The 53122-nt window shown below is 38.4% G+C and overlaps 3 pseudogenes; 1 reads left to right on the top strand and 2 right to left on the bottom strand.

Moving 5' to 3' along the window:
• Window positions 1-378: 378 nt before the first annotated feature.
• Window positions 379-7632, top strand: LOC123835614 (rhomboid domain-containing protein 3-like; annotated as a pseudogene).
• Window positions 7633-14204: 6572 nt separating this feature from the next.
• On the bottom strand, window positions 14205-15158 carry LOC123853222 (heterogeneous nuclear ribonucleoprotein A1-like; annotated as a pseudogene).
• A 6889-nt stretch (window positions 15159-22047) lies between these two features.
• On the bottom strand, window positions 22048-22438 carry LOC123853211 (large ribosomal subunit protein uL23-like; annotated as a pseudogene).
• Between the last annotated feature and the right edge of the window lie 30684 nt (window positions 22439-53122).

The following is a 53122-nucleotide window of genomic DNA, read 5'->3' as shown; positions in this document are numbered from 1 at the left end:
TTAAAATAAATAAATATATCCGTGAGTATATAATTCATAACATTTTTTTGTTCTTGTCTTTGTTAAAGGTATTTTAAAATAAACATTTGTACTTTGTTATTTCTATAAATTTAAAATATGTTTTTATTCTATAAATTAAAAAATTTCTATAAAGTAAAAAATTTTCTATAAATTAAAAATTAAAAATTTTTTGTTTTTGTCTTGTTAAAGGTATTTTAAAATAAACGTTTGTATTTTGTTATTTCTATAAATTAAAAAAAAAATCTCTCTATCACTCAGAAGAATCTTCCCTATCCTTGTGTTCTCATTCAGTCCTCTGGGCTTCTCAGTAAGCACACAGCCCCAAGACCACCCTTGACACCTTCAGCCACTCTATGCATGCCAGAGCATCCCCCCCACCCACCCCTACTGTCCCCAGCGCTGCCTCTTGCCTCCTCCATCCTGATGCTGCTGCTGAGCAACCTGTGACTGGTGGGGACTGGCCCCAGCCTCACCCAGGCCTCAGAGCTGCCGCTGGACCCTTGACAGGCTCACTGGCTGCCAACCCATGCCCAGGGCTACATGGCCCGACCTGGCCTGCTCCTGAGCCTGATGCTCCTGCCCACACTGGGCTGGTAGCAGGAGTGCTACCTGGGCACATTGCAGTTCCTGCTTGCCTCTGCCCTGCTCCCCCTGGCTGTGGGACTCAGGGTCTCCAGTGCAGCTGGGGGCTACGGCTCCATGCCTGTCCGCCCCCGGCCATGCTGGCAGGGCGGGGTTACCAGCCTAGACCTCCGCAGGGGGTACTATCACTGTGGCTGCTACCTACCGTAGCTGCTCCTCGCCTTGACACCACTGCTCAGCTCCGAGCCACCCCTCCTGCAGCTCTTCTGCAGCCTCCTGGCTGGCCTGGCCTACACAGCTGGGGCCTTCCGGTGGCTGGAGCTCTCTGAGCTGAAGCTGTAAGCACTGATGGAGGGCATCTTGTGCAGGGCCCTGGCAGGGCACTGGCCACTCCAACTCCTTCCTACCCCAGGTGGCCTGGCTGAGTTGCCTGCCTATTCCCCATCCTGTTGGAGCGAGGCCTCTTGCCCCTGGACTTCCTTACATGGCCTCCGGTCCCACAGCGAAGGCTCAGCCCAGCTCCCTCCAGGCCTGGGGTCTGGGTAGCAGATCTGCGAGGGTTCCTCTGAGGGGAGGCTGGCTTGGGCTTAGATGAGTAGGTGCTGCAGGAGGGGATCCAGGCCTCACTCGTGAGGGGCCAGCACAGCGTCCTGAGGCCACTATGGCTGCCTAAGTCCACTGTCTCCTGTCTGCAGCTGCAGCAGCTGGAACACATGGGCTCCCCGCAGAGCAAGCTGTGGTGGTATTGGCAGCCACAGGCCGCAGGGAGGGTGCTGTGTGTCACTGCTGGCTGGGGGGGTGGGGGGGTTGGGGGGGAGGTGGGCATGGATGTGACTCAGGAGAGGGGTTGCCCCCCTACCCCCCCAAGGGCCCCAGTTCTCCGCAGCACAGGCAAACCCTCAGGTGACAAGAGGCTTGGCCTGTGGTGAGTCGTCCATCCAAGCCTCAGCTCTGTCTGCTGAGAGTCACATTGTGGTACAGGAGAGCCCCCTTCCACACCGCACCCCGCCCTTGCACTGTTTAGAATAAAAACCAGTTTGCTTTTCCAAAAAAAAAAAAAGTATTGTCATATATATTATCTTCTAACTGGTCACCTTACTAAATTATTTTGTTCCTTTTAATAATTTTTTATTGACTTTCCAGGATTTTCTATGTAGAAAAATCACACAAATTGCAACTAATGGTGATTTTTTTTTTGTTTCTCCCTTTCTAATATTTATTTCTCTTATTTAAGTTCTTGTTTTATCACATTTGGCCCCACATTTTCATGTAATAATCATGGTACTTAATTTAAAACAACAGAATAAGCCAGACTCTGGTTAATTTTGGCAAAACAAAACAATAAAAATAGCTCAAGGAAAACTGGAGAACCATATTTAGAAAAGAGTGTGATATTAGTAGAGGAAAAGACAAATAGTTTAGTGAAGAATAGAGAGACAAAAGGAGACACACCTGTGCGTGAGAATATATATACGATATTTCAGAATAGTGAAGAAGAGAAAGATAATCCAATAAATTAGAGGCTAATGTGTTATACATTTTGATAGATATATTTAGATCCCTATCACACACCTCATATTAACTGATAAATTCCAAACTCATCAGAGTTCTAAAGATAAAACTATAAAATTGTGTAAAAGCTATAGAAGGATTTACAAATTATTTTAGGGATAGAAAAGGATGTTAGAAATAGAGAAAAGACTGACACTGTTGACTACTGTATAAAATTTTAAAGAAAATTTATACATGATGAAAGACAACATAAAATAAAAACAAAATACAGATTAGGAGAAAATATGTACAGTGTATCATCTATAAAGAGTTAATATCCTTAATATTAAAAGAGCACCAATATGTTGGGAAAATTGGACAGACACATGCAGAACAATGAAACAGTACCATTTCCTTACATGATACACAAAAATAGACTCAAAATGGATGAAAGACCTAAATGTGAGACAAGAATCCATCAAAATCCTAGAGAACACAGGCAGAACCTCTGTGACCTTGGCCGTAGCAACTTCTTGCTAGACACGTCTACAAAGGCAAGGGAAACAAAGACAAAAATGAACTGTTGGGACTTCATCAAGATAAAAAGCTTTTGCACAGAAAGGAAACAGTTGACAAAACCAAAAGACAACCGACAGAATGGGAGAAGATATTTGCAAATGATCTACCAGATAAAGAGGTAGCATCCAAAATCTATAAAGAACTTATCAAACTCAACACCCAAAGAACAAATGATCCAATCAAGAAATGGGCAGAAGACACGAACAGACATTTCTCCAAAGAAGACATCCAAATGGCCAACACACACATGAAAAAGTGCTCAACATCACTTGGCATCAGGGAAATACAAATCAAAACCACAATAAGATACCACCAGTCAGAATGGCTAAAATTAACAAGTCAGGAAATGAGAGATGTTGGCGAGGATGTGGAGAAAGAGGTACCCTCTTACATTGTTAGTGGGAATGCAAGCTGGGGCAGCCACTCTGGAAAACAGTATGGCAGTTCCTCAAAAAGTTGAAAATAGAGCTACCCTACGACCCAGTAATTGGACTACCGGGTATTTACCCCACTGCTCAGCTCCGAGCCACAAATGTAGTGATCCGAAGGATATGTGCACCCCGATGTTTATAGCAGCAATGTCCACAATAGCCAAACTGTGGAAAGAGCCAAGATGTCCATTGACAGATGAATGGATAGAGAAGATGTGGTATATATATAATGGAATATTACGTAGCCATCAAAAAATTGAAATCTTGTCATTTGCAACAATGTGGGATGAACTAGAGGGTATTATGCTAAGTGAAATAAGTCAATCAGAGAAAGACAATTATCATATGATTTCACTGGTATGTGGAATTTAAGAAACAAAACAGAGGATCATAGGGGAAGAGAGGAAAAAATAAAACAAGACAAAATCAGAGAGGGAGACAAACCATAAGAGACTCTTAATCATTGGAAACAAACTGAGGTTTGCTGGAGGGGGGAGGGGTGGGGGGAGGGGGTACCTGGGTGATGGACATTAAGGAGGGCATGTGATGTAATGAGCACTGGGTGTTATATAAGACTGATGACTCACTGACCTCTACCTCTGAAACCGATAATACATTATATATTAATTAATTGAATTTAAATTTTAAAAAATATTTTTTATACTTGATTAAGCATTGAAATACTGCTTTTAGACAAATGTTAGCTTAAATAAATTATTAAAATTCAAAAAAATAGAAACAATTGAATAAAAAAATAAAAATAAAAGAGCACCAATAAATCAGTATGAAAGATAAAGACCTCACTTTAAAAAAAAGTGGCATGGGATGCTTTTGGGACAATATATAAATGGATTAGGATTAGTCTTAAAAATCTGGTTAAGAAAGTAGAGTTTACTGCATTTTCTCAGCTTTCTTTGTATGTATCCAAATAATAAAGATCTCAGTTCATAGCTTCTGCAATGAATTTCTGCATGGACCAGAAATAAAAAGGACAGATAGAGCCATCAGCAAAGTCAATGGCATAGAGACAGCCTGAAAAGCAAGTTCATTCAGATCAGGGGGCCCTTGGAGACTCAGGTGTACAACAAGTTCTTCCAGAGTCTCAGCATCTTCCAGACCTTTGAGGGGACAAATTACATTCTCCATCTGTTTGTAGCCCAGCCAGGCCCCTTAGCCAAAGGAGAAGAGCTCTACTGTCTTAGGATGCTTTGAAAAAACATTTTAGAAATGCTGGTCCCTTTGGTGTTGAAGCAAATAAACAGGGCAGGTCAGGGCAATGGTGAGTCTGAGTGAGCGTGTCCCAACACACCAGCAAAGAGAATCTGGAAAGGTTTGTCACCATAGTGGAATCACGTAGGATGGTCAAAACACTGCTGCACTTGGAAGACAGTGTCGCGATCTCTAGGCCCCGGTGATATTCTCTCCAGGGCCTCCATAAACTGGGCAGAGATAGCTCCATAATATGCAGGACCCAGTGCAGAATGTAAGTGTGAAGTCCCTGTTCAAAAAGCAGGAAGACGTTCTGTTACAAGTACTAAACTATAAAGCTTTTTACCTTTCTTCTGTAGTCTTTCTCTTGACCTCTTTTATATTTCTCTAAGTAGAGAAAAAAAAATGTTAATTATTAGAAAGAATTTTACCATTCATCTTTATATTGTTCAATACCAGATTAGATGCAAATATAAGAATATGTAATTCATATGCAGAGTCACTGAAATTACACAATTCATATGTCATCATTTATACATACATGTTTTTGGTTCTTACCAAGTAAGTGAAAATATTGCACAAAAGTAACTTTGTTGTTTTTATTTTGCTTCTTGGTACATGCACATTCCACCAACACTCTACCTTCTACTTATTGGTGAGTAAAAAAGAACTGAAAGGAAAAGGATCTAAGGGTTCCCCTTTCTTCCTTCTATGTCATTTTCAGTGTAAGTATTGATTTAAAAGGTGAAGCATTCTTTCACCCAGCTTTTATTAATGGAGATTATTTGATGGTAATCTATCACATTTAAGAGATTATAATGTACATATAATAAATACATATTATATCTCAATATTTAATTATTTTCCTGAATACATGAGTCAAGAAATCTTAAAGAAACATATTAAGTTACCCTCAAAAGTTACTCATGGGCGCCTGGGTGGCTCAGTTGGTTAAGTGACTGCCTTCGGCTCAGGTCATGATCCTGGAGTCCCTGGATCAAGTCCCGCATCGGGCTCCCTGCTCAGCAGAAGTCTGCTTCTCCCTCTGACCCTCTTCCCTCTGGTGCTATCTCTCATTCTCTCTCTCAAATAAATAAATAAAATCTTTAAAAAAAAAAAGTTACTCATGAATAGAGTTAAATATACTGATGAATGATTCATGTCACATATAGGGGAGTACTAAAAAAACAGACATTTTGGATCCAGATATAGACACGTGCATGCACATGCATGCACACACACATTCATGTACTTATTCAACTTTTTCTCTAAAACTGAAAATAAATGCATTTTGGAAGACTAAATTCCTCATAGGTTGGCAGGGCAAAAATTCATCTTCAGTTTACAATTATTATGTGTATTATCTATAAAAAATACTGTCGTTTCTTTACAAAATATTTTGTTTTCAATAAAGATTATATAACATAATAAAACTTTAGAAACTGTAAAGATAACATATTTAAAGTTAAGCAAACATTTTACTTTAGAATATTGTCAGAAATTGTCCTATGAATATATAGCAAAAAAATTTTTAATTAGCCCCTATCTCACTCCATTTATTTATTTTTCAAGATTTTATTTTTTAAGTCATCTCTCTACCCAACATGGGGCTCGAACAACCTCAAGATCCAGAGTCGCATGCTCCACCAACTGAGCCAGCCAGGCACCCCAGCCCAGCTTACTTTAAAAGCGATAATATTTGGCAATCTCTAGAGTACTTTCAAATAACTGCTTATGCCCACTGGTGACCCAACACTACCTGTGTTTCGTATTTCAACAAAGCCATTCCCTTTGAAGTGGAGGACGTGAGATCAGATATTGCTCCTCAAGGAACTGAAATTCTAGACACCTGGCCTTCAGTTTCACTGCTCTGTAATCCACTCAAGTTTATAAACAGGAAGAAAAGGTAACATCTATACACAAAGGAAGAGAAGAGTGGAAGAGAAGATAAACCCTTGCCAGTTAATTACTAAAGAATGACCTAGGTGGAATTCACTTTCTTCCATGATTTCAGCTATTCCACTAACTTTGTATACATTTCCAGTAGAATGAGTACTAGACTCACTTAGCATCTCTGCACTCAGGGGTATTGTGTACTTGACACCAAGAGCCAAATGTTTTTCTAAAATTTGAATTCCATCAACATTGTACTATATTATAGTGATTTCATACTATTAGAACACAGCTTTTAGTATTATTTCTTGTTCTCTATATAACATCTCCCATTGGTCATATAAAACACTTTAAAAGTATTTTGCCTATTTTGTTTGCGGGAAAGACTATTCAGAGATTCTCAGTTAACAAAATAGTAGTGCCCTCTTGGAATGGAAGCATATGATATGTCCTTAAAATACATAACTTCATTTTAAATCTCACACACACACACACACATACGCACACACATCTGTATAACTAGATGCAGATATCTAGATATACATACACACCTATACAGGTATGTACATAACATATATACTCAGATATATTATTTCAAACTCATATATATGACAAAATTTTTAGTTAAGTCTGTATCCCCAAAAATGTGGTTGGAAAAGTCAGAAATATTTGACTGGAAGTACAAATTCTTTATGAAAAAGCAAAATGTAATGTGTATTACTTTTTCAAATATGGAACTATACATACAACTTATAAGTTACCAGAACTTTTTGGATGTGAACTGACTAGTGTTGTTAGAATAACCACAGAATCCTGTCAAATAACAGTGACTGTTCCATTTAACTCTAATTTTCCCAGTCTAGGTTCGAACCTGAGCTTATTTCAATCCCTCTCATTCTCAAATCAAACTCTATACTAAAAAAAGACAAAAAATGCACTGTAGTTTGAAAACTGCATGTTAGTGAAGCAGTGGTTGATTTGTTAAAGTATTTTACTGGAAAATAATTTTAAACCACTGAAAATAAAGGTGTCTCAAAATATAGCCAATGCAAGAAAGTACAATTTTAACACTGCAACCAATTGTAGTTAATTTGGTTTAAAAATCAGGACTCTGGATATACAGTGTTCTCCTTTAACACTTCTATATTGTATTCAAGTCAGCATTGACTTAGAAATTTTTTATGACTTCAGATTTTATGTAGTTATTTTTCTTAGACATTTCTTATCTTTAAACTTTTGTTATGGAATAATTTGGAACAATATTCCAGGTGATTCTTGTTGTGAGAATAAGGTGAATGGACATGAGCTTCCAATTTTCAGGGTTTTGTTTTTCCCCCCTTAGGAGAGATTCTTTCTGCCATTACCGCCCATAATTTTCCAGCCTCGACAATTTGCTCTTTCTTACAAGCAACACTTGTTAATATAGTTCTTTCATGTATACCATTGAAATTATAAGCCTATAATCTAATTAATACAGAGGAGAAATTAATCAATAGAAATAGAATTTGGAAGTTCTTACTCTCAAAATTGTTCTAATTTCAAATAAAACCATTGAGGAACTCTGAAATTAAGATGTCAACATCTTTTCAAGGAAATGGTCAGTTTTTTGAACATGGGTCAACTCAGAAAATTTACTGGTGTTTGATTTACAGGTGACCCAAGGGGAGAGCAGTAAAATGTGATCCAGAGACAGAACCAGAACAGACATTTGCTGATGCAGTTCCAACGATAGGCATTACTAATATCCTAATAGTTGATCACTGGCTTACACTAGACTCACAGATGATTTTTTTGTGATTGTGTGTTCATTTGTTTGTCAACACATTACCTTATCCCTTAGATGATGGTTCTCAAACCTAGTTGCACATCACCATCAATTCTGGAAATGTCTCCAAATTCAGTTTTACAGTACCATTCAATTCAGTCCACTGAATCAGAATCTTTGAGAGGAAAACCTATAAATCTTTTCCTTCTGCCCATCCCTCTCCCCCTTTCTCCCTCCATTTTCCACTTCCCCACCCTACTTTCCTTCCTCTGTCTCTCTCCTGCCCTTCAAGCATATTACAGGAACAAAAACCATTGGTGCAAGATAGAAGAGAGAAACAAAATAAAAAAGAAGAAATAAGTGTCAAAAAATCCTTGTTTAAGTGAACAAAAGCAAATATTCAAATAGCTCTGAGTTTCTTTTTCAACTGAAAAACATGACAGTTTATCCAGCTCATTTAAAAGTTATACCAAACTATTCAGGGGCGCCTGGGTGGCTCAGTTGTTAAGCATCTGCCTTTGGCTCAGGTCATGATCCCAGGATCCTGGGATCAAGCCCCTGCATCGGGGTTCCCTGCTCAACGGGAAGCCTGCTTCTCCCTCTCCCACTCCCCCTGCTTGTGTTCCCTCTCTTGCTGTGTCTCTCTCTGTCAAATAAATAAAATCTTTAAAAAAAAAAGTTATACCAAACTATTCAAAACCAAATGTAAGACCAGAAAAGGCAACCCCCCATTTTATGCCTTTTAAATAAAGACATTTCTTTCAAGAATCAGTGGTCCCCACTTTCATTTTCCTGTTGTATGTTATTGAAACTTCTGGAGATGCTTCAGCAGAAGGCCTAGTCTGATCATTGGCTTATTTGCCTATTTATGTTTCTGTAATATAAATTCCTTACAGGAAATTTGACAGTACTAAGCTTATCCCTAATTTTGTTCAATTTACCCTGCCCCTTAATTGCTTCTACTGCTTAAAACACCTTTTCCCACCTTATTCATTTCTTGAATTCCTATTTGTCCTTCTAAATGAAATTGGAACATTCAGTAGATAATTTAATTACTGAGTGTCTATTTAGTACCAAGTATTGTGATTTGAGCAGAAAATACAAATGGAATTAGTCTTTGTCCCTTCACCAAGGATATTACTGTCTAGCTGTTGAGAGTGATAATAAACAATTATAGCCAGTATGATAAGAATGATGCTAAGAACACTTTGTTAACACAGCAAAGCGACATACGAATTGAGCTAGAAGACCATACTAGGGTGAAGCTAATAGTAATATGTGTCTGGACTCTGTTTTTGAAACTCTCCTAATATTTTTATAATTTGAATGGAAACATAGAAAATATTCTCAGCAAGACTTGAGGGAAAGAAACACAGCAGGTGGGAAATGTAGTATGCTAGACAGCTGAACCAAGATCCAAATGAATGTCAACAGTCTAGGTTGATGGTCTAAAATCCATGTAATCAAATTGAACAAGGGAAACATACAGTATGGGATGGAAGATGCCTATCTAGATAATATTTTTTAACAAAAGATACACAGATTTAAGAAAATAATTTTTATAAGTCATCACTGTCATATGGTGGTCTAATTTTATGCCATTTATTTAAAGTCCAAAAATGTACAAAATTAAATGATGTATACATTAGAACGTTAAGAAAAGCAAAGGAATGATAAGCATAAAATTCAGAATAATGGTTACCTAAGAGAGAGAGTGGTTACCTGAGAGAGAGAGCAATGCAAATGCAGTATTGATGGGAGCAAAAGGCCACCAGCATCAAGTGGATCAGTAATGTCTTCTTCATAAATCAGTATATCAGTGTGTGCATATGTCTGTGTGTGAATTATTTCAAAATTAAATTTGAATACAAAAAAACCTTTGGGGTGCCTGGGTGGCTCAGTTGGTTAAGCATCCAACTCTTGGTTTCAACTCAGGTCATGATCTCAGGGTTGTGAGCTCCAGCCCTGCATCCGGCCATGCACTCAGCGGGCAGTCTGCTTAAAGATTCTCCCTCTCGGGCGCCTGGGTGGCTCAGTTGGTTAAGCTACTGCCTTCGGCTCAGGTCATGATCCTGGAGTCCCGGGATCGAGTCCCGCATCGGGCTCGCTGCTTGGCAGGGAGTCTGCTTCTCCCTCTGACTCTCCTCCCTCTCATGCTCTCTGTCTCTCATTCTCTCTCTCTCTCAAATAAATAAATAAAATCTAAAAAAAGAAAAAGAAAGATTCTCCCTCTGCCCCTCCCCCCACCTCTATAAATAAGTAAGTAAACAAACAAAAAATTTTGAAAAGAAAATAATAAAAACTTAAATAGACAGTAATTGTATCCATTCAACCAGAAAAGCAGAATCACTAGGAGGCACATATATATAATTTGCTACAGAGAACTGGGCAATTGTGGGAGCCAGTTAAGCACCTTTGGCAAGGTGAGTTTGGCTGCTTCTAATGCTGGAGCATGAAGCACACTAGGCAGGCAGTCAAGAAGGGAAGATGGATGTAAAGTGGAGGAGACCAAGGGACAGCCGGAACCCATAAGCACAAGCCAGAACCCGGAGTGGACAGACTGAAACCATGTTACACTTTTTGCCTTGGATCTTGTTGACAAGGGTATCCTGCAAAAAGTCCAGGGTCCTTCGTCACAGAGCTAACAAACCTCTTTCAAGTCACTCATCACTGGCTGTTCCCCTAAGTATACAGGATGCACAGGTTAATAACTTCTGTTTTTCCCTTGTTATTCTGTCTTTTGTTAGTCTAATGTCTAGGGCCCCAGTCAATGAAACTAAGACAGGGAGGGGGAAAACAGTTTCCACCCCTATGCAGGCACACCTGGGACATATTGAGGGTTTCACGGCAGACCACCTCGATAAAGCAAGTAAATGAATTTTTTTTTGCTTTCTCAGTGCATATAAAATTATGTTTACACTATACCGTATCTATTAAGTGTGCAATAGCATTCTGTCTTAAAAAATGTATATGCCTTAATTTAAAAATACTCTATTGTTAAACAACAACAACAAAAAAGCTAACCATCCTCTGAGTTTTCAGGGAGTCATAATCAGTGATCACAGATCACCATAACAAATTTTTCAATTTGTTTTTCAAAATCTTCATTATAATAATGAAAAAGTGAAATATTATGAGAATCACCAAAATGTGACACAGAGATATGAAGTGAGCAAATGCTGTTGGATCTGTTGGATAGACTTGCTGGACACAAAGGTTTCCACAAACCTTCAGTTTATAAAAACTGCAATATCTGCAAAGCACAATGAAGCGAAGCCCAATAAAGCAAGTTTTACCTGTACTCTGCAAATTGTATGTTGGGAGCACAGGTGTCTTGAATTTAACTAAAAGATTGCATTCTGTCAGTCTGGTTGTTTTTTACTTTTTTCAGTCAACATTATTTTTAAAATCTGTCCATGTTCTTCAAATGCATCTAGCTCAATGCTTCTATCCGCGACACTAGTATTCCTAGTCTCCTGTACCATCTTTCTTATTCATCCTCTTGGCAAGAACAGCAAGGTTTAACTTATTTCTTGCTTTCGAAACAATGCAGTAATGGACACATGTCTTCATATCTGTTACCTTATGGATCTGTATAGAAGGTTCTCTGGGAAACACCCAGGCGTGGAATCACCAGGGCATAAGTTATACATGGTTTTAGGGTTTGTTTGTTAAATTTTTTTTTTAATTGAAATACAATTAACATACAAATTGTACACAGTAATTCTACTCTATAAAGTCACCTTGCTCTCTGCAGTGGTTACACATTTATACCCCCTTTCCCACTGCTTTACCAGTACTTGATGGTGTCCAGCTCTCAACACTTTGCCAAACTAATGGGAGTAAAGTCCTATCTCATGGTTAATTTCATTTGCCTGTCTTTGCTTATAAGGGAAACTGAGCAACTCTCCCCAGAGTTCTTAGCCAGGTAGTTTTCTCTGGGTGGAAATTGCCTATTATTCTTCATTGCCCCTTTTTTTAAACTGGATTTCCTATCTTTTCCATCTTGATTTTTAGGAATTCCTGGCATATTCTAGATGCCGACCCCTTGTTTATTTTACTCATTGCAAATATCTTCTCCCAGATTATCAACCATTTATTAACTTTGTCATTTTTGTCCATTAAAGTAGCTTTTTAATTTACTGTAGTTAAATCCTTATTCTCTCCCTGTTTCTCTCTCTCTCTGTCTCTCTTTTTTTTCTTTCCTTTGTGGTTTGTCCTCCTAGAGTTTTAATCAATATGATTTTCCACTACTCCAAGGTAACACATATATTCTCCTAAATTTTTTTCGTTCTGTAATTTTACTTTTTATTATCATGTTTACTGTTTCTGGAGTATCTTATTTATGATATAAGTTATGGCTCCAATGTAATTTTTTGGATTTCTATCATTTTCCCAATGCCATCTACCAGACAATCCGACTTTTCTGCACTCACCCTTACAGTTCAGCTATACCATACAACACATTTATATATGTGCTTATAATAGTGTGTGCATATATATATTCCTGAGCTCTGCTTTATGCTTTATAATTTATTTGTGATAACTACCACAATTTTTATTATTAGTAATATGGCTTTGTACTATGTCATACCTAGCAGGATGTGTTTTTATTCTTTTCTTTCTTAAAAATAAAAATGCCTGAAGCATTCATGAGCCTTTATTCTTCTGTATATGTTTTTAAATAAAATTACTAAGTTCTTCCAAAAATGTCTGATTGAATTTTGATTGAAAATAAAATAGCATCTCCTTGAAAATATTAATCATGCATATTTTAGACCCTTATTCTGTCCGGTCTATTAATCCTGCTGACTTTGATTTTCAGTTTGCTGCTTTTCTTTGATAGCAGTGAAATGACAGTCTCCTGATTTTTTCCTGGGCGCTGGTATTAGAGTATGAGCTACCTCAGCTAGTTATATGTGCCAAGGCAGGGGGCCAAATTCAGGTTCCACCTTGTGCTCAACTGGTGAATTTAGAAATGGGACGGAGTACAGAGAGCTTGTGTTTTTTTTGTTGTTGTTTGTTTGTTTTTGTTTTTTTTAGAGAGTTTGTGTCTTAACAATCAAGACTCACCCATTCTATTTTAATTTGCACCCCTCCTCCTCATGGCACAAATGTGGCTGAAGGACAAGCTGGGGCCTCTGGTCTCCTGTTGGGTTAATGCAGCTCCTCTTTCATTGTGGGCTTAACCTCCCCTTTATACTGTTAATAATGATACCATCACAGGTCCTGCTTGTTAGTTTAGATGACTCAGAAAACTTCATAGTGTTGGCATTTTGCAGCATTAATAAAACACACTTTTAGACTTTTGTTTTCCAATGTGTGTATATGAGACCACCCACAAAATTCCTAGTTTGTCAGGTAACACAGTAGAAGCAAGTTAGAACATTTATCTTGCTTTCTCTCACAGTTCAGAGGATGATTATACACACTTTTATTTTAATAGAGTATACCCAAATGAAAGAGACTGTCATCCATGGAAAGAGGTTGAGATTCCATGTAAAGACTTTGAGGTCAAATTGTCTGGATTTGAATCCAGTGCTACCTTTCACTTATTATATAACCTTGAACAAGTTATTTAACCCATTTCCCCATTTACAAAATGGAAATTTTAAAAATTGGGCAGCACATAGTAGGCACTTTATAAATATTAACTCTTGTTATTATTACAGTTGTTTTCAGAGGTTCCAAGAGCTTGAAAATTCTGACTCTAGAAACCTGCCCGCTCTTATTCTCCTTTTCCCCATTTTCTGCCCTCTAGTGGTAATTTCAAACATGACTTCTTTGTTTGATTTTAAAGGAAATTCTTGTTCCTGCATATATAAACCCACTTTGTTTCCCTAGTCTTATTAAGTCCAAATTGGTTTATTTTTATTTTTTTATTATTATTATTTTTAAAAGACACATTTATTCAGCATCATGATTAGACTATTACATTTAGCAATCAACAACATGGGTGCAAAAAAAAAAATCTACATTAAAACCCTTTGTTGGAATGCTTTACACTTTCCACAGAACAGAAACTAAAATAACCTGTTATACAATTAGTCACAAATACAGTCCTCGAGTTCTTTGCCCATACACATGAGTATTGTCTAAAACATGTCTTCTTTGTAGCAGCGAGGCCCTGCCACCACTGTGCTTGGCTGAGTTCACAAATCTGCTGTAACCTGTAGCTTCCCTGTCACTTCTCTGGCTCTCCTCTCCTGCTAAACTTTGTTTCCTGGCAGTGATTAGAACCTTCTGCCGCTGCCGTAGCTCCTGCAGCTGCTGGAACCACCACAGCCACCTTGGTTTCCTGGTTTGGCAAAGTATTGGCCTCCACCACCATAGGGGCCGGAGCTTCTGCCTCCAAAATTCCTTCTTTCGTGGGTCCAAAATTTGAGGATTGATTGTTGATAAAATCATTAGAGCTTCCGCCACCTCCAAAGTTGCTTCCATCATTACCAAATCCGTTATAGCCATCCCCACTGCCACCATAGCCACCACCACCTCGACTGCCACCAAGGCCCCCTTGACCGTGGAAGTTCCCTCCACGACCAAAGTTGTCATTCCCACCAAAACCACCTCCATGACCACCACCAAGTTTCCAGAACCACTTCGACCTCTTTGGCTGGATGAGGCACTAGCCATCTCTTGCTTAGATAGGGCTTTCCTTACTTCACAGTTGTGGCCATTCACAGTATGGGATTTTTGAAGGACAATCCTGTCTACAGAGTCATGGTCATCAAATCTTACAAAAGCAAAACCTCTGTTTTTGCAACTGCCTTGGTCAGTCATGATCTCGATCACTTCAATTTTCCCATACTGTTCAAAATAATCTGTTAGGTGATGTTCTTCAGTGTCTTCTTTAATGCCACCAACAAAAATCTTTTTCACAGTTAAGTGGGCACCAGGTCTTTGAGAATCTTCTCTTGAGACAGCCCTCTTTGGTTCCACAGCTCTTCCGTCCACCTTGTGTGGCCTTGCATTCATGGCTGCATCCACCTCCTCCACAGTGGCATACGTGACAAACCCAAAGCCTCTGTAGTGCTTGGTGTTTGGATCTCTCGTTACCACACAGTCCATAAGCGTTTCCCATTGCTCAAAATGGCTCCTCAGATTCTCATTGGTGGTTTCAAAGCTCAAACCTCCGATGAAGAGCTTCCGCAGCTATTCAGGTTCTTTGGAGATTCTGACTTAGACATGACAGCAGTGGGAGGGGAGACTTTAATGATGCTTACTCAGCGGCATCCATGGGCAGAAAGGACTGTTTCTTTGTTTTGGGGTTTTTTTTTTTTATTTTTTATTTTATTTTATTTTATTTTTTTAGATTTATTTATTTATTTATTTGAGAGAGAAAGAATGAGAGACAGAGAGCGTGAGAGGGAAGAGGATCATAGGGAGAAGAGGACTCCCTGCGCTGAGCAGGGAGCCTGATGTGGGACTCGATCCTGGGACTCCAGGATCATGACCTGAGCTGAAGGCAGTCGCTTAACCAACTGAGCCACCCAGGTGCCCCTGTTTTTTGGGTTTTTTAAAGATTTTATTTATTTATTATATATAGAGAGAGCAAGCACAAGCAGGGGGAGCAGCAGGCCTAGGGAGAAGCAGGTTCCCTGCTGAGTAAGGAGCCCAATGCGGGCCTCTCTCTCAGGACTCTGGGATCATGACCTGAGCTGAAGGCAGACGCTTAACCGACTGAGCAACCCAGGCATCCCTAAGCCCAAAACTGTTTTAAGTCCAATCTTATATATGTATGATTGCATGCAATTTGCAACCAATTTTTTAAATGAATTTGATAAGAAATAATTTGGGGATTGTTTTCCAATGCCTATTTATATTCATCTCTCTAAGAAAGCTCCCCAAAAGCAATCCCTTTCTCTAGAAACAAGAGCTCTTCCTTTACCTGACCTTACCTGTGAGATCCCACCCATTTGACGCACTGTAAATTTTTATATTAAAGGCATTACTTTCCCTGCTTCCTGAAAAGTAAGCATTTACTTCCAAAAATAACAGTGCTCCAAAAATAGAATGGTAGCATCCATAAGCTACTGAAATATTTAATCAAAGGATGATAAAAATACTTAGTTGAAGCTATTTGTTGCCTTGAAAAATCTGTCACTTTCTTCCATTCCTTTTAACACAGCCTCCTTTCCAATATCCTTACTGTCAATCTGAATTTAGAGATAAAACAGATTACTCCTTTTTCCCCAGCTTTACTGAGATAGAATCAACATATTAACTAGGTGTAAGTTTAAGATATGTACATGGTGATTTGATATACATATACATTGTGAAATGATTAGCATACTAGTGTTAGTTAACATTTTTATCGTCTCACACAATTACCATTTTTGTATGTGTGGTGAGAACATTTAAGATCTACTCTCTTAGTAATTTTCAAGTATACAATACAGTCTTGCTACTGTTGTCATTGAGCTATACATTAGGTCCCGAGAACTTATTCATCCTATAACTGCAAGTTTGTACTCATTGGCCAACATCTCCCCATTTCCTCTTTCTCCCAGTATCAGAATATAAGAAATAGCAAAAACCTAACTGGAATTCCTCTTTTTCTTTTTTTAAAGACTTTTAGGGCAGTTTGGGGTTCACAGAAAGACTGAGAGGGAGGTACAGAGATTTCTCATATATTCTTGGCCCCCACATATGCATAGACCCCCCCAACTGGCATTCTTAACAACAGACCTTTGGTGCTTTTACAACATAGCTCTTTATATTGAGTTTTAAAATATCACCTTGGACCCTACACTTTTAGCAACTAGACATATCATAAAGAGGGATATATTAAATTGAGTTATCTGAAAGACCTTGTATTTTTATTTACAGACCAAGAAATAGAGTTAGAAAGGAGAATCGAAGAACTATACTAAGTAATAAACCACATGATTTAGTAAGTGGATCAAATGTACAAAAAATGATCTTGAATTGCTTAATTTGTCCATACATTATTTTGTCCTTGATCAGGATACAACTATAAATATAAGAGAAAGAAAGAAACTCCTGGCTTAACAAGTCTGTTCAGTTTGACTGATAACATTTATTTCATGCTCCCTAAAACTTCTTTCTCTGAGCTTGGAGTGGAAAAATGCTTACCATAAAGAAAATTTTATTACCTTCATTTCTAAGTTAGTGAAATGATGAACACATGTCCTTCTGATGTCAGAAATGTAAGATGTAAGATCATAATCATTACCATAGACTTAGAAGGATAAGAGCAGAATAACGGGAGAGACTGACTGCTCACTTCAGAAGAAAGCTAGGAGACTCACTCTAGAAGTGGCCAACAATGACTTTTCAGGAATATTCATAAACTGTTCATAAGTAGCTATTGTTGGGCAGTAAATAGCATCAGTGTTAGAAATGAATGCCTTGGTGCCAATTCATATCAACATGCTCTCCGTTCCAAACTCTACATGTATAATCAGTATAAGCTAATATAGCTGTGTTAAATTTATATTATATATCAAGGTTTATTTTTTTTAAAGTTATCTCTGCCCAAGGTGGAGCTTGAACTCATGATCCTTGAGATCAAGAGTCACTCGCGCTACCGACTGAGCCAGCCAGATGCTCCAATATTATATACTGAGGCTTGGGGCGCCTGGTTGGCTCAGTTGATTAATTGGTGGACTGGTGATCTCAGCTCAGGTCATTATCTCATGGGTCGTGAGATGGAGGCCTGCATCTGGCTTCACTCTCAGCGGGAGTCGGCTTGAGCTTCTCTCCCTCTTTCCCTCCCCCCTACTTGTGCACTCTCTCTCTAAAATAAATGAACAACTCTTTAAATAAATAAATATGCCAAGGCTTATTTAATTACATCTAATTTGCTTCAATTCTATTGGATGGAGACGTTAGCAAAGGCAAAATAAAAATTAAAAAGAGATTCTAGAAGTACTCAAAGAAGTGACAAGGGTTCCCTCCTTGACCAAACTCTAGCCAGATTCCTCTGAGCCCTCTTCTTGACAAGCCTCAGCCTTGGCCTCTAAAGACTTTTTTTTCACCTTAAGTTTTAATTTTAATTCCAGTTTCGGGTGTACAATGTAGCGATTCAACACTTCCTTACAACCCTGTGCGCTCATCCCCAGTGCCCTCCTTCATCCCCAACCCCTATTTCACCCATCCCCCCACGCCCCTGCCCTTTGGTAACCACCAAGCCTAGAAAGGCTTGAACAAACATTAGCACAGTTTCTAAAAGCTCAAGGCCACATCCCTAGGATGACTCTAGCACCCCCTTAAAGCCGGACTAAGAAAACTGAAAGCGGCCCAAAGAATTTGCTGTTTGTTCCAGCCAACACCTGAAGGGGGAGCTCCTGTCTCCCCGCCTCTGTCGGAGGCTTGGCGCTTCGCCTCCGTCAGCGTGCCAGTCAGCAAACCCAGGTGGGTTTCACAAGGAATAACCCTTCCGGCGCACTCTGTAATTTTCCACTTCCCTGACTCTGCTGCGCCCATGTTCACTCTCTTCCCGATTCACTCCTTCTTCTTCCGTACAAATCCAAGTTGGGTTCGTTCACACTGGATCTCTCCTCTATGCGGTAGCGCATTGCTGATTAGAATTTTCCTTACCACTCTGCCAGTGCCCGGGTTGGTTTCTCTCCGACAGAAGAAGTGGAAGAAACAGAAAAAATAAGAAGGGGGAAAGGCCCAACCTAATCAAAATAATAAAACTAAAAGGAAATATGTGAGCTCACCAATTGTTTTATTAATGCTTATTACAGGAAGGCATAATGTTAAGTAAAAGAGACAAAAGAGTGAACAAAAGGTTTCTCCTAGTAAGAAACAGCAGCACGACGGGCCGCCCGCTTAAAAATAAAATGGTGTGTGAGTACCGCGAAGGGGTCAAGATAGGGTTCCTCAGAGAACGCGCCTTGCAGACTGCGTTAGGATTTACAAGTGGGAATAACATCTAAGATGACTTCCGAAGGGCAAGCGGGAGTTGGGCAGAGGAAGAGCGGAGAAAAGAGGGGTTTAGACGGAGCAGGAAGCATGTGCAAAGGACGGGCAGTAAGAAACGAATGCGCAAGCGCAAGAGCATGGGCAGGTTCAAGGAGCGGCAAGAACTGGATCACAGCTGGAGAGCGGCTGGTTACTGGGTCAGGGAGGAGAAGGATGGAGGAATCCAGGACGAAGGAGGAAGGCCGGAGCCAGAGTCTAAAAGGTCCTGGGTGGGCGAGCACGGGCTTGTTTGTACCTTCTCACACAGGGAGGGAGGGGAAGAGATCGGAGTTTCCAGTAAGGGTTCACGCGGCTTTTTTTGTGGCATATGGACTGGAATAAGTAAGACAAGAGATGGGAAAAAATGGATTCACTCGGGAGTTATTTAGGAGACAGAATATACAGGAACGGGGGATTACTTAGCTGTGGCGTAGAAGGGACAGAAGGGAAGAAGCTGAAGTTGAAATTCCCACGTGGGGCGGGGCAGTTCAGTGAGTGGTGCAGCCACGCTTCTAAAAATAAGAAACGCAAGGGGCAGGGGGTGGGGGGCGGCGCCTGACTGGCTCAGCTGACAAGAGTGTGAAACTCTGGACTTCCGAGTCGTGAGTTCGAGCCCCACGGCGGGCGTACAGATTACTTAAAAAAATAAGATTAGATAAAATGAGATAAAATAAGATAAGAAACTAGAAGGAGAGCTGGTTTGTTGGAATAATGCGGGCAGGTGTATTCCCTGACTAAAGATCCACTCCACCTTTACTTGCAAATGAGGAAACTGAGATCTTTGTTTTAATTGAATAAAAAAGCACCACACTAAGATCTTACTGCGTATGAGGTTTTAGTCAATTAATTTACCAGAGGATAGGAGATAAAGTATAAATCAAAATACACAATACAATTATTGCAACTACATTTCCTCTACACGAGACACAGATGATGAAAAGGAGGGAGGGACTGTACTAAAGAGGAATAAAAACAAAGAAACAAAGACAAGAGACTCACTCTATGAAGAAGGCAGATAAAGATATCCAAGAAGTTGGATAATCAAGAAGTTAAAAGATAAATAGGTAAGAAATGGACATTAGAATTTTTCTTTTTATTGTTCTTCAGGAACTATGTTTAAAAAAAGATTTAGCAAGATAACCAGTAGGAAATACCAGACCTCAAACATCTAACCACCAGACATACTCATGAAGTTTTTACTTTAATTTTTAAAAAATTTTGCACTTCTCTGTACTTTAATTGAATGTTTCAGTCATTTACACTCTTGAACATATTTTACATGGTCGATAATTCTGGAGGAGGAAAAATCTTTACTTTTTCCACCCAGGTGAAAAATGTATGTGCTGAAACCTGCAAATTTATACAAAAGATGGGCAATGAGGAACTTCTAAAATTTGTTGCTTTCTTCCTCTCTGCTCTGAAACCACACAATTTCAAAAACTTTTTTTTTGTTCTTACCACAAAAGTGCGTAAGTTCTATAAAAGACAATTGGCATTCTAGTTGTTGAAAATCCTCTTAAATTTTTGGTGTTAAGTATGACATGTTTTATATTTAAAAGTTAACAGAGGTTCTGTTCTTAAGGAAGTTCTATAATGCCAAAAAAAAAAAAAAAAAAGTTTTACTTAAGTAAGATCTCTGATCCCAATAACTGGTACTGATTTAAAAAATGTATATTGTTGGGACACCTGGGTGGCTCAGTTGGTTAAGCGGCTGCCTTCGGCCCAGGTCATGATCCCAGGGTCCTGGGATCGAGTCCCACATCGGGCTCCTTGCTCAGCGGGGAACCTGCTTCTCCCTCTCTCTCCCTCTGCTTGTGCTCTCTCTGTCAAATAAATAAAATCTTTAAAAAAAAAATGTATATTGTTTTAGATATATTTAGAAACACCTGATCCTTATCTGATTCTTAGTATTACCTGTAAGGTTTAGATAGTGTAGCAAAATTTCACAAATTAAGATTTCACTCAAGTCCTGTCTTCTAATACAAATCTGCCTGAATAGATCCTGTTGAATTTTTCTTATGCACTATTTTGTTATTTACTCATCCACAAATTTTTTATCTTTTCCCACGGGCTGGAGACTATTTTAAATGCTAAAGATATAAGGCAAGCACAACCAGAAAGAACCTTCACTTTATGGAGCTTGTGTTCAGTCCAGTGTCTGAAGGAAGAACTACAGAATGAAAGTGCAAAGGACATGGGAAGCTACGTAAGTCGAGGCCTCAGTGCCATAGTCTTCATAGAGAAGAAAGAAAATGCTAATCGTAATCATACTGTAATCTGTTGTTTCCCTCAAAAAGGGCACCTTTGCTTCAAATTTTATTACCGTCGAAGTACAAAAATGCCATTAGAAAGAAAATACCTGAGATCAAGATGGGAATCTATATTAAACTTTACAAAATAGTAGGATGGAAATGATGGTATTTTAAGATTTCTAGTGAGTGATATTTCATTTTTTAATGCACATAATCTCAAGTACCTTCCAAGAAATTTGAATAATATACTATATATATTCATACCTTCATACACTCACCATAACTAAATGTCTATTCAGTGGGTTTTGTGACTGAATGTCCTAAAATATTTTTTCTCTCGAATTCAAATGAAATAGACTATTGTGATTTGGGCTTATATCAAATTTCCTGGTAAGTTTTTTTTTTTTTTATTTATTTTAAGTTTTTTAAGTTCTCATATATTGTCCCTCCCTGGAGTATAGCTTAATTATAGGGCTTTTAACCATTAAACTTTTCTCTCATTCTTTGGTTGGTTTTGGTTTGGCTTTTGTTTGTTTGTTTTTGCACTGAGATTTAAGAGTAGATTATATTTTATTTTATTATTTTATTTAATTAATTGATTGATTAATTAATTAATTTATTTATTTATTTATTTGCCTGAGAAAGAGTCCAAGCAGGGGGAGCAGTAGAGGGAGAGTGAGAAGCAGACTCTCTGCTGAGCAGGGAGCCCAATGCAGGACTTGATCCCAGGACCCCAGAATCATGACCTGAGCTGAAGGCAGACACTTAACCGACTGAGCCACCCAGGGGCCCCAAGAGTATATTGTGTGTGTGTGTGTATATATATATATATTTTTTTTTTTTTTTTTTTGGTGAAAAAATTTATCTTTCAATTTAGCCAGCTGGACTCAGTTTAGATGATTCCGATTTTGTTGGCAACATCGAAAGCATTATAGTCAGGAGCCAATTGAACATACGCCTTCTTCTCTCCATCAGGCCTGATCAAGGTGTTGACCTTGTGTGTTGTTGTCTTCTATTTTCTTCATAGCTGACTCGGTAGTCAGGGGGAACTTGATGATGGCATAGTGATCAAGCTTGTTTCTCCTAGGGGTGCTCTTTTGAGGATATTTGGGCTACCTTCACAGATGCAGTGTCTTGGGTTGTTGCAATGTAAGTGACGTGCGGATCTTCTCTTTTTTGTGACTGTGGATGCCTTTCAGCACCGCTTTCTTGGCCTTCAAAGTCTTTGCTTTGGCTTTGGCTTTGGGAGGGGCAGGGGCTTCCTTCTTAGCCTTCAGTGTCATCTTCGTAAAAGGGGAGTAGATTGTATTTTAAAAAGATACTGACAAGAAGCATCCCAAGGGGTTTCACTGTACCAAGTGTGACTGTTTTAGTCAGTCTTCTCCAGAGAAAAAGAACCAATAGAAGATACCTACATCTATCTATAGATGTACAAATCTAGATCTATATAAATATTAGTAAATTAAATAGATAATATACATCTAGATTTGTACATCTATAGAAATAGACTTATTATAAAGAATTGGCTCATGCAATTATGGGGCTGGAAAGTCCCAAGGTCTGCAGGGTGCATAAGCAGGTTAGACACCCAGGATGGCATAGTTCCAGTCCATAGGTTGGTAGGCTGGAGACCAAGGAAGATTCAGTGTTTCAGTTTGAGTCTGAAGGTAGGAAAAACCTGATTATCTCCATCCAAAGGCACTCAGGCAGGATGAGTTCCCTCTTACTCAGCCTTTTTGGTGTATTAAGCCTTCAGCAGACTGGAGCAATCTACTTTACTCAGTCTCCTGATTCAAATGTTAATCTCATCCAAAACACCCTACAGGTACATCCAAAATAAAGTTTCACCAAATATCTGGGCACCTTGTGGCCCAATCAAGTTGACACATAAAATTAAGTTTCCTTTGGTTTCTCAAGCTAACAGATAATGCACAGCATTTAGAGGAAAGAGAAAAAGCTGTTAAAATAATTTAGTTCAGCCGCAGAGTACATGTCCTGTTTCCTAGTCACAGAAAAAATAAACAATACAACCACAAACGTATCTGTATGTAGGTTTTATTTTCTTCCTCATTGCTTTGTGCAGAGTTTAGTCACCTATGGGTCCTCTATTCCATCTAGAGCTGCAGAAACAAATTTTTTGAACTGTTTCCAATATATTTCAAAAATGGTATCTTATTTCAACTTCATATTTGATAGACCTAAGTTTATTTTTCTTAAAAATGTACCTATCAAAACGTGAAAAAGATCCCCTCCTCCCGTTGCAAACTAATTTAAAATTGCCCAGGTGGTGCTTTGATCAGCATTTCACCTGTTCTTTATGCATATGTGATAATCATCATTTTGTGTTTCTTACAATCTTTGTAATTTTTCCTAAAATACTGATTTCCTGTTGAGATGCTTCAAGAGTGGATACACTTTTTTGTGTGTGTTTTTTTAAACATCTGCTAATTATAAAAATCAAACTATAACTCATATCTAAATAATTAGAAGCACTGTCTGTACATGGTAGGAATTCAGTAACTGAAAAATGAATGAATGATCACTGAATGAAGGTTAAATGCAGCAGTGGGGTTTGGGGAAGCAAAGTATTGATCATATTTGTGGTTGATCCGAAAAAAACTCAAAAGATAAGTATCTTTGGTAAGATAAAACTTGTATCTCAGCCAGCATCAAACTAGAACTACAAATAGAGAGTAGCAATGATTTTAAATTTCTGTCACATATAAGTAATACATAAATTTATTCTCTGTGTAAAAATTTTTAAATGTTGTAGGTAAGATTAAGGTACCTTTAAACACTACCCCATGGACAATATGTACAATATTGTTTTGTGGATTTGTGGATTTTTTTCCCCAGTGAACTCTGAGTAGATGTTTTATAACAGGAATGAGGGACAAAACCAGGGCAGGCTATCTACAAAGCAATAATAGAAATAGCTAATATCTACTAAATTTCAGTCGTTTTTCTAAATACTGTGCACACATTAACACACATAAGCCTTACAAGAGCTCATGGTATCATTGTTATGTACTATCCGTTATTCCCATTGTACAGATGAGTAAACAGTCATTTTTTCCCCCAAATTTTCCATAATTTCTCCAAAGTCATGGTCTTGCCAGTGGAGGAGCTGGGACTTGAACCTAAGTAGTGTGGCTCCTGCTCTTGCTGAACGCCACCACATCATATACAAAATATGTAGGGAAAAAGGGAGCCTGTGATTGAGTACTGATGGCGCAACCATCTGTATTCGCACTGGTAGAAAACCAGCACCCATCCCCCATCCTGGTCGACTCATGTTTCTCACTTGACTACCAGATACTCTGGCAAACCCTAGGATTTATATTCCACTTTCTAATTTGCTGCTCTTCTTTTATATGGGAATCCTGCTTCCATTCTCAAATGTGGTTCTTCTTGAGAAGTAACTGAACTAACAAGTGAGGACTTAAGGAGATACCCCAAGATCCTCTCACTCCAACTCTTTGAATCAATATTAACATACTCTTCTTCAGTATAGATGATCCCACCTAAGCATCGTTTCCATTAAGCTTTGCGTGTCCATGTGTTAGGGGCCTTCACTGTGGCTGAAATGTTCTTTTGTTAATATGCATGTCAAAACCTATTAATCTTTCACACTCTTGCTAGGGTGCAGTGTCCTTGGTGAAGGCTTCCTTCGTGTATTACTTCATGTGTTACATCCAAGACATATGACTCTTGCATCTATTAGTACTGCTCCATCACTCTGGATTTTAATTCTTTTTTTAACACGCTGTTCTCACACTGGAGTAAGTAAGTAAGATGCTTGAGAATAATCATGGTGTTTGGATAACCCAGGTGTGAGCACCGTGCTTGGCACATATTAGATGCATCACAAACGTTTGTGAGGTGAAATGGAAATATGACTAATACGATAGCATCATTGCAGATTGGCAGTACTTTTTACAACTACCTTTACAACTCAGTTTTTAGCTAGGGTATGAATATAATTTCATATTTCCCCCAAATAGTCCACAAAGCTATATTCTTCCAGTATATTTTATTTCCCTCTAACCTTGACATGAAAATCTTAATAATGTTTACACTTGGAGGAAGCTTTTTATTTACTTTTTTATCGAATTTAAGAAGAAGTCTACCAATTAAAAGACTTCACAAATATTTGTAGTGGCAAATTCTATGTGGTGGCCATTTTTTAAAATATTATACTTTAACAATATGGGAAACAGTGGCTTATTTTACCAGAATGGGCTTACTAGCAATTGTTATTCCTATTAAGGGGGCAATTTCTCTTTTCAATTAGTTTTTCCTGCCCATAAAGCTAGATAAAATGCAACTCTCACCTCTCACAGGATAGCTGATAAAGATAACTAGAAACCTTACCACTACAAATACCAAGATATGGTGGATGGAACAAACCAAACTTATTTTTAAGTGCACAGCTAAGTTTTCAACAAAGGGAGGAAAATTTGTAGGTGCCATAAATAAAATAGAAACTGAAAACCAAAGGGTAAGCATGTGACTGGAACCCGAGACTGTCCTGTGATGTACTTTTCTTCCCAGTACTTTAGAGACTCAAGTCATAGTTCCCATGTGAGAAAGGGGACATGCCCGGGCATTACAGAAACTTGGGACTGAAAGATCTGAACAGAGCTGGGACCCTTCAATGTCTACACATTTGGTGGATCATTTAATTTTAAAAATTGTCTGATGTCACACAGAAAAGTGTCTGTCTCTGCTTCAGCTATGTAGGAAAAAATATAACCCCAAATAAAGTGAAGTTCTAGTCATATAGCTACTGTAGGCTTGAGGATAAATTAGCATATGGCTAATAGTAACAATACACATTATATTGTTCTTGAGACAGTGATTACCACTGGGCCACCTGGCAAAGCTAAGGCAAAGCTGTTCCATAAAGCCATGCCACAGTATTATTTGAGAAATAAAGAGAGGAAAAAAGTCTCACTAAAATAGACAATTAACAACTAACAACATGAATGGGAATCACAGAAATAAACTACCATGAATGAGACTAAGCATACAAAATAGGAGGATTAGAGACTCTTGAGAACTTGAAACTTAGAAAGTAATCTAAAAGAGAATATACGAGGGGCACCTGGTGGCTCAGTCGGCTAAGAGGCTGGCTCTTGGTTTTAGCTCAGGTCATGATCTCACGGTCCTGGGATTGAGCCCTGGGTGGTCACGCTCAGTGGGGAGTCTGCTTGAGAGTCTCTCTCTCCCTTTCCCTCTAACCCTCCACTGCACACACTTTCTCTAAAATAAATAAATAAACAAGGAGAGTGTATGATAATTCAATATAGGTGGAAAATGGCTATACTGAACAGGAATGCAAGTGATGCCTAGACCTAGTCTAAAGGCCATAGGATCAGACAATCTAGACAAGGGGAAAGGAGGATCAAAGGGAATTAAGAAAAAGAGGACATGATTCATGCGAGGGAAACAGTTTAAAGGATAAGAATTTAGTAAAAATAGCCTAATTTTGGTGCATATTATAGAACCATGAAGAATAAGGTTGACTAACTAGAATGAGTCCATTTCAGGAGGCAGTAAACAGTGTAGTTCATTTCTTACATCCATCCCATCATCTCCCTCATAAGTAGTGTGATTTGGGAATGGAACTCACCCTTTGGGTGGATCCGATTTGTCTACTGCATTCCACCCAGACCATGTCTGACCTACAGTGCAATACTTGAACTGTAAGTTTATGCCCACCTACATCACATTGCCATTCTGTGCCGCTGTAATGTCCCTTGCTCTACTTCTCCCCATTTTGTTTTCTGGAATTTACAGTGTCCAATTGGACCAAAAAGAAAGAGAGAAGAAAGAAAGAAAGAAAGAAAGAAAGAAAGAAAGAAAGAAAGAAAGAAAGAAAGAAAGAAAGAAAGAAAGAAAGAAAGAAAGAAAGAAAGAAAGAAAGAAAGAAAGAAAGAAAGAAAGAAAGAAAGAAAGAAAGAAAGAAAGAAAGAAAGAAAGAAAGAAAGAAAGAAAGAAAGAAAGAAAGAAAGAAAGAAAAGAAAAAAAGAAAGAAAGAAGGAAGGAAGGAAGGAAGGAAGGAAGGAAGGAAGGAAGGAAGGAAGAAAAAGAAAGAAAGAGAGAGAGAGAGAAAGAAAGAAAGAAAGAAAGAAAGAAAGAAAGAAAGAAAGAAAGAAAGAAAGAAAGAAAGAAAAGAGAAAGAAAAAAGCACAAATAAAGGATTTAAAAATACCCCTGTTGCCTTAAGAGTAGTATGTTAGCAGTAGAGTAACGACCTTGCTGAATTCTGGTTGGTGTGATGATGGGGAAAAGAGCAGAGCTAGGATGAGTGCCGTGCTGATAAATGTTTAACAGCCGGCTGGGGAAATGGGCTGGTTTTGTAGCCTTTGATGATTTCTACCATATAAATACTCCCACCAAGGCTGATTTCAAGCTTCAGTGGAACACCATCTTGCAAAATCCCTGATAAATGAGCACTTGTCTGTTTCAACCCACTGTGAGCTGGCTCCAACAAACTACCACTCCCAGCCTACCTTGGGAAGGTTGCACCATTTCAGGTCTCTTTCCCAGGTGGGTTGGCCACTGCAATTTTCTTCCTGGTTGTAGCAGCCTATGGATCATAAATATTCTTCGATTCTAGCAATAAGATTATTGCCATCTAGGTGTTGATGGTGGTGTGGGCTTTTTCTTTTTCTTTATACATATTTTAATGGGGAGTTGGGAAAGGATAACCCAAAAGCTATTTTAAAGTGGAATTCCAACTGTAAACTACTACTAATATTTCTAAATTTAATACTGATTTATTCAACAAGAGTGCATTAAGCACTTTCTAGGCACAGTTTGAACTAGTAAAGATAGAGCGGTGAGGAAAGAGTACAGTATTTAAAACCAAATCACTCCTTCTCATCTACTCCCCAAAAGTCCTTTGGTTTTAAGATATTCCATTGTTTTCTTTTATGCAATTAAAAACATGGCAATATCTGTACACAATAATCTTATTTTAAATGTATAAATGTTGGAAGGAAATAAATCTGCCTAAACATAAAAAAGTATGGCAAGCCCTGGTAAAACATCTACAAGTAGCATTTTTATTTTAAACAAGCCACCTAAATTTTGGTGAGTCACAGGATCAATAATCCATGTGTGATAGTGAATAAAATAACTGATGGCAGCATTTTCTGTGGGGGACAGAAAATTGAAAAAAAAATTGAAAAAAAAATCTGAAATGTCCATTAATTGGAAAATAGGTAAGTAAATGGTGACAGATCCATACAATGAAATGCTACATAGCAGAGAAGATGAATAAATCCAAGCTGTACATATCGATTAGGTGAACCTTACAAATTTAATGTTGAAAAAAATTGCTAAAAAATATATAGTATGATGCTTTTTAAATAAAAATTGCAAAATGTTTATGTACACTTATATGTATGTGTACACACATATTTATACATTTTTATGTATATTTATATATATATATATCAAATCTGCCAGGCATGGTAATAATAAACACCAAATGCATGAAAGTAGAAACCTCAGAAGTTGCAACTGAAGTAACCTTAGAAGCTCAACTGTGATGCTGTTAAAAAGAGATTCATCATCAGCTTTAACTATACCAGAATGTTTTATTTCTAAGCTGAGTAATTAATACATAGATTTTTGTTGATTTTTTTGTTCTTTTGGAATTATGAAATATTCCATAATACATCCTAACAATTAATTTGTAAAATCCATTGACTAAACTTATTTGTCACTTCACAAATACTGGTGTGATTTGAGCATGAGTCAAGAATATTATCTTGTGCATAAAAACCCTCATTAGTTTTCCTATTTTCAAGTTTGGGAATTACTTTCCTTGATAAATATTTAATTGTCAATATGTCACTGATGTTATTAAGGATTTTCTACACAACTTCAAATCATAACTTACAGAATAATATGTACAAAATATTAGAATTAATAGTTAGGAATGAGAGACAGATATCATCTCACTTGAAATAAATATAATAATGACACAAATCTAATCTTTCTTTATTATTTATTATCCATGTTTTGTCTCAGAAAAATCTACCAGGTCTTTCACCATCAAGAAGCTTTGTGATGTTGTGTGTGTATGCTGGTGCCTGTGTGTGCACCTGCATGTATGTGCATACGTACGTGTAGCTGGTGGAAAGTGTGACACGTGCATACGTACGTGTAGCTGGTGGAAAGTGTGACGTGTGCATACATACGTGTAGCTGGTGGAAAGTGTGCATATAATTTTTAATTATAAAAATTGATCCAAAGCACAGAACACAAATTGTAGTCAAACAGGAATATTTATTATCTCTGAAACTAACTTAAATATTGATTAAAGAGACCCAAGGGGATTGAGTCTCTGATCTAGAAATCTCTGTTTTGCCAACCTCAGAACTGAAACTATGCACTGAATGTGAGTACTGTTGACACAGCTCTCAGTGAACCTAAGGAGAGTATTTCCTCTCCTTCCATTAAATTTTAGATTCAGATCCAGGGAAAAATTGCCTCGCAATAGAATGGGCTGTTGGGAGAACAGAAATGTAGTTAGCCATTGAGTTTCAAAATTCTCGATCTCTTTTGGTCACTGACCAGTTTCGCAAACTTACTTCTCTGATCTTGCTTTTCTGCACCTCTTTTTTTTTTCTCACTCGTATAAAATATCTGGCATTCTACGCATAATTATGTAATCCATACTGATTATATTCATTTGCTACAAATAGGTCCACAATATTTAGTAGAATTTGTTTTCCCAAGGCAACCCCCCAGAAATTCCCCCAGAGATAACAGAAGTTTCCTAGCACTACAAAAAATGAAACAAGATGTTTCTTCTGGTTTATTCTTGGTAGAGAAAGACAAACAAACTTAGATTACTTGGGACCCTAAAGAACCAAGAAAATACATGCAGATGCAGTTTTCCCAAAAGGAAGACAAATTTTGAGGAGAAATATTATAACGGAGAAGCCACATTCATGTTTTACTAATGCTTGAACTTTTCTCCTTAGCTTGGGCCATGCAGTTTTTCTTAGGACTGTATGAATTGGCTTTATCAAATTCTAGTGCAATTATATTTTAAGAAGGTAAAATATTTACAAGACTCTGCATGAAAAAATTTTGGTATGCAAAAGTTATAAATTAAATAGGATTTGTTTACTTTCAAATGGACTTAGTCTAATATTTAAAATGTTATTTAATCTATAAAATTAAATCTGCTTTTAAACTTTAAGGTGAACATTTATTGCTCAAGGCAATGTTCAACTTTATTTGAAATAAAATTTATATTAATTCACATCTTGCATACATAAAATGATATTATAGTGATTCTTTTTGTTTTCTTTTGTTTTCATTTTTAACTAAGGGTTGAGTTGCAAATGTGACTGAAGCAGAATCTCAATATTGATCCTTGTAGACGAATATTCTGAAGTGCATAACTCTGTAGTTTAATAAGTGTAGATGCACTTATGGCAGAAATAAAATATAGTAGGAACATTAAAAAAAATTTAAGGGTGCCTGGGTGGCTCAGTTGGTTAAGCAGCTGCCTTTGGCTCAGGTCATGATCCCAGGGTCCTGGGAACCAGTCCTTCGTCGGGCTCCCTGCTCAGCAGGAAGCCTGCTTATTCTCCCTCTCCCTCTGCTGCTCCCCCTGCTTGTACTCTCTCTGGCAAATAAATAAATAAATAAATAAATAAATAAATAAATAAATAAATAAATAAAATCTTCTTGAAAAAAAGATATTTAATATGTGCCTTCATAGGAAATGTCAATTTTTTTTTAAGATTTTATTTTTAAGTAATCTCCATGCCCAGTGTGGGGCTCCAGCTGACCCCCTGAGATCAAGAGTCACATGCTCTACAGACTGAGCCAGCCAGGTGCCTCTAGATGTCAATTCTTTTAAGGAAAAAAGCATAGTTACCAAATCTCATTATTAGTTGGGAGTAGTAAACTCCCTCCCCAAAATAGTCCAGAAGGACATTTTTTCCTATCTTTCCTTAACACCCCCACCAAATTTCCCCCAAACTTGAAAGGCAAATTATCGTGCAATTACAAATGCTCCATGGGCTTCTAGAATTTTCTGGGCCAGAGTATAGAACCCACTTCACGTGCCGTTCCAGGTTCCCACGTTCACATCGGCCCCTCTGGGCTTCAGCAGGTTGCTCGTTGGAATGTCCCACGGTCAGCACGGGTGTGTCACCTCCTGACACGCCGGTTGCCTCAGCCCCCGCAGGTGTCATCTGGGCCAGCACAGCCTACATGCCCTATCCCCAAGGGTGGCTGCTGCGGCCCACGCTCCCAGGCCAAAACGGTAGGACCCATAGTGGTTCGCGTTCTGCCCATCATGTTCAGATAAAGAAGGTGGCTCAGTTGGTTAAGCGACTGCCTTCGGCTCAGGTCATGATCCTGGAGTCCCTGGATCGAGTCCCGCATCGGGCTCCCTGCTCAGCGGGGAGTCTGCTTCTCCCTCTGACCCTCCTCCCTCTCATGCTCTCTGTCTCTCATTCTCTCTGTCTCAAATAAATAAATAAAATTAAAAAAAAATTTTTTTTAAAGAATTGGGCCATGGGAGGTGGAACAGGGCTTCCCCAGCACCTAATGATACAACACGGAAGTGCTGTATTTAATGCCCTGTGGACGCACTTAGACTAATCAGAGTCAGGAAAATGGAAAGAGCCCTCAGGTAAATTCCTCTCCTTTCCTTCTCTCTTAGACTGTTCTAAGTAGCAGGGGTTCCTTAAGACCCTCTTCAAAGACTTCCTTACTGATGTGAGAAATCCACCGTGCTTTCTTCTGAGGCTGCAGCCTGCTAAGCAACCTAACGCCTGCCTTCCTTCAACTCACTTCTTTTTCCCTCACTCCTGCTACCCTGGCATTAACTCTCCCAGTAAAGCCTTAGGACACAGGCTTTGGCTCAGGCTCTATTTTTCAGGGAACTTTAGGGGAAATTGGAGGGGGAGATGAACCATGAGAGACTATGGACTCCGAGAAACAAACTGAGGGTTCTAGAGGGGAGGGGGGTGGGGGGATGGAATAACCTTTCCAATACTTGACATTATCAGTCTAGACTGGCGATGTGTATTAAGGAGGGCATGTACTGCCTGGAGCACTGGGTGTTATACGCAAACAATGAATCATGGAACACTGCATCAAAAACTAATGATGTAATGTATGGTGATTAACATAACATAATAAAAAAAAAAAGACATCCTCTTTGGGGCATATCTAATCTTACACCTGTAAGAAACCAAAAATGAGGGCGCCTGGGTGACTTCATCAGTCGGGCGTCTGCCTTCAGCTCAGGTCATGATCCTAGCATCCTGGGATTGAATTCCACACTGGGCTCCCTGCTCAGTGAGGAGTCTGCTCCTCCCTCTGCCTCCGCCCTTCCCCGGGCTTGTGCTCTGCTCTCTTTTGTTCACTCTCTCTCTCAGATAAATAAATAATATCTTAAAAAAAGAAAGAAAGAAACCTAAATTGCTATGATAATAATTTAAAATCTTTCTGTAAAATTTCCCTTGAATATCTGTAGTTTTCACTCTTTAACAACAATGTGCCAAAGTAAAAAATAATAAGGCAAAGATCTCCTGAATGCCTGTAAATTAATGCAGTTCAGGAGATCCTATTTTTCTCATGGTTCTGTGCCACATAATGTAAAATACTAATAATTTTTTTTTTGAAAGATGGATTTATTTATTTGAGAGAGAGAGAGAGAGAGCAGGGGGGAGGAACAGAGGAGGAGAGAGAATCTCAAGCCGACTCCCCACTGAGCATGACGCAGGGCTCCATCTCATGACCCACAGATGACAACCTGAGCTGAAATCAAGAGTCCAATGCCCAACCGACTGAGCCATCCAGGCACCCCACTAATAATTAGTTTTAATTATTATTAAAATCAGTCAGGACTGATTTTTAAAGGAATACAGGAAACACGTTTAGTTTATTATGAAAAATAGATCTTATGAATAATAATAATGAACATTAACAAAAACAAATATGCTTAGTTTTTTTCTTTACAGTGAACTCTATTGAGGTATAATTTATATACAATAAGATGCACCCATTTTAAGTATACAGTTCAGTTAGTTCTGACAAATATCTGACAAATATCATATTACCATCATAACAATCAAGATTTGGAATATTTGCATCACCCCAAATAGATCCCTCATGACTCTCTGCAGAAGAAATTTCCCACTCTTGGCCCCAGGCAACCACTAGTCTCATCGGCTTTCAGTTTCTGTCACTATAGACTAATTTTATCCATTCTAGAATTTCATATACATAGAATCATGTGTGTATGTGTATGTCCAGCTTCTTTCTCTCAGCATAATGTTTTGAGGTTCATTTATATAGTTGCGTGTATAAGTAAGTTATTCCTTTTTCTTGCTGAGGAATAAGCCATTGCATCGATGTACCCCGTGTTAATGGACCTTGGCAGTGTTTCTAATTTTTGCCTATTACTAATACAGCTGCTATGAACATTTGTGTGCAAGCTTTCTTGTAGATGTGCATTTTCATGTATTTTGGGTAAATATCTAGCAATGGAATAACCTTTCCAATACTTGACATTATCAGTCTTTATCATTGTAGCCATTTGAGTGGGCAGTGTTCTCTCCTGGTCCTTTTAATTTGTACTTCCTTGCTGTGTAGAGGTGCTGAGCATCTTTTGCTGTGCTGATTAACCATGTTCTATCTTTTTGAAAAGTGTCTGTGCAAATCTTTTGGTCATCTTTCTTGGTGTTTGTCTTATTCACTTTTAAACAGTGAAAAGCCTTCAGAATCCACTCAGGGGTCTTGAGGTTGGCAAACATGCCAGAACATTTTAATTACATTCATGAAAAAAGAACAATTAATTACCTCGTTTTCTGTTTTTATCTTCCTTCCTCAGGAAGCTCCAGCTAGTCTAGCCTTCTACCTGTTCTTAGAACTGGCCCAGTTTTTATTCCACACCTCACATTGCTCTAGCAATTAGCTCTGCTCAACATTTCCCTTCCCTGTCCCCTCATGACACTCGATCCTTCTATACTTCAGCTCTCAGCTCAAATGTCATATTCTTAGCGATACCTTTCCAACCACCCAATCAAAAATAAAGCCCTTAAAATAAATAAATAAATAAATAATAATAATTTTTTAAAAAGAGGGCGTCTGGGTGGCTCAGTTGGTTAAGCGTCTGTCTTCGGCTCAGGTCATGATCCCGGGGTCCTGGGATCGAGTCCCGCATCAGGCTTCTTGCTCAGCGGAGAGCCTGCTTCTCCCTCTGCCTGCCGCTCCCCCTGCTTGGGCTCTCTCTCTTTCTCTCTCTCTCTCTGACAAATAAATAAATAAAATCTTTTAAGAAAAATAAAGAATGAAGCCCTTTGTGCCCTTTCTGATCACAGCACCCTGTTCCAGCACTTCTTATCACCTGCAGTTACATATTTTCATTTATTTGCTTACTTACTTATTATTTTGCTCCACATTGACCTGTGTTCCTTGACAGCAGAGACCATGCCCAACGGGGGCTGGCTTTCCAAGGACCCTCCAGCACATTGCACAAAGCAAAACTCACACTGGAAGTTGAATAAATATTTGCTGCTGAATAAATTAATAGCTCAGTTTTCTGTGAGTTATTAAACTGGAAGGTCAGCAGCTGCAGAGAAATCATTCCCTATTGTCCCTATTAAAGTTTTACACAGCTATCAACGATTCACAAATGAGGATGTCCCTGGAATCTCTTTCTACTTGACGCTTCATCAGGAGATTCCTAGGATGAAAGAGGCTTCATGAACTTTCCGAGATGACCATGTACAACTACAGGAATTCCAAGAACCCACAGCACAGTACTTGGCTTTTTGGGACTCCATGTCAGTGCTGAAACTTTTCAGAAGTTTACAACCCTGAGGACTATCCTAGAGGGATTCTCAAAATAAACAAGATTTTCTAGGTTTATTGGGCTATTTGGGGGTTCACTGAGAAGGTAAGCAAATCACACAATGAGTAAACCATGCCCCATAGAAACAACAGGGAATGGTGGGTAGCTTGGTGAGGATCAAGCGTTGTCAGGCTAAAATGCAGGATCGATTTTTCCCAGTCTCCTTATTTACGAATGAATACGTGAATGAAGACCTGGGTTCATATGTGGGGTCTGTCCCTTAGTAATGATATAAAGTTACTTAAGTTTCTGAACCTCTATGTATTTTCATTTCTTTATCTTTAAATGAGGATAATAGTATGTAATTTACAAACTTTTCTGGACTAAGTGGAATGCTAATAGAGTTCCTGGCATATATTAGGAATTTTATTTTGTTTTTTCTTTATTCGTTTTCCGTTTTAAATCACTTAGGCTTATATATATTAGAAAGCAGGGGCGCCTGGGTGGCTCAGTCACTGAGCATCTGCCTTCAGCTCAGGTCATGATCCCAAGGTTCTGGAATCGAGCCCCGCATCGGGCTCCCTGCTGGGCGGGAAGCCTGCTTCTCCCTCTCCCACTCCCCGTGCTGTGTTCCTTCTCTCGCTTTGTCTCTCTCTGTCAAATAAATAAATAAAATTCTTTAAAAAAAAAAAAAAAAAGAAAGCAAACATTTTCCAAAAACATATTGTATTCTGTTCTCTATTCAAATTGCTACTTAATAAGTATTCACTGATAGCATTAAAAGCTTAATGGGTCTAGGAACAAATAGATAGCAATTATATAATCTAGAGGCTGTAGCAGCAAATAAAAGAATAATCTTATTATTAAAAAACAGAGATCCTAAATGTATATTACTAAGTAAAAGAAGCCAATCTGAGAAGACTACATACTGTATGATTCTAACTACATGATGTTCTGGAAAAAGCAAAATTATGGAAATGATAAAAAAGTCAGTGGTTGCCAGGGATGGAGTGCAGGAAAGAGAGATGAACAGGCAGAGCACTGAGGATTTTCAGGGCATAAAAATACTCTGTATAGGGGCGCCTGGGTGGCTCAGTTGGTTGGGTGACTGCCTTTGGCTCAGGTCATGACCCTGGAGTCTCAGGATCGAGTCCCACATTGGGTTCCCTGCTCGGCAGGGAGTCTGCTTCTCCCTCTGACCCTCCCCTCTCTCATGCTCGCTCTCATTCCCTCTCTATCAAATAAATGAATAAAATCTTAAAAAAAATACTCTGTATGATATTATAATCATAGACATATGCCATTATACATTTGTCCAAACCCATAGAATGTACAACATCAAGAGTAAACACTTTGTGTGGTAAGCTATGGGTGTTGTGTGATTATGATCTATCAATGCTATGGACTATGTGTGATTATATTGTATCAATGGAAAGTCATCCTTGGTTTAAAAAGTATCATTCTGGGGCCCTGAGTGGCTCAGTCAGTTAAGTGTCTGATTCTTGATTTCAGCTCAGGTCATGATCTCAGCATCATGAGGATCAAGCCCCACACTGGGCCCCACCCTGGGCATGGAGCCTGCTTAAGATTCTCTCTCTCTCTCTCTCACTCTGCCACTCCCCCCTCCTCTTGCTCTCTCTCTCCCTCTCTAAAAAAAAAGAAAGAAAAAAGTATCATTCTGGTGAGTGGTGTTGACACTGGGAGAGGTTACGCATATACAGAGCAGAGGTACACAGAAAATCTCTGGACCTCTTTCTAAATGTTGTTGTAAGCCGAAAACCACTCTAAAAATTGTCTCTTAAAAAAAAAAAAGAATGAAAGGGCAACAAAAACAAAAAGTAAACAACTGGGGCTACATCAAACTAAAATGCCTTTGTACAGTGAAGGAATCCATCAATAAATGAAGAGGTGACCTACTGAATGGGAGAAGATACTTGCAAACAATATATCTGATCAGGGGCTGAAATCCAAAATATATAAAGAACTCCTACAACTCAATACCAAAAAACCCACAAAAACCCAATTTAAAAATGAGCAGAGGACCTGAAAAGATATTTTTCCAAAGAAGACATACAGATGGACAACAGGCACATGAAATGATGCTCAACATCACTAATCATCAGAGAAATGCAAATCAAAACCACAATGAGATACCAACAGTGCCAGTGAGGATGTAAAGAAAAGGGAACTTTCATGCACTATTGGTGGGAATGTAAATTAGCACAGCCACTATGAGGAACAGTAAGGAGGTTCCTCAAAAAATTAAAAATAGCCTGCTGGGAAGATGGTGGAGTAGGACATTCCTGGGCTCACCTCTTGCTGCATGGCTGCTAGAGAGCACCCACGTCGGCATAAGTAACCCAGAAAGCAGCCCAAAAACTGGCAGAACAGACTCTCCGCAGCCCGGCATAGACAAGAGGCCACAGAGAAGCAGATCCACCCCCTCCAATCACTCTTGGCAAGATCCCATCAAAGCGGTGCACAAGCCTGGCGTGTGCGCCCAGCCCAGACAAGGGTCAGCACCACTCAAAGAGAGTCCTGCCCCAGGGAGAGGGGAAGATAACCACATACCCGTCTGACTGTGACCCCAGCAGTGGGCTGGGGGCAGGCAGTGGGTCTGACTGCAGGCCCCACCCACCCACAAAAGCTTCTCAGGGGTCGACACAGGGACAGCACCTGCAGTTTGGTGCTCCTGCATCTCTGGCAAACGCCTGGTCTGACTCAACTCAAGCCCAAGGCAGCCCCGGACCAGCCCACTAACACCACGGGCACCAGACTCTGCCCACAACAGGCAGAGAGCCGTCGCAGACAACAGGACTGAAGGCAAACACATCCCAGCCACAACGGTAGGACACCCCTGCAGCAACACACGTAAGAGACAGCCCCTGAAGCACCAGGTTCTGGGGAACAGACACTGCACTGCAGGACCTCTTCTTCATAAAGCCACTACTTTCAAGTGCAGGAGATGTAGCTGACTTTGCTAACACAGAGAAACAGACAACGCAAGAGACAGAATGAGGAGACAGAGGAATATGTCCCAAATCAAAGAACAGGACAAAATCAGAGCAGGAGACCTAAGCAAAACAGAGATAAGTAATATATCTGATAGTGAATTTAAAGTAATGCTCATAAAGATACTTGCTAGAATTGAGGAAGGAGTGACAGACCTCCATGAGACCCTCCACCAAGAGATAGAAGACGTAAAAAAGAAACAATTAGAGCTATTGGACTCACTAAATGGAAATAAAAATAGACATCTGGAATAAAGAGCAAGCAAGAGGAAGTAGAAGAAAGGATCAGCCACCTGGAGGACAGAGTCATGGAAAGCAATCAAGCTGAGCAGATGAGAGGGGGAAAAATATGCAAAATGAAAATAGACCCAGGGAACTCAGCAACACTGTCAGGTGTAACAGTCACATGATAGGGACCCCAGAAGGAAAAGAGCGAGAAAAGGGGGCAGAAGATTTGTCTGAAGAAATAATAGCTGAAAACTTCCTGAATCTGGGGAAGGAAAGAGAAATCCAGATCCAGGAAGCACAGAGAGCCCCCAACACAACCAACCCAAAGAGGTCTGTGCCAAGACACAAAGTAAATAAGATGGCCAAAAGTAGTGATAAAGAATTTTAAAAGCAGCAAGAGAAAGGAAAGCAGGTACATACAAGGGAAACCCCATATGGCTATCAATGGGTTTTTCAGCAGAAACTCTGCAGGCCAGAAGAAAGTGGCATGATAAATTCCAACTGCTAAAAGGAAAAAATCTACAGCCAAGAATACTCTATCCAGCAAGGCTTTCATTTAGAATAGAGGGAGAGATCGAGTTTCCCAGAAAAACAAAAATTAAAAGCAAAACCAGCCACGTCCCTGTCACACACGATGCCATTGGCCTGTGGGTCCCAAATTCACAGTCCAGCCACCCTCCTGCCCGAGTCAGCATGGACAGCCTGCCATCTGCTCAATGCCAAGTCAACATGCCTTCACCTCAGATTGCCAAGGGCTCAAATTGACACTCTTCCCCTCAAATTCCAGCCCCTCAAGTTTGTGCACAAAAGTGGGCATAATTATAACAGCAGAATGAAGCAACCCAAACATCTAACTATTTCTGTGGAATGTGTGCTAGGCTGAGAACATCTCCAACAAGCACATCAAAGAACAATACATACAGCATGATTCTGGTTAGTAAAAAAAAAAAAAAAAAACCTAGGAAGAATAAAACAAGAGGAAACCAGAGAGGGAGACAAACCGTACGAGATTTCTTAAGCATAGGAAAGAAACTGAGGGTTGCTGGAGGGGAGGTGGGGGGGATGGGGTAACTGGGTGGTGGGCATGAAGGAGGGCACGTGATGGAATGACCACTGGGTGTTGTATGCAACTGATGAATCACTGAACTCTACCTCTGAAACTAATAATACACTATATTGTTAATTAATTGAACTTAAAAAAAAAGGAACCTCCCCCCCAAAAAAATTAAAAATAGAACTACCATAAAATCCAGTAATTCCTCTTCTGGGTATTTGTCTGAACAAAACAAAAACACTAACTCAAAAAGATATATGCACCTCCATGTTCACTGCAGCATTGTTTACAATATTCAAAATATGGAGGCAATCCAAGTGTCCATCAATAGATGGATGAATAAAGAAGATGTGGGGTGTATGTGTGTGTGTGTGTGTCTGTGTTTGTGTGTATATATATATATATATAATGAAGTATTATTAAGCTAGAGAAAAAGAATGAAACCTTGCCATTTGTGACAACATGGATGGACCTAGAGGGTAATATGCTAAGTGAAAGAAGTCAGAGAAAGACAAATACCATATGATTTCACTGATATGTGAAATCTAAAGAACCAAAACAGACTTATAGATACAGAGAATGAACTGGTGGTTGTCACAGAGCAGTCACTCTGGAGAACAGTATGGAGGTTCCTCAAAATGTTAAAAATAGAACTACCCTATGATCCAGCGATTGCACTACTAGGTATTTACCCAAAGGATAAAAAAACAGATTCGAAGGGATACATGCACCCTGATGTTTATAGCAGCATTATCAACAATAGCCAAACTATGGAGAGAGCCCAAATGTCCATCTACTGATGAATGGATAAAGAAGATGTGGTGTACACATACAATGGAATATTACTCAGCCATCAAAAAGAAAGAAATCTTGCCATTTGCAATGACGTGGATGGAGCTAGAGTATATTATGCTAAGTGAAATAAGTCCATCAGAGAAAGACAAATATCCTATGGTCTCACTCATATGTGCAATTTAAGAAACAAAACAGATAAACAAAGGTGAAAGGGGAAAAGAAAAACAGGAGAAAGGCAAGCAAGCCATGATTCTTAACGTTAGAGAACAAACCGAGGGTGGATGGAGGGAGGTCGGCGGGGGATGGGCTAGTTGGGGGATGGGTATTAAGGACGGCACTTGTTATGATGAGCACTGGGTGTTCTTTGGAAGTGATGAATCATTGAATTCTACTCCAGAAACGATGTTTCTGTGTGTTAACTACTAAAATTTAAATTAAAGTAATAGTAATAAATTTTAAAAAATAGAAGTTAATTAAATTTAAAAAATAATAATGAGGATGTAATGTACAGTATAGGGAATATAATACAATATTATAATATTGTAATAACTTTGTATAGTGACCATGGTAACTGCACCTATTGAGATGATCATTTCATAATATTTAAAAATATCAAAACAATACACTGCACACCTGAAACTAATACAATATTGTATGTCAATTATAATTCAATAAAAAAGAGTGAAAAGAAGTGAGGAAGGGAGGAAAAAATGAACAAAAAAAGAAAGAAGAAAAGGAAGGAAGGAGGGAGATACACAATAATTAAAGGAAAAAATGTTTTTCATAATCAATTTAATAGAGCAGAGATTCAAACTTGAAAAATAATTATTTCAAGATATTAAACATTCCCCAAAGAATAAGAAGATTATATAATTTGTGCTTGATTTAAAAAAAAGTGGTACACCATTTATTTGGCAATATCGTTCAATTAGGTATTATATTCTGCACATATTTTCCAGACATTCAAATCTTTCTCCATGAAATTTCCTTCAAAAATAACTTTGTCCAACTATAAAATTAGAAATACTGATGCAGGTATTATTACATAGAAACTGGTATCAGAGACTAAATTGTCCAAAGTTAAGCAAATAAGTTCCTATTCCTTCCCAAGTCTTTTAGGAGAAGAAAGAAAAGAAATTTGACTAAATAAAGTAACTTCAAAAATCACATCTATCTTGAGTTCTCCTGATCATATACTCCATCTTCATGCTGACCATATACGAGTGTATATCCTGTTGTACCTCAGCTTTTTTTTTTTTTTTTTTTTTTTAGAGAGGTAGAGAGGGGCAGAGAGAATCCCAAGCAGGCTCCACACACAGCACAGAGCCCCACGCGGGGCTTGATCTCACAACCCTGAGATCATGACCTGAGCTAAAATCAAGAGTCAGACGCTTAACTGATAGAGCCACCCAGAAGCCCCTCCTGTTGTACCTTAAACTCAGCAAGCCTGGAAGAAATGTTTTTATCTCTGCAAAATAGTTTCATTTTCTCAATCAAAATCCATTTTGTTTTCACAATCATCAAGACAATCATTTATCTTTCATTCCTTATTTGATTTCAAACCTCATGTCTAACCAGTTACCAAGTTCTGAAATTTTTCGAGGAAGATAGGAAAGATTGGTGGTTTTTCCTTTCTTAAGCCTCAAACCAGAAAGAGGAAAGGAAATTCTAAATGTAACAACCACAGTTCAATCATTTGCTTATCAATGGAAGAAGGAACCTCTGAATTCTAAAATAGCCCTTGCCTGGAGTCCAGTGATCAAAATATCTATTCTTGTCTCAGCTACTAACTAGCCTGCTGACATCAACTAACACACTTCCCCTCTCTGCTTCAGTTACCTGATCTTTGAAATGGTGGAGAAGTGGGTGGTATTCAAAAATACCTTTCCCTTCTAAAATCCTGTGTGGTTCTCAATTTGTCCCTTTCTTTTCATTCCCACTGTAGCCAATCCAAATATAGGCACTTATTACTTTGTAGATGTTTACATTACTTCAAAAATCACTGCCGCTTTTTGCCTAAAGTCCACCTTTGACCTTACCAACAGATTTAACTTCCTAAAACACAGTTTTCTTTATTTCCTTACCTGAGATGGCTAGCAGTGTTAATTAAAGTTATTTGCCAGATCTTTCCAAATCACCTGCCTCTGAAATTTCTTGCTCCACAAACCTCCTACATAATCAACCTTTCTGCCCCAAGTCAACCAGGATCACTCATTAATATAAAAACATGCACTGGACTTTCTCATTTCTACTCTTTTGTCCATTTTTTGTATACCAGTGTTCTCTAGCTGAAATGGTCTCTTCATTTCTTGCCACTCACTGCAAGTTTGCCCTGCTTATATTTCACATTCTCTAAAAAGTCTACTCTGATTAACCCCAAACCAATTTGTCTTGCATCGTGAACTCTCAGGTCAAACGAGAAGAGTGTTAATAGGTTAATAGGTTGGAGAGGGGAGCTCTCAGGTCCTCGGGGATAGAGAGGCTTCCCGAGGTAGGTGCTGAGTAGTGGGGGCATCACCACTGGAATTCTCCCTCCACCGTCCTGCTGAAGCCTTTCAACAACAACAACAACAACGTTGACAAAGAACAGGTACTATAGCAAAGGCTGTGGGTGCCCTGCCAGTAACTCCTCCATACTGTGCATGCCTGCAGCTGCTTGCTGGAAGCGCCTGGAATTTTCTAGCTGAGGACTGCCTTTGGCTCCCATGCAGAGCAGGCCACAAATTCCAGCACCTCTAGGAGAAAACCTCAACAAATGAAAGATAAGAGTTTGTGGATACGTATCTTAGTTTCCCAGCTCCTCAAGTAGGGTAATTCTGGGGAGTATTTCACACAGATTTCCAGAGGTCTCCAGTGGGACTGAGCTCCACTCATCGCCATTGGTAACCTACACAAGAATGTTCTCATACTGCCTTCACTTTCTTCCTACGCACTTCACCACTTCCCTTTAAGTGCTTTGGGAGATCAACTCCAATGTAAACTACTTGCACCCAAATACTTGCCTTGAGGTCTGCTTCTGAGAGAAATTTGTAGGTTTTCTATGTATTTTGTCTATCTTTTTTCTTTTGCCTTGGTTTGATTTACATCATTGAAAAAATTACAATTTCTTTTTTTTTTTTTTAAGATTTTATTTATTTGCGAGAGAGAGAATGAGAGACAGAGAGCATGAGAGGGAGGAGGGTCAGAGGGAGAAGCAGACTCCCCGCTGAGCAGGGAGCCCGATGTGGGACTCGATCCCGGGACTCTAGGATCATGACCTGAGCCGAAGGCAGCCGCTTAACCAACTGAGCCACCCAGGCGCCCGAAAAAATTACAATTTCATTTAGGCTTTCAAATTTGTTAATATATGTGTATTCATTATGTTCTCTTAGAAGTTAAAAAAACATTTCTAATGTAGGTTCAGTTTATGTCTTTCTCGTTCTTAATACTGTTTTTGTTTTTATTCTCTAGTTTAATTTATCATACTTATAAGATTATCTATTTTATTTGTCTTTTCAGTGAATTATTTCTTAGTTCTATTGATCATCATTCTGATTTGTGGTTATTATTGCTTCTGTTACTCTTGTCATTTTCTATTTTATTAACTTTTACTTTTACCTGTAGTATTTCTTCCTCCACATTCTCTTGGCTAACTACAATTGTAACTCTTGGAGACAATTGCTAAATTTATTTATTCTCAATTTGTCTTCTCTTTTAATTAAGGGACATGAAACTATACGTCTCCATCCAAAAATTTATTTTGGACGACCAGTTGGGACATAAAGTATCTTTTCTGTTTGTTTTAAATATTTTAAAATCTTCATTGTTATTTATTTAGCAATGTGATATTTTATTTCCAAAATTATTGTTTTATTACATGTGTTTGGTTGTTAATTTTAAATTTCATTTGTTATTTTGACTAAAGAGTTGTGGGTTGTTTAATGTTAACTTTTTGAATTTCTTAAAACTTTTGTCTAAAGTAATCATTCATTTTAGAAATGTCCAGAATATGTGCTTAAAAATATGCATTCTCTACTGGGTGACTAGTTCTCTAAAGTATCTATTGGCTAAAAATTCTTAATCAAGTTTGGGTATTTCAAGACCTACTTTTTGTCTGCTTAATCTATCAATTTCTTACTTAGTTGGTTAAAATGTCCCACCAGAATTGTAGATTTGGGATTTTTCCTCTTTAATTCTGTCAGTCTTGCTTTATATCCTACAAAGTTCTGTCTCAGGGCACACAAGTTTTAATTGTCATATTTTGGTGGATTGTTCATTTTATCATTATGAAATATGTCCCTTTGTCACTTTTAACGCATTCCATCTTCTGGCTGTACAGATGCTTCCAAGTTCTGATTCCCCACTGTAGGTAGGGCCTAGAAACGTGGCTTCTTTTTCTATGCAGGTGCTGAGGCCTTAGCCATTATGGATTTTCTAGGTGACAGTCACTCTCTGCATGGACCTAAAGGCTTCAAATCCAACTCATTGCTGTATGATTCTTCTCTGTGTCTGGCAGCGAGACATCTAGACACTTCACTTTTTTTATTCTGACACTGGAGATTCTCTACCTGTATCTATACCATTATCTATCTTCCTGTTATATATATACATATATATACATACATATACATGTATATGTAGCAGGAAGAGATGCATATATGTATGTAATATACTCAGAAAGAGGAAGAGAGAATGCACACAAGAAGGGATTTTTTTTTTTTTTTAAAGATTTTATTTATTTATTTGCGAGAGAGAGAATGAGAGACAGAGAGCATGAGAGGGAGGAGGGTCAGAGGGAGAAGCAGACTCCCTGCCGAGCAGGGAGCCCGATGCGGGACTCGATCCCGGGACTCCAGGATCATGACCTGAGCCGAAGGCAGTCGCTTAACCAACTGAGCCACCCAGGCGCCCCAAGAAGGGATGTTTTAACATGTGTTTCTTCGGCCGTCTTGAAGTATATCTATCCTTCCTTAAATAGAAAATGTGATTAACTGGCATGACCATTCAATTTCTTGAATTGCAAATGCATTTCTTTCATTTGGAATTAACTTCCCTGAGCAGTTTAGTGAATATTCTCATTGTTTTCCTGTGAAAGTTGTCCAAATATTTCTGTAAAAGTTGCTAATAGCTACGAGTCCTTGCATAGCTCCCCTCAAACAGTACTTGTGAGGTATTTCTATACAGCGCCTTGTGAAGTGCTTACTGCTTTTAGAAATGGCACCTGGGGGCGCCTGGGTGGCTCAGATGGTTAAGCGTCTGCCTTCGGCTCAGGTCATGATCCCAGGGTCCTGGGATCGAGTCCCGCATCGGGCTCTCTGCTTCTTGGGAGCCTGCTTCTCCCTCTGCCTCTCTCTCTCTGTCTCTCATGAATAAATAAATAAAAATCTTTAAAAAAAAATTAAAAAATAAAAAAAAAAAAGAAATGGCACCTGGGCTGATGCCCAAGCTTACATTAAGGGAATGGTATTAATGTGCCCTTAAAAAAGCATCTTCTATAGCCTAGCAGGAAGAGAAATCACTTTACTCTCATAATTTGTTTTATGTATTGCTGTTCTCATCGCTAATTACAGTATCCCAATAAAGCATTTATTTATTAAGTCTCTTTAGTTTAGTTTCCTCTATTAGCAAAATTTGTGTTCCTCTCTTAGGAAAATGTCTTTCTTCCTATTAAAATTTTATATCATTTGATTGGATAAAGGATATGGATGATGCTCAAAATAACTAATGGCAGAGAGACTGGTTAAGTTAATGCTTTGTTTTCTTTTATCATTCTATTTAGACTTCAAAACGCAAGCTCCTTTTTCTTTCTAAAATCAAGCGAGGCTTAAAGAGTTCTAAATCTCATTTAGCCAGACACATCCACTTATATCTTTAACAATTTTGAATGTGTTTTGACAGATTTTCTTTCTTTTTTTGCCACGTACATTATAAGTTATGGTTTCATTTCACAGCAGTTAAATATTATAGTCATTTTGAGGAAGAGAAAAAAAAGTTACCATAATCTAGCTACCTTTCTACTGTCATACATGAATCATTTAGAAAATTTTAGGAACCTTTCCAACTGCACTTCTCATAAAACACTCTCATGTCTGTATACTGTGCAATGCCAAGACTTACATCTGTGTAGCTTAGAAAATGGCGATAACTAAGTAAAACAAAAGAAAAGTAATTAAATAAAGCACATTTTACAGTACCATTGTGACCATGCAAATTGAACAAAGCCTACTAAAGCAAATTTTGTTCAAATGCATTTTCTTACGTAACTTTCTAGCATCTTACCTAATGGAGTCTGAATTAAAGATAAAATAGATCTTTTAGACTTTTCACAAATAAGCATCAAAAAAAGCTTCTATTAACTGATTGTCAATGACTACAAATTATAAAAAAGATATGTTTCAATTTCTTGTCAAGATTAGAATGGTTATCCCAAATATGGCTGAAGTTAAGATTTTTGCAGAGGGAAAATGAAATAAATAGTTTATTTAAAGTTCCACTAGAGAGAGTTATTGAAATAGCATAGCATGTTTTTATTGTATTTTCAAATAAGATTTATGCAAGTCTAAAAAGAGGTTTTGTGATTTAAGGTACTAGACAAATTTGGGTTATAGACCAGAAAAATCTTCCCTTTAGTAGATATCCTTTCTGACACCTGATGTTGAAGTCTATCTAATCTTTTTTTCAGCAGAACAATGTGATTAATTGGCATTAGCACTAAATTACCTGATGAAATGGGGGCTCCTGTGTGGTTTAGTTGGTTAAGCGGCCTACTCTTGATTTCTGCTCAGGTCATGATCTCAGGGTGGTGAGATAGAGTCTGGAGTCAGGCTGTGCGAGCTCACTGGGGAGTAGGAGCCTGCTTGAATTCTCTCCCTCTCCTTTTGCTCCTCCCCCTATTTGTGTGCTCTCTCTAAAATAAATAAATCTCTTAAAAAATTACTTGATGAAATGGTTATTAATCTATATACATTTTCTAATTTTTGTTTGTTCATTATTTTAATTTTTTTTGCTTCAGCTTGATTATCTTCATTTATTCTTTTGAGAAAATTGCTACTTCATGTATATTTTCAAATTTCCTGGCATGTATTTACTCATTATGTTGTCTTACAATTTTTTAAATTCCTAATATAGCTTTAGTTTATGTCTGTTTTCATTTGCAGTGAAAATGGTTATTATCATTTGCAATGTGCAATAAAAATAATTACTTTGGTCATGTCTTAGAACATATTAGTCTCTTCCAATTGTATCATTGACTCTCTTTGATCTTAAAATGTTAACGGTTGCCACCATTTTTTTTACGATAAAATGTATTTATTGAAATTACTATCTTTTTTATTAAATGCTTTAAGAGCTTCAAATGAAAAGATATGACACTAAAGCAGTTTCACTTTTGGTTCATCAAAAGTATGTATTTCCTCCCGTATTAGTACAATTGCTGAATGTATTTCTTGTTTTTTATCAGGAATTTTTTTTTCTACCAATATATTCATAATTGCTTGAAAATATCATGGTGCTATTTTCTTAACTAGAGTTCCAAACTTCCGAATGGTTTTCTCTTGACAACCAGGAGAGCAATGATTCATGAAGCACTGTCTGTAGCAGGACATAGTTGTCCAGTGGGTAACAAGACCCAAAGTGAGACCGTGGGTCAAAGCTGAAGAGGAGAAAACGAGCACACAGATATCTTTAAACACAGAGCTCCACTGAAGACTTCCGAAGGTCTAGCTGTATCTACTCTTCGTGGCTCAATGGGAAAATTACACAAGGAAAGTGCCTAGAGTATGAAGGAGGAAATAGAGGAGAAGAAGAAGAAGAAAGGGAAAGGGACACCTGGGTGGCTCAGAGGGTTAAGCATCTGCCTTCAGCTCAGTTCATGATCCCAGGGTCCTGGGATCGAGTCCTGCATCGGGCTCCCTGCTCAGCGGGGAGCCTGCTTCTCCCTCTGCCTGCAGCTTCCCCCTGTTGTGCTCTCTCTCTCTCTCTCTCTGATAAATAAATAAATAAAATCTTAAAAGAAAAGAAGAAGAAAGGAAAATTAGAAAGGTAACTAGTAATTCCATATTAATTTTTAAAATTATATTACAGAATTTCCTTCAGTTGCTCAGGCTCTGCCGCAGAATGAAGGTAGTCATAACTTTCACAAAATGGTAGCTTTGTAATTCATAAGTAAAAGGAAAGACGTCATACCTCATCTATTCTAAATTGTTTTCAACATTAAGAACAGGCGGCACAGAGACTGTGACAAATATGGAAACCATTGTGCACCAAATACAACTTGGTTGTTGGGCTTTTACTTTGCTTTATTTTTTGTTAATAGAGAAGCTGTTGGCTAGCGCGCTCTCGGTATATACCTGAATGTCAATGAGGATGCCTTTGAATTCAAAACAGAGAATAGTCCTGACACTGTGACAGGCTACTCGTGTTATGTTTTTATAACTACTCTCCAGGAAACATTTGAAACACTTTGCAATCTCAACATATTATTAGTCAGGTCGATGCAAGATACTTTAAAATAGTTTCACAGTTTTAATGATTTGGACTGAGTTTTAGGCTTTAGCACAAATTATTTGGAAATTGATATAATCTATGTGTGTTTTCCAATAGTTTCTAGATTGTTTAAAAACACAAATCTTATTTTACCTCCCAACTTAAATCCTCTAATGGTTTCCCAAGGTCAAATTCCTTAACAAAATCTTACTGGAGCCTGAAAGAAAGGTTTAACACGCGGGTCTCCTTTGTTTCTGCATGCCAGCCACCGTGAGCATCTTCTAGTTCTTTCAAAGTTCCACAGTCCCCAGGTACCCACCTTTGTGTTGCTTCTTTTGGCTGAAATGTGTCCACCACCCTTTTAGCTGTACCCTGATTCATGTGTGAATAACTTTACTCCTTGGACTCTCAGATTAGATCAGTTCCCTCTGTCACATGCACATCTAGGTCTCAATACTTCCTTTCATACCATTTGTCACAGTCTGACATTGAGTGAGGACAAATTTATAACCACTGTTACAGATTGCACTATAAGGTCTACGGGTAAAAATGGACCTTATCAATTTTACTCACCATTTTATCCTCACAACCTAGCACTGTACTTAGGATCTAGTAGGTGTGCAAGAAATATTTTTGACTGAATGACTGTATATACCACATGGTAGTTATAACTTCTTTTATGTTGATGAAAAAGAACAAATAGAATTTTCATTGTTTTGTAATTTATATAGGTGAATTCAGATAGTCCAAGAGTGCTATTATGTTCACAGTGGACATAAGATTAATTTTCCTAAAAATACAGTAGTCCCGCTTTATCCCCATTTTCACTATCTGCAGTTTCAGTTACCTGCAGTCAACCATGGCTCAGAAAAAAAGGATCCTCCTTCTGAAGAGTCCTCAGGTTAATAGCAGCCTAACGCTATATCACCATGCCTACGTCATTCACCTCACATCATCTCATCACATAGGCATTTTATCATTTCACATCTTCACAGTAAGAAGGGTGAGTACAGGGGAGTCTGGATGATTCAGTCAGTTGAGCATCCAACTCTTAGTTTCGGCTCAGGTCATGATCTCAGGGTTGTGGGATCGAGACTCTTTGGGCTCTGCACTCAGCGGGGTGTCAGCTTAGATTCTCTCTCTCTCTACCCCTCTCCCAGCCCCTGCTTGCATGTGTTCTCTATCTCTCAAATAAATAAATAAATCTTAGGGGCGCCTGGGTGGCTCAGTTGTTAAGTGTCTGCCTTCGGCTCAGGTCATGATCTCAGGGTCCAGGGATCAAGCCCCACGTCAGGCTCCCTGTTCCACGGGAAGCCTGCTTCTCCCTCTCCCACTTCCCCTGCTTGTGTTCCCTCTCTCACTGTCTCTCTCTCTCTGTCAAATAAATAAATAAAAAATAAGTAAAAAAATATAAAATAAATAAATAAATCTTAAAAAAAAAAGAAGGGTGAATACAGTACAATAAAATATGTTGAGAGAGAAAGACCACATTCACATAACTTTATTCACATAACTTTTAGCATATTGTTACTATTGTTCAACTTAATTATTAGTTATTGTTAATCTTTTACTCTGCCTAGTTTATAAACTTTATCATAGGTACATATAGATAGATAGATAGATAGATAAATAGATAGATAGATAGATAGATAGATAGATAGATAGATAGATAGATAGATAGATAGATATGAAAAAACATAATATATTTAGGGTTCTGTACAATCTGTAGTTTCAGGTATCCACTGGGGGTCTTGGAACATATCCCCCATGTAAGAGGAGGACCACTGTGGTGGCAGTAAGTGCCCTTTCTGTTATCTTTTCACTCCACCATATTTAGAATTTTTAAGTTATATTAGAAAATACATATGAGAACATGTGATTGTATCTGAGTTTGAGTTTCCCCACAAGTAACCCTAAAAAAGGGATTCAACTATAAATACTTTAGATGGGAGGTGACCTCAGGAAACACTGGTAGCAGAGTGAGGAAGTGAAACAGGGAATGGAGACAAATTTAATAGCATAATGACATAATAACACAATAACAAGGTGCTTTATTAGTCAAGTTACCATTGTAAGCTTTGGGAGCCAATGTAGAACATGTACCTTATTCAAACTGAAGGGCAAGGGAGCTGGGGTATTTAAACACTGTCTTTGAGCAGTTGTGGCTGCTCAGAGGGGTGTAATTTCCTAGGACTTTCACACAGCCACTGTGCACCAGCAGAACAGCCTCAGATTGCCAGAGAAAACCTTCAGACCAAGAGATGTTCATGCTGTCTTTGGAAGTCTACCAGTATGCCTGACAAAGCTAAGAACCTAGAGGATATGGCAAGGCAGAGAGTTTGCTTACAATAGGCTTCATAAATATTTCTCACTATATATTTTTTTCAAATTTTAGTAGTATTTGTTCCAGTTCTGTGAAAAATGCTGTTGGTATTTCGACAGGGACTGCATTAAATCTGTAGATTGCTCTGGGTGGTATGGACATTTTAACAATAGTGGTTCTCCCAGTCCATGAGCATGGAATCTTTCCAGTTCTTTGTGTCATCTTCAATTTCTTTCATCAACATTTTATAGTTTTTGGAGTCTTTCACCTCCTTGGTTAAGTCTGTTCCTAGGTATTTTATTCTTGTTGATATAATTGTAAATGGGATTGTTTTCTTAATTTTTCTTTCTGCAACTTCATTACTAGTGTGTAGAAATGCGGCAGATTTCTGTATATTAATTTTGTATCCTGCAGCTTTACTGAATTCGTTTATCAGTTCTAGGAGTTTTTTGATGGAGTCTTTAGGTTTTCTATATATGGTGTTCACGTATTTTGCAAATATTCATGGTTTTACTTTTTCCATACTGATTCAAATTATTTCATTGCTTTTTCTTGTCCAATTGCTATGACTAGGACTATGTTGAATAAAAGTGGGAAAAGTGGACATCTTTGTCTTATTCCTGATCTTAGAGGAAAAGCTTTTCGCTTTTTACCATTGAGTATGATGTTAGCTGTGGGTTTTTTACATACGGCCTTCATTATGTTGAGGTATGTTCCCTCTAAACCTACTTTGTTGAGAATTCTTATCATGAAGAACTATTACAGTTTGTCAAAACCTGTTCAGCTGATCATATGGTTTTTATTCTGTCTCTTCTTAATGCGATATATCACATTGATTTACAAATATTGAGCCAAACTTGCATCCCTAAAATAAATCCCATTTGATCTTGGTGAATGATTTTTTTGAATGTATTATTGAATTTGGTTTGCTAATATTTTGTTGAGGATTTTTGCATCTGTATTCATCAGAGATATTGGCGTGTAGTTTATTTGTAGTGTCTTGGTCTGGTTTGAGTATAAGGGTAATGCTATCCTTATAAAATGAACTTATAAGTTTTCCCTCCTATTTTTTGAAATAGTTTGAGAAGAATAGGTATTACTCTTAGACACTTTACATAATACCATTGACTTTCCATCCAAAAAATAAAGTACCATAAGAGATTGATTTAATGCCTACTGAACAAATATTAAACTCACTACATATAAGTAAAATAAAATATTGAATTTATGTTGTGATTTTTAGGGGCACCTGGGTGGCTCAGTCGTTAAGCGTCTGCCTTCGGCTCGGGTCATGATCCCGGGGTCCTGGGATAGAGCCCCACATCGGGCTCCCTGCTCTGTGGGAAGCCTGCTTCTCCCTCTCACACTCCCCATGCTTGTGTTCCCTCTCTCGCTGTGTCTCTCTCTGTCAAGTGGATAGAATCTTTAAAAAAAAAAATTATGTTGTGATTTTTAATAAAATAAAATATTTTATACAGATTTTTTTTTTACTCTCACAATATTTTGAGATAATAAATACTGTTATTTATCTGATAAAGGATTTGGAAACAATACCACAAAGTAAAAAGACCTCACTGATTGTTTTTTTTGTTTTTTTTTTTTAATAGAATGAGATGTGTGTCTTTCCTTGCTGTTCATAACCTTAGCAGTCTTTTTTTTTTTTTTTAAGAGTTTATTTATTTGAGAGAGAGAGAAAGAGCACCCAAGCAGGGGGAGAGGGAGAAGGAGTCTCCCCACAGAGCAGGGAGCCCAACATGGGGCTCGAACCCAGGACCCTGAGATCATGACCTGAGCCAAAAGCAGCTGCTTAACCGACCGAGCCACCCAGGCGCCTGCCCCCGACCTCACTGATTGTTAAAAAATATGTAAGAGTATCCAAATTTATGGTGGTATTTCTGTAATGAAAATAATTAGTGTAAACAACACTTTTGGTTTGTCGTAATGCTTTCATATTCATTAATCCAACAAATCCTCAAAGCATTCCATTTTAAGGTAGGAAACTCAGTCTAACGCTAAACATGTAGTTGTGATCTTTTCTCCTTCCTTCGCCAAAAAAAAACCCCACAAAAAACAAAAAACAAAAAACCATTGGATTAAACCTACTTCAATTTCCCCCAAATAAATCCAACAATCTTGTCTCCTTCTACTTCATCTTCTTTCCTTTCAGAGTAAAGGAACTGAGCCCAGTCTCTTCACTGGCTCTGAATCAACTCTTCTTTTGCCTTCTTGGGAAACTGACATTACCAA

The sequence above is a fragment of the Mirounga angustirostris genome, unplaced genomic scaffold (assembly GCF_029215605.1).
Source record: "Mirounga angustirostris isolate CCGP_5_RB_7025 unplaced genomic scaffold, mMirAng1.0.hap1 SCAF_7, whole genome shotgun sequence".
In the NCBI taxonomy this organism is placed as follows: domain Eukaryota; kingdom Metazoa; phylum Chordata; class Mammalia; order Carnivora; family Phocidae; genus Mirounga; species Mirounga angustirostris.
The sequence above is the reverse complement of the archived record's forward strand: the minus strand, read 5'-3'. Positions and strand labels throughout refer to the sequence as shown.